The sequence below is a fragment of the Chelonoidis abingdonii genome, chromosome 5 (genome assembly GCF_003597395.2).
Source record: "Chelonoidis abingdonii isolate Lonesome George chromosome 5, CheloAbing_2.0, whole genome shotgun sequence".
In the NCBI taxonomy this organism is placed as follows: Eukaryota; Metazoa; Chordata; order Testudines; family Testudinidae; genus Chelonoidis; species Chelonoidis abingdonii.
Window position 1 is genome coordinate 144,444,504 of NC_133773.1, and position 69,508 is coordinate 144,514,011.

The 69,508-nt window shown below is 51.5% G+C and overlaps 2 protein-coding genes across 5 annotated transcripts; one reads left to right on the forward strand and one right to left on the reverse strand.

Moving 5' to 3' along the window:
* Positions 1–3,222: 3,222 nt before the first annotated feature.
* On the forward strand, positions 3,223–46,040 carry PAIP2B (poly(A) binding protein interacting protein 2B). 2 transcript variants are annotated; one of them, XM_032762435.2, is made up of 4 exons: positions 3,223–3,343; positions 31,436–31,590; positions 42,145–42,321; positions 42,969–46,040. In XM_032762435.2, the coding sequence occupies exons 2-4, from the start codon at positions 31,444–31,446 to the stop codon at positions 43,023–43,025; spliced, it is 381 nt and encodes a 126-aa protein (XP_032618326.1). In that variant the 5' UTR covers positions 3,223–3,343; positions 31,436–31,443; the 3' UTR covers positions 43,026–46,040. The 2 variants fall into 2 exon arrangements, with proteins under 2 accessions (XP_032618326.1, XP_032618324.1); XM_032762433.2 differs by lacking the exon at positions 3,223–3,343 and adding an exon at positions 19,863–20,588.
* Positions 46,041–51,180: 5,140 nt separating this feature from the next.
* NAGK (N-acetylglucosamine kinase) lies at positions 51,181–60,737 on the reverse strand. 3 transcript variants are annotated; one of them, XM_032762441.2, is made up of 9 exons: positions 60,577–60,737; positions 59,556–59,654; positions 58,989–59,130; positions 57,712–57,776; positions 56,207–56,319; positions 54,997–55,084; positions 52,103–52,200; positions 51,869–51,947; positions 51,314–51,598 (listed from the first exon to the last, which is right to left on the reverse strand). In XM_032762441.2, exons 2-9 carry the CDS (start codon positions 59,635–59,637, stop codon positions 51,411–51,413), a joined length of 855 nt encoding a protein of 284 aa, XP_032618332.1. In that variant the 5' UTR covers positions 59,638–59,654; positions 60,577–60,737; the 3' UTR covers positions 51,314–51,410. The 3 variants fall into 3 exon arrangements, with proteins under 3 accessions (XP_032618331.1, XP_032618332.1, XP_032618330.1); XM_032762439.2 differs by having other exon boundaries at positions 57,666–57,776; XM_032762440.2 differs by lacking the exon at positions 52,103–52,200 and having other exon boundaries at positions 51,181–51,598; positions 57,666–57,776.
* Between the last annotated feature and the right edge of the window lie 8,771 nt (positions 60,738–69,508).

The window sequence follows — 69,508 nt, forward strand, 5'->3', positions numbered from 1 at the left end:
TACAAGCAGGAAGGAAAATAATTGTTCTTCTTAACCTCTGAGGTAGCACAAGAAGCAATGGGCTTAAATTGCAGCAAGGGCGGTTGAGGTTGGACATTAGGAAAAACTTCCTGTCAGGGTGGTTAAGCACAGGAATAAATTGCTTAGGGAGGTTGTGAAATCTCCATCGGGGATTTTTAAGAGCAGGTTAAACAAACCCTTCAGAGATGGTATAGATCAGGGCTTCTAAAAATGGGGGTAGTGACCCCCCAGGAGGTCATGTTATTATGTGGGGGGTCATGAGCTGTCAGCATCCACCCCAAACCCTGCTTTGCCTCCAGCATTTATAATGGTCTTAAATATATATTTTAAAAAGTGTTTTTAATTTGTAAGGGGCGGTCGCACTCAGAGACTTGCTGTCTGAAAGGGATCACCAGTAGAGAAGTTTGAGAATCACCAGATAATCCTTAGTCCTGCCTTGAGTGCATGGGACTGGACTAGATGCCCTCTCGAGGTCCCTTTCTGTCCTGTGAGTCTATGATTCATTTGCATTCCGTGCAGCCTCCTGTGGCAGCCCCTTTGTGAAGGGAAGGACACTGGGCTCCCAGGTAACCAGAGCTGCAGAGACACCTCCTGCCTGCCCCTTGGCTGCTGACTGGCCCCTGGGGACGGACTCAGAACATGCTTTCCCTATAGCCCCTCATGCGGTCTCTGTATGGACATGCCAGGGGTAGGCTGCTGCCAGCGCCAGGCTGGACATCAGTGACACCTCCCCACACTGCACCCCCGGAGGCAGGAAGAGGTTACTGGGTCACAGCGCTCCCAGGCACCCCCTCCCCCACCGGGCTGGGCGCAGGGCCTGGGCGTCCATGGGGGCCGGGGGGGAAGGATCAGGCTTCATAAAAATGGGGGTTAGGACCCCCAGAGGTCATGTATTATGTGGGGTCATGAGCTGTCAGCATCCACCCAACAACCTGCTTGCCTCCAGCATTAAAAGGCTTAAATAAATTTAAAAGTGTTTAATTGTAAGGGGGCGGTCGCACTCAAGACTTCTGTCGAAAGGATCACCAAGAGAATTGAGAAACACCAGACTAATCTGTAGTCCGCTTGATGCATGGGAACCTGGACAAGAATGCCCTCTCGAGTCCCTTCTTCCGGTGAAGCATATATTCATGCATTCCCGTGCAGCCTCACACCTACTGCAGGGCCACAACGCGCGCGCTCACACGAGATAGAAGACTCAGTATTCTTCTATATATCTGAGCGACACAGAGCACTACGAGAGGGCCGCACACCACATCACCCGGTCCTCCTTGCCCCTTGCTCCTGACGGCCCCGGGACGGACGCATAACAGACCCCGAAGCCACCATGCCGGCGCCCCTGAACTATGACATGCCAAGGGTAGAACGCACGGCTGCCAAGAGCGCCAAGGCTGACATCAGTGACACCGAGCCCCCACACACGCACAGACCCCCGAAGGCCGAGGAAAGAGGTACTAGGACTCACAGCGCTCCAGTCACACTCCCGCCACCGGCTGGGCCGGCAGGGCCTGGGCGTCCATGGGGCCGGGTGCCCACGGGGGGGGGGGGACGGCGTAAAGCGGGGAAGAGCGACCGAAGGGGTGACGGAGTGAGGCTGGTCAAAGGGCCTGGGCTCCATGAGGGCCGGGGCCGCCGGGGGGGAGGCCTCCTGGGGCCATGAGGGCTGGCACAGAGGCTGGGGGTCCATGGGGGCCAGGTGCCCACGGGGGGGGGGACCTGGCCTGGGTCCAATGGGGGGGGAGCCTGGCCTGGGGTCCATGGGGCGGCCGCCATGGGGGGGGAGCTCTGGCCGGGGGGCCATTGCTGGGGCGGCCCGCCGAGCGCGGGGCGGCGGAGCCGCCGCCCATCGGGTCCATGGGAGGCCGGGCTGCCCTCATGGGGGGGGAGCCTGCCTGGGGCCATGGGGGCATGGGGCCCACCACGGGGGGGAGGACCTGGCCGGGGGGCTCACTGGACTCCCGGGCCCCATGCGGGGGGGGAGCCTGCCGCCGGGGTCCATGGGGCGGGGCCCCACGGGGGGGGAAGGAGCCTGGGCCTGGGTCCATGGAAGGGGGGGAGCCTGGCCTGCGAGGGTCATCGGGGCTGGGGTGCCCCACGGGGGGGGGTAGGGGCCCTGGCCTGGGGGTCCATGGGGCCGCGTGCCCCACGGGGGGGGGAGCCGGCTGGGGTCCAGGGGCGGGTGCCCACGGGGGGGGGGAGCTGGCCTCGGGGGTCCATGGGGCCGGGCCCGCAGGCCCTGGGGTCCATTGGGGGGGGCGAGCCTGGCCTGGGTTCCATGGGGCCCACGGGGGGGGGCAGCCTGGCCTGGGGGTCCAGGGGGCTAGGCCCCACCCGGGGGGCGGGGGAGCCTGGCCTGGGGGCATGGGGGGCGGGGGCAGGGCCCATTGGGCGGGAAGGGGGTCTAGGTCTGGAGCTGGGGGCCCGAGGGCCTGGGGGAGGGGCTGGCGCGGGAGCTAACTGAACTCGGGAGCGGGACCCGCAACGGCCGCCTCTCCACCCCGCTCGAGGCCGTTGACCCGGCCGGATTCCCCCCTCCGCCCCTTTTCCGCCAACCACCGGCCTCGAAACAAAACTCAGTCCTGCTGGCAGAACCGTCACCCTGTAATTCCTCCTCTGGTTGGTCAAATCAAACGTTGAGCGACAGCTGCTTCATCCAGTCAGACTGCGTCTCGAAAGGCGGAGGCGTTCCTGTGTAAACTTATTTTCCCCACGTTCCCCAGGATTCGCTCCCCCTCCCTGGCCCCACGTGGGAGACGCACTGAACTAGTTGTGGAACTCGACCGTCGTCCAATAAGCAAGCGCCCACGTGTCTCTTTTCCCTTGTCTGCATAGGTCGAGCGGTGGCGGACAATACCAATGAAATGGCTCTCGAGGCGGGATTTGTGAAGCGCAGATGGAGTGACAGGCTTCTAGGCCAATAGGAAGCGGAGGATGGTGATACAGCCTAATAAGGATGAGAGGCAGGCCCTGAGGGAGAAGGGAGGGGTACGTTCTGAGCAATGGGCGGCAAGAGTCTGCCCCACGGAGCCAATAGAGAGGCGCGGGAAGGGATAGAGGGTGGGGCTTAGGGGGGCGGAATGTACGACAGCCATATAGGCCAATAGGAAGAATGTGTGTGCGCGGTGCGACCAATGGAGAAGAGAGGGCGGGCCCTCGTGCAGTATCGACAGAAGAGTGACAGGAACCTCCGCCAATGAGGCACGGGGCCAGCCTGCAGAGCTAGGGGAGCGCTTGAGGTTAGCGGTGTGCGTGTGGCGGCGGAGCAGCGTGTGCGGCCTCGGCGAGCGGAGAGGCCCCTGCGGCGCAGGCGGAGCCCGGCCAGGTAGGTACCGCGCGGGAGAGAGGGGTCTTGTCCCCCAGACCGCCCGGGACCGCCCCCCCGGGGTCCCCCGGGAAATGCCCCTTCTCTGGGCTCTGTCAGCCCCCCGGGACCGCCCCCCCGCCCCCGTATCGGGATCCCTCTGCTCTTACCCCGGGANACATACTCAAGGGTGGAGGTGGGAAATACTATAGCAGAAGTGGGAAAGCTGCTCCCTGATCATCCTCTCTGTGCTACTGGGCAGCTCTCTGTCTGTAGCATGTTACTTGCAGCCTAAGGGAAGGACTTGCGCTGATTCCGAGAGGCCCAGAAGGGATGTAATATACTTGCTAGCTCAGCATAGGGCTGGGTGATGGTGTTCTGATGAATTCATAGGGATCTGCTCCCCTGTAAAAGGGCTTTCTCCACCCTCTTCTCAGGAGGCACTTGGAGCTCTTGAGAATTGCTTTCCCTTCCCGCAAAAATGTTTCTGCCTTATTCTTTCAGCCAGGCTGTGCCCTGATCATGGTCCTGTGGACACTGCTGCTTCCAGAGCCTCTTGGTATCACTCCTCGCTAGGTCGTAGAGGTGAATGTTTGCAGGGCACTTGGTCTGTAACCTTGGGCCTAAGGATGGCCATAGACTCTTGGAAGAGAAGTTGAACTGACTGTGGCATTGCTGGTTTTATGTGTGCTTAACAGAAATCCTTTGTTTGGTCCAGTTTGGGGATATATCTGTAGCCCTGCTTTCTCATGTGACATGGGTGAGAGCATGCTTCGTGCAGAACCCTGGAAAGTAAGTTGATCGCTGTGCTGTCTGCTGGCATATGTGGAGATGGACTGAAGTGTTGCTGATCAGTTCCCTGCAGCAGGTGACCCCGTTGGTTTCTGCAGATTCACAGCTTTCATTAAAAATTTCCTAGGCTTTCTGGGTGAAAAGAGAACCACAGATGGGACCTGTCTGCCCACGTCTGCAGACAGTTGGAAACAGAAGCCCTGCAGGTATGTTATGCCCCCATATGACACTTAAATGTCAACGTTAACAATTTCACTGGCGGTAACTTCAGCAGCAAGCTCTGAGGGGCTAATCTGGAGCACTAGCACTTCCTAGTCCAGCCGCTGCCATGTGCACTGACTCACGGTAAGCAAACCAGATAGACACTGAGCAAGGTTGCAGCACTGGAAAAACAAAGATCCTCAATATTTTTCATCTAAGATACTGTCTGGTTTACCTGGGGTGGTGTGAGAACTGCAGAGCACAGCTGATTTGTGTAGTAATGTACTGGAAGGCAGTGTGTGCATGCACAAGCCATTGTCCCCTCCCCCTCCTGGATGGAATTGCAACTGGATTACCATGTGTCATAGACCTTATGGCGTTCTCTTACCCCGGGAAATGCCCCTTCTCTGGGCTCTGTTCCCCTCCCGGGACCGCCCCCCCGTCCCCGTATCGGGATCCCTCTGCTCTTCCCCCGGGACCGCCCCCCCGGGGTCCCCCGGGAAATGCCCCTTCTCTGGGCTCTGTTCCCCCTGCCCCCCGGGCTCTTCTCCCCCCATCGGGACCCCCCTGCTCTATGCGCTTCTCCTCCCCCCCACCCCCGATCTTCCTCCCCTCAGCTCCTGGCCCTGCCCTCCCCGGGCTCCTCCACCCCCTCATCCGGATCCCTTCCCCTGGCTCTCTACTGCTCCCCCTGTTCTGGACTCTTCTTCCCCCCCCGCCCGCCCCCATCAATTCTCCTGCCCAGGATTATCATCTGGATGACCATCCCCTCCGCTGGGCTCTGTCCCGTCCCCCCCCCTCCCCCCCGAGACTCTTCCATCGTGTTCCCCCTGGGACTTTCCTCCCTTCTCTGGGTTTTGTCCTCCGCAGGACTGATTTCCCCCTCCCAAATCAGGCTGAGCTCTGTTTCCTCCATCAAAGCCCCTTAGGACTAGCCCTCCTCACTGGGATTCCCATTGCTTCCCCCGTGAACAGCCCCTTCCATGGAACACCCCTCTCCAGGGTTACCCCCCACCATCCCCTGTGACATTTCTCCAGGATACCCCCCTTCCCCAGGACTAGTCCTGTCCACTCAGCTCTGTCCCTTCCTCCTAGGACCAGCTCTCCTGCTTGGGCTTCCCACTGGTGTCTGCCCTCCCCTACATCCTCCCCACACGGGGACCCCCTTGGGTACCACTTCCTGTTCTCTTCCTCAGTTTGCTCTTGGTTGCCTTTTCTGTGATTGTCCGCTTGATCCCAGGTGCCACTGGAAATGGGTGGGACGGGAGGGGACATGGCATCCCTTGGCTGAGCTGTCCAGGACTTGCCCCAGAGTTGTCCCTACTTGCTGCTTGACCTTTACTGCCACCCCTCCGCCCTGTCTGAGCCTCCCCTCAAACCAGGCTGGTCGCCCTAGAATGTCACAGTGACGGGGTGATTGTCATAATCCTTATCTAGTTCAGTGGGCAAAGTGGGTTCCCACAGAAAGCACCTCAGACAGAAGGAGAGTGAAGCTCCTGATTTGGCTGCCGTTCCCTAGGCCGGGAGCCAATACTGTGGGGCCTGGTAGAATCAGATCCTTAACTTAATCTCACTGCAGATGTTGTGCAGGACTTTTCCCCCGTGCCCCCAGGAGTTTATTAAATTGCAGGGGAGCTGTCAAGTAGCCCATGGGGTTCATGTCCCAAGAGCATGGTGAGCTTGGATACTTAAAATCAGCTTAATGCTGTGATGTCTCTGCATAATCTTTGAGGAAGGGGCCATGGTTGTATGGGTCCTGGTGGAAGGGCTCTGACGGGGAGGGGTTCTCCGGGTCTCCTGCTCTGTGACTTACTTTTGAGAGATTCTCATGGACTCCCCATGAGATTTAAACAATCTGAATGATTTCTGTAACGCGCACACGCCTAATTAATTCTTTACCTCCAGGGTAACTCGGGAGCTTCTGCTCTCCTGGCATGTTCTCTTTGTAATGGCTGAACGGGAGCCACTGGGGACAGCAACAGCATCCATCCCCATTCGGCTTCTCTTTGCCGGGCCGTTGTGGTCTGGAGCTGTCAAAAAGTTTTGAGTTTCCTCTTGCTTTCATCTCTCGTAGCCAGCACAAATGGGCTTGTGTGCTGGGCATGGGGCGGTGATGGATTAAACATTATAACTAAGCACAGTTGGCTGTGGCTAAGCCAGAGGCCAGAGAAGGCTGCCTTGGCCCATATTATTAGCTCCTCGTGGGATCCCTGAGGAAGTAGCATGTCACTGGTGGCTTTTACTGTGCTCTCGGGTGAAAAGGGATGAAGCTAGAAACAGGGTGACGCACTGTCGTGGGACTGTTGTGGCAGTTAGCAATGTGTCCTCCCTTCTTGGTGGAGGAAGGACAGTCGTACCTTTGAACTCGCAGTCTGGGATATGGGTCTCCTAGGATGATTTGAACTTTTTTTAACTGCCTTGAAGGTTCTTCCAAATCTTAATCTCCCTGCAGGAGCCTTTTGGGGCAGGGCTAACATACTCAAGGGTGGAGGTGGGAAATACTATAGCAGAAGTGGGAAAGCTGCTCCCTGATCATCCTCTCTGTGCTACTGGGCAGCTCTCTGTCTGTAGCATGTTACTTGCAGCCTAAGGGAAGGACTTGCGCTGATTCCGAGAGGCCCAGAAGGGATGTAATATACTTGCTAGCTCAGCATAGGGCTGGGTGATGGTGTTCTGATGAATTCATAGGGATCTGCTCCCCTGTAAAAGGGCTTTCTCCACCCTCTTCTCAGGAGGCACTTGGAGCTCTTGAGAATTGCTTTCCCTTCCCGCAAAAATGTTTCTGCCTTATTCTTTCAGCCAGGCTGTGCCCTGATCATGGTCCTGTGGACACTGCTGCTTCCAGAGCCTCTTGGTATCACTCCTCGCTAGGTCGTAGAGGTGAATGTTTGCAGGGCACTTGGTCTGTAACCTTGGGCCTAAGGATGGCCATAGACTCTTGGAAGAGAAGTTGAACTGACTGTGGCATTGCTGGTTTTATGTGTGCTTAACAGAAATCCTTTGTTTGGTCCAGTTTGGGGATATATCTGTAGCCCTGCTTTCTCATGTGACATGGGTGAGAGCATGCTTCGTGCAGAACCCTGGAAAGTAAGTTGATCGCTGTGCTGTCTGCTGGCATATGTGGAGATGGACTGAAGTGTTGCTGATCAGTTCCCTGCAGCAGGTGACCCCGTTGGTTTCTGCAGATTCACAGCTTTCATTAAAAATTTCCTAGGCTTTCTGGGTGAAAAGAGAACCACAGATGGGACCTGTCTGCCCACGTCTGCAGACAGTTGGAAACAGAAGCCCTGCAGGTATGTTATGCCCCCATATGACACTTAAATGTCAACGTTAACAATTTCACTGGCGGTAACTTCAGCAGCAAGCTCTGAGGGGCTAATCTGGAGCACTAGCACTTCCTAGTCCAGCCGCTGCCATGTGCACTGACTCACGGTAAGCAAACCAGATAGACACTGAGCAAGGTTGCAGCACTGGAAAAACAAAGATCCTCAATATTTTTCATCTAAGATACTGTCTGGTTTACCTGGGGTGGTGTGAGAACTGCAGAGCACAGCTGATTTGTGTAGTAATGTACTGGAAGGCAGTGTGTGCATGCACAAGCCATTGTCCCCTCCCCCTCCTGGATGGAATTGCAACTGGATTACCATGTGTCATAGACCTTATGGCGTTAACAGCTAATAAAACGATTTAAAAAAATTAATCGCATGATTAAACAATAGAATACCATTTATTTACATATTTTTGGATGTTTTCTACGTTTTCAAATATATTGATTTCAGTTACAACCCAGAATACAAGGTATATGTGAAAATATAGAAAAACATCCAAAATATTAAACAAGAGAATACCAATTGAAACTTATTAAACAGTGCGATTAAAACTGCGATGAATAGTGGTTAATTGGTTTGAGTTCATCGCGTGAATTAACTGCGATTAATCGACAGCCCTAAATGGAACCATTGCTGTTGGAGCAAGGACTTTGGGATTGCATCCCCACTACCACCATGTGGTTGCACTGAACTGTGCTGTGCAATGCAATAGCTAGTGTAAGTCAAACATTAAAGATGAGCAAGCCTGCTAGAGTGGCTTACATCTGCAGAAGGAAATGAATCTCCTCACCCAGTGAGGATTCCTTGCTGTTCTGAGAGCTGCACACAACCTAACAGAAAGGTGCCTCACAGTTGGGGAAGCAGATTGCCCGACAAGACAGCCGTTGCCTATAGTAGAGGCCAGAGCCATGTGTCCTGCCAGGCCTATGTGCAGTGAGTTAGCATGTTTGTCTGGACGGTGTCAGAATCAGTATTATCAACTGAAAATATCACCTACTCCTCTGTCCTCTCTGCGGAGTTCCTTGTCTGGAAACTTCTGGTTTCCGGCTGAAGGCTTAGGCTTTGGAGTGCTTTATTGACCCAGCACACACATGGAAATCATACCACAACAAGAGGTTGTACACCTGATGGAAGAGCAATCTCAGTAAATACAATTCAGCTGCAAGCTTTCAGCAGGTTACCAGACAGCCGTTAGTTTTGAAATACCTTTGTGCATCTTTAGTGCCAGAACTTCCTTTCGTGGGTTTCTCCTTTGTTTTGCCTACGTGTGTCTGCCAGAGAAATCACGGCGAGGCTCAAAGGGCAAAAAGACCAGTGAACTTTTCTTGTGGGTGAGAGCAGTACTCGTGAGGAAAGATGCCTGGTCTGTGGGCAGATCTTGTGCAATTATCACCTTCCCCCCTTCCCAGTCTCTTCATATCTCAACTAATCTTGGCTAACAAACCTCAGTGTGCCAGCCCCTTGTCCCCTCAGTCCTGACCCACAGCACTCCCTGCTGTTCCACTCCTTGGTTCCCATCCACAAATTTGCTGGTGCACCTCAGTCCTGACCTGCATCTTTCCTGCTCTCTGTGTCTTGCCCCTCACCCTCTCTGCTGATGCACTTCAATCTACTGCAAAACATAGCAAAAGAAACTAACTTTCCAGTGTCTCTCTATGCTGCCTGATCCTGCCTGCAGAGCCAGAGTCAGATCTGCTGACTTTTGGGAGTGGGGATAATGCTTTTACACTGCGGGGGGCTGTGGAAACCTAATTCACACAGGGCTCTTCTGAGATTCTGTGATGGAAGGTGCTGTAGACTGGCAGAGTACAATTAAAGCTGCCTAAAATTCCGAATGGGACACAATAACCTAGGTGCCTTAATGTAATTATCCCGCATTGAAAAGGGGCCTGGATGCTAGGGCTAACAGCTTTTCATCTCAGGACTTGGGGTCTTCAATGATCACCAGTGGCTGTTTTAATCTTCGCCCAAAAGACAGCCTATCCCGCTCCACAGGGACCCTTGCTACCTGCTGGCCAGAGGTTTTGGGGATTGAATCAGAGGGCATAGTGCTTCCTACTGAACTGCAAGCCCCACTTTCTCCAGAATCATGTCTGTCTTTTTGGGGGAAGAACAAGGTCAGCAACCAGGCACCATGCTGCTTAGCTCCTTCCCTGCCTTGCGTGTTTCAGGTACTTGTTACATGCCGGCTCTTCAGGTTCCATCCTAACGTGCAGTGACAGGTTGTATACTGGTATGAGAACATCATGGCCAGTCACACACAACTTTTCTCTCTGGCTGAACCTTGGGCCTCCTAGCTGGTCAGGTGATTGGGACAGCCAATTTAATCTGGTGCATGCTGGCATTCGGTCCTGTTTCTCTCATGACCTTGAATGCCATAGTTCAGGTTGCAGGAAATCTTTCCCTCTGTGTTCACTCAGCTGCCTGTAACTTTATATAGATTCTGGGTTGAGAATGTCTAGACTTGGAAGGGTTAGATTGTTATCGGCAAATGTCGGTGAACGTCGATTTCACCGTGTGCACTCACACAGATGAAAAAAATTGCCGTACATGATCAAAACGTACAGAGAGGCAAAGTAAGACGAATGGTGCTTGAGAACTAATTAGCATTTGAGTTAAGGATATTTATTTGGTATATTTTTACATGTGATATTGACAGTTTGTGTTATAACAGTTCCAAAGCTTTATCTTTTTGAATTGCAATATTTGCTGTCTTTAATCAATTAATGTCTGAGCCCTCCATAATTTCCCACAGCTGTGCACATTGAAATTGATGATAAAAATAAAAAATGCTTCAAAATAAACATCGATATTACTGGTTGAAATTATGAAAAGTAAAAACTGAATTCTGCCAAGCCTAAAAACATCCATGCTTAGTCTCAGCCCCAAAGGGGGTCATTATTTGTGTGTGGGGGGAGATAAGCATATGCTTGACTCATAAGAAGAAATATTTGAACTCCCACTGGAATGGTTACTGGAGATGAGTATAGGAATTCTAGTCATTTGCATGAGGTGATGTAAACAAACTATTATGTTGCTAGTATTCCTGTGTTAGCAGTGGATAGGAGCCCAGATCCTGGTGCCTTAACTTAAGCCTGTAATCTCTTGGTCCTAAACCGAGTGGTGACCCACAGAAGGGGAGCAAAGGGATGTGCTGGACCTGTAGCTGGGTTTGCCTTGCAGAGACAGGAATTTTTGGTGCCTGAGGAATGGCAGACCAACAGGTTGGGCAGACCTTCTGCCAAGTGGTCTCGGATTCTCGTGAACAGGGGCAGAGCTGGAACACGCTGCCTGGGCACGTAGATGCTGTAGGAATAAAGCACCGAAGGCTGTTAATGTAAAGTTGCACGCTTGTTGTCACTTGTCTCGTGGCTCCAATCCTGAAACCATTGTGAGCCCTGGCGACGCTTTGTCTGAGTGTACCTGGATTCTGCAGCACTCTGCTGCATCCAAAACTGAGGCGGACTAAAGCTTTGGAAGGATCTGAGCAAAGTCAGTCTGTGACGTGGCTGGTTTTTTTCCCCCCCCCCCGCGCCCCCCCCCCCCCCGCCCCCCCCCCCCCCCCCCCCCCCCCCCCCACTCCTGCTGACTCTCCCAATTTGTTTGGAATAAAATTTTTATCCGATGTCTAATAGCTCCCCTCCCCCCTGAAGACATTAACGTGGCGCACCAGGCTTCATACTGAAGTGCTGGGAATGTGAGCTGTTGGGCTCTCAGGAGTGTTAAAATAGATTCCCAGCCTTGTGTTTGGGTGGGCTTGTGTGTGCGCATGCGCAGGCTGGCTGGCTCGCTCAAGCTTCTTGCTAAGAAATGGTGCCCAGGCAGGCAAAAACTCTCTACAGAAGCCCCCCCCCCCCGCCCTTTTATTTAAAAATGTGTCTGACTTTGTTTCTTCAAGCCATTCAAAGAGGAGATGCCATCAGGCTTTCAGGAGGACCCCAGAATTGGCAAAATCCGCTTCACTTTTCATGGTTCTTTTCTAAACAAACACTTCAAGGGTACTTTTTATTATTTTTAGAGAAAAACAGCAGCATCCCAATGCTTGTGAGCAACCCTATAGAAACCAGTGCGTGCGTGAAGGAAGGACAGTTTAAATCATGACACAAAGTGATCTTGAGCTTTGTTCCAGTTACATGTGGTGATTTGAGGGTGGTCACAAGAGCTGGTAATGTGATGCACTAGCCCAGGGGTGGCCAGCCTGAGCCTGAGAAGGAGCCAGAATTTACCAATGTACCTTGCCAAAGAGCCACAGTAATACGTCAGCAGCTCCTGTCGGCTCCCAGGGCTCCACTCCCAGTGCCTCCCACCCACCAGCAGCTCCGAAGATCAGCACCTCTCTCTCCCTCCCTGCACCTCCCGATCAGCTGTTTTGTGGCATGCAGGAGGCTCGGGAGTGAGTGGGGAGGAGCAAGGGTACAGCAGGGGAGGGGGTGGGAAGGGGTGGAGTGGGGGCAGGGCCTGTGGCAGAGCCAGAGGTTGAGCAGTGAGCACCCCCGGCACATTGGAAAGTTGGCACCTGTAGCTCCAGCCCCGGAGTCGGTGCCTATACAAGGAGCCGCATATGAACTTCTAAAGAGCCGCACGTGTCTCCAGAGCCACAGGTTGGCCACTCCTGCACTAAGCCATTCACCTTTGGGTCACCAATCAATATCCAGCCCAGGTTGGCGTGTCATTGAAGGATGAAGCGTGTTGCTGAAATTCAAGTTTCTGAACCTGCCTGTCTGCCCCTTACTAGCTAATGCATGTTTTCCTCTGGTGTGGATAAGAGATATTGCTTCAAGCAGGCTGTTTCTGGACTGCTTGGAATGCAGTGCCACCGGCAGCCCTGTAAGCTTTAATGCAGATTGTGGGGAAGGGAATGGTAGAGAGGCAGCGTGGCCCAGTGGATACGGAACCAGCCTCGGATTTGAGAGGCCTGGATTCAGTTCCATGCTTTGCCACAGACTTCCTGTGTGACCTTGAGCAAGAACCCGTGCCTCAGTTTCCCCTCTGTGCAATGAGGATAATAGCCCTGCCCTGCATGGGGTTGTAAGGATGACTGCATGAAAGATCATGAGGTGCTCAGATGCTGTGGTGTTGGAGCCATCTAAGTTCTATAGATAAATACAGAGGAGTGCGTACTCAGTAAGGCCCTGCCCTGCTAATGGGAGGGGTGTGTGATCTTTAGTGGTAATTGGCTGGTATGTAAGTACAGGGCTATTTTGAGAGTGGGCTGATGTTCTCCAGATAAAGAGCATTGCGAGGGGCTCTCTTCACCAAGATGTCCCATCTTGGGGGAATTTTGTTTGCAGCCTTTTCTCTGGGTGCTTGTGGGTCATGTGCTCATATGCAGTAACTGCACTGGGCTGTTACCTGTCTCTCTCGTTACTGGGCACCTGCTGGCTATGCCGAGGGGCAAGTGGCTTTTTTCTTCTGGTAGATTCATAGATTCCAAGGCCAGAAGCGGGATCATTGTGGTGATCTCATCTGACATGTCTGATGGAGGCTGGAATACTTCCCCAGATGACAACTGCGGCTAGTAACTAGAGTAGCAGGGTTCAGTACCAGGCCATTCCTTTACTTGTGTCGCATTCTACTGGCTAGGCCACCTTCTGATGCAATCTCGCAGCTCAGTCCCTGGCAGCTTCCTTGGAGTGCAGACAAGCAATGTTTATTTATGGCCTAGAGCACCACTTTGGTTACAGCATTTGTTATTTTATGCTGCAGTGACACTCCGGGAGCCTCCTTTGGACCAGGACCCCACTGCACTGTGAGCCGCACAAATGCAGTAGAAACCCTTGTCCCATGCTCAAGGCTACAATGTCATTTTATCCTGTAGTCAAATAGTACTGAAAAGCTATAGTTAAGCATTCTGAATATTGACCAGCTCTTTAAACTAGCATCATGCTTTCCACGCCGGCATGTGGAGATCATGCTAACTTTGTGCGAGTGTGGGGAGGAATGCGAGACCACTGTATTCTGCTTTGGAGGGGATTCTGACCTCATGTGGACTGCCACACATCAAAAGCTGATTAAAGTGACAGCATTGGGCGGGATGGGCATCGAAATCTGAGACTGAAATGGGATCTAATTTCTTGGCAGCCTAAATTCTTTTTTAAAACCATTGCGGATTTCCCATCTGTTCCGCTGATGTAGGCCGCTGCATACGTTAGTGCCGTTACTTAGCTAATGGGAGAGCAGCTTGGGGGTCACTTAGGTAAATGACACGATACTCTAAAATCCTTCAGCAAATTGGAGAAGGAAACCGAATGAACGTGGAAGAGAAATTTAAATCGACAGAGACCTAGGGGTACTGATGGATTGCAAACCGGCCATGAGTTTGTGTTGAAATGCAGAGAAGTGTAGTTTTGGGCTGTGTATGGCTAGTCGTCATGCCACAGAGCAGGGCACTGAGAACTCTTCAGTATACAGTACTGGTGAGATGGGATTTAGAGCGGTGTTCTAGGTGCCCAAGGACCAGAAGGATGGGAGGTGAGTGGAGAAGCTAGATGCGCAAGCAATTTCTTTTTATGAAGACAGATCAGAGGAACTAAATCTGTGTAGTTGACAAGACTAGTATTAAGGTGCGCGTGTGGGAGTATTATAGGGCACTGCAGGTGTTTGAAGGGCACAGACTCTAGGGAAGGTGAAGAATTCCATCGGGGTCTTGAGGTCTTGTCTGCACTAGAATCTTTTTCTCTTTCAGTTACTCCCTGTTCTAGCACTGGTGCCGCTTTGCGGAGGTAAATACACCACGATATCATCTGGACCCGTATTGGGGGCACAGCCAGATGAACCCACAGTTCAAATGCTGGTGACTGTCTACACTCACTCTCCAGTTGTGGCTGTGGGTAGTGGGGCTGCATCAGGCTAATAAACGTCTAGCATAGCCACAGCCTGTGCCGGTAGAAATTTGATTAAGATGAGTTGGTGGGATGGGGGGGAGTCCAGGTGAACCTGCCTCTACAGGGAGTCAAACTGTGTGGAATAGACTCCTAGGAAATATGGTAGGAACATTGAAACTATGCTCTAGAGAGCCCTTCTGCAGTGATGGTTAGGGCTTGGGGGAGGGAGATGTAATGGATTTTGTTGAATGTGACTTTTTCAGCTAAAATGTGAGTGTTTTGAAGCCTGAAGTATGTTGTACAGCTGGGGTGGTATCTACTGGCCAACAAAAGGTTTGCTAGAAAACCTTTGCTCTTGGATGCGAAGGCGGAGAGCTATGCGAGTATCCAGAGAGAGGAGAGCTGGGTTTTCTGTGTCTAAGTTGTTTCCTGTGGTAAATGATCAGCCAATGTGTAAACACATGGATTTCCAGCGCGGTGGTGGGATCCCTAGCCCAGCCCCTGGGGCACAGCCCTTGGCATTCCTCACTGACTGGCCCTAGACTCGTCTCTGTGACTGTAGAATGTGAGCACCTCCTTTGGGGGTTAAAACCCCAGGGAGTCAGGCCTCATAGCCCTTCTGTGGGTGTCCATGTTCTAGCTTCACTGTACAGAGGTGGAATTTTGAGATGAAAAGTTAGGCAGCAAGACCACACAAAGTGGCAAACGCAAGCCTAGAACCCACGTTGAATTAGCACCACGTTCTGTGCTGTCTTTCTTGCATTTGGCTCTCGGGAAGGGGTAGAAGGTGTGCCTTGCACACCGTAACATGCTGGGGCAAGAACTTTGCAACGGCAAGGGGGGGATCCCTACTCCGTTCCCAGGGTTGGCTTCTGGTTAGGCAGCAGTGGGGGGATGGGTTTTGTAGTGCATGTCCTTCATTTCTTGGCTTGGAGTCTCCAACTTTCCTGCGTGCCAAGTGTGGCTAAGATTCATCAGGGTGGAGTCACTTTTGCTTGTTCTCATGAGTTCGGTCTTGGTGCACGGAGCAAGAGCTGAGCGTTTAAAGCCTCTCTCACAGGCAGCGGGGATTGCGCTAACAGCGGGACGCTCGTGGGTATGTTGTGCCTTCGCTCCGAGCAGGTAGCGGCAAGCAGACTTCAATATATTTTCCATCTTAGTCACTGATTGCCAGGAAAGTGAACCAGCTCACGCGCTGAGAAACTTCATTCTCCAGTGTCTCAAGAGCTCCTCCGCAGGTAAAGGGGAGCTGCAAAGGATTTAAAAAGGAACTAGTGGGTCTCGCGTGTTGCATGCACAGGGGACTCCGAGTGTCTTTCCACTCCCCCTACAGGCCCCTTTGGTGTCACCCTCCCATCCCACTGTGTCAGAGACTCCCTGCAACCCCCCTCCCTGTTTCAGGGGCTCTGCAAACCAAAGGTCCCACCAGTAGTTTTTCTTGCTGAGAGGTAAGTCACTCTGGTGGGGGGTGGTCAACATTTTAGATTTCCTTGGGAGCATGGGCAGAGCTGAGATGGAGGGTGTTAGCTGGAAGGTGTTAGTGGCTGTTACCAGCTGGTTCTCTGAGCTATAACCTATTACAGAGGTGGCTGAAGCTGCTAGCTCTGCTAACCAGGACCCAGGAGCTCTGTGTGGCCTCCATTTCCCCCTTTTGTTTTTCTGATTTTTTTTCACCAGACTCAACAACGTTTTGCCCATCGTTGCCTAGAGTGTTCCCTGGAATTGACTGCACGCAATGTTCAAAAGTTCTCACCTTACAGACAGATGCCGTCAAGTTGTGTAGGGCCTTGCTTTGGCGCTTTGCGCTTTGTTACTTTAAGGTGGATACGGAAAGCCTGTTTCTAAGTGCTGTTTCTGGCTTCTGTCTGTATCTTAGAATTCAGGAGTCTAGCTCTGCTTCTCCCTGGTTTTGCTGGAGAACTTTTGGGGGTCTTGGAGGATGTATCTTATAAGCGTTTGCACCTTAATTGCAAAGGCTGGGAACGCTCAGTGACCTGTTGGTTGTAGGGAGGAGAGCTATGATCTGGAGCTGTGGTGAGCACAGAGAATACATTGTGTAAATCTGAATTTGATGGTTCTGTGATAATCAGTTGTGAAGAGGCAACTTGGCTAACGAAATGGGAATGAGGTGTCACCTGGAGCGGTCCAGACAAACTGCTCAAGCCTTTGCATCCCTCAAAAAGAATCAAAAATGGCACAAGGCCAAATTTTTCTGCGGGCCATCAAAGATGTGGTAGGGTTAAGATTGTCAATATCTTAACCGAGGGTGGGAATCTTTTAATACACAACTGCGGTTTTTATAAAGCAAGCACGAAAGTCAGAGAGTGCCAAGTCCTGGTTGCATTTTAATGAAGACACAAGAAAGCAAACAAGCCTTGAAGTGCAGTGGAAATGCAGTGCTAGCCCGTTGGACAGCTTTAACTGGGCTTGTATACAGTGACTTACGTATTGGAAGCACTGTGGAGCCGTTAGCTATAGCTAATTCCTATGAATTCCCAGTTTCTTCCACTTTCATTCTGGCCTCTTCTCCCCACCGAAATCATGGAACATCCATCCATACGGCAGCACACTGTCCACCTTGACAGTGGGAAAGCCCTCTTTCCTCTGTGTGCAATACCCATTGCCTTCCTCTCCCCACTGCTCAGCTGGAGACTCTCCTCCTCTGATCCTGGGTTAGTCACTGTGGCCAAGTAGGATTGGATGGAGACATGTACCTGGGAGTCATAGAGTTTGAGGCCAGAAGGGCTCATGGGATCATGCAGTCTGGCCTCCTGTATGGGCACCCACGTCACCTGCAGACTAACTCAACTACAGGATTTAGACCAAAGAATTACAGCTCCCAGGAGACTCAACCATTCTGCACTCTGGACACAGAATCGGATGGACCAAGGGGCAGATACCAAGATAATTCCAGCAAGTGACCCGCAGTCCACACTGCAGAAGAAGGTGGAATACCCCCGAAGTCCCTGCCAATCTGCCCTGGAGGGATTCCTTCCCAGCCCCACAGATGCTGATCAGTTCAACCCTAAGCATGTGAGCAAGAACCAGCCAGACAAGCCCTCAGGAGGCACAGAGGGAGTTTGGTACCACCTCAGGGCACTGGCCCACCCCAGTCAGTGTCCTGTGGCCATCGCTAATACTTCAGAGGAAGGAGACCGCAGCATCTTCATACAACACCTGTGTTTAGTTTCTTGAAGTATAACTTAACATTTTGAGGTTTTCTTATGTTTTCATGTTACTGATCCCCGCAGAGGGTGGCCTTCTGGTTAAGGTGCTGGACTGGGGCTAGGGGGACCTGGTACCTGCTCAGCTATAGACTCCTTGTCTGACCTTCAACAAGTCACTTAATCTACCCTGTGCCTCAGTTTCCCCATCTGTAAACAGGAGTAAGGATCCTTACCTTTCTCCTGCTGTCTGTTGAGATTTGTAAAATCTCCAAAGCAAGGACAGTGTCATACCATGTTGATGCAGCACCTAGCACAGGGGCCCTGATCATGATTGGAGCGACTGCAAAAGAAATGATTTACAGTCTTACACACACACATACAATTTGTGTTCTTTGGACGTGTGAAGCCGGCATAAGTCAGGCACTGAATGGCTGCGGTGTCTGATGCAGGCTCTGAAATGTCTTCCAGGCAGTTTTTCCAGTTCCTTTTCTCCCTCTCTCTTTCCCAGACAGGTTTAAGTCTCTTTAAAGCTTTCTTCGTTGTACCAATTACCGATGGCGCGTAGGTGGGGATCTGGCTGGTGAGTAAGTCCTAAACACATACGTGCCTCTCAGAACACAGCAGAGCTCTGTTTGGCAACCTTCGTCTCTATAACACAGCTGACACCACTGTTGTGTCTCACATCAAGCCAATTATTGTTTCCATAAAATGCACACTTTTGTACTCTTTAATTAACCCGTAGCTTCTGCTGACATCTGCAGCAGCTCTTTCCAGAGACACCAATCAACACAGTCTTCTCACGTTCTCATTACAGCTCCCCTCTGGCTAAAGTACCCAGATAAGTGATAACATCTAAGGCTCCTTATCGGCTTCAGCTGCTGCTGTTGCTTTGGTGACATACTTGCATCAGTATTGTTTATTGTCAAGTATCAGGGGGGTAGTCGTGTTAGTCTGGATCTGTAAAAGCAGCATCCCACGAAGTGGGTATTCACCCAGGAAAGCTCATGGACTCTTTTCGTTTATTGTGTAATCCACTGTTCATGGCTTGGTCGCCCTCTAGTGGCGAGACCAATTCGAGGTTTGAGTCAGTGCCTGCTCTGAGCTAATGGACCTGCTTCTTTTTGATCCTTCAGGCCAACTGTTGGGTCGTGCAACATTCCAACTGCTCCAGGACAAGTTGGCTGGGGGCTGACATCGGTGCACGAGCAGAACAGCATAATGCTGACAGTGGGCGAGTGGCAGATAGCTCAGGCAGTAGAAACTTGTGCTCTTAGAGCCAAAGGTCCTGAGTTCAAATGCCGCAGCTGCAACCAGGGCCTCCTTAGTATTGGATTTTCACATAGGTAGTCTGCATGGCCTCTCCAAATGCTGCCTCAAGATTGCATGCAATGTCATGAATCAGATGGGGAATGTCTTGTGTTTTTCCATGCCAAAATGCTGGCACCTTGGCCCCATCAATATGCAAACAGAGCAGCTTCTCAAGTCTGTTCCTTGTTTGGTTTGACATCTTCTCAAACTTCATTAGTAGCATTGTGGACACCTGTTGCACCCAATCCTTGCAGGTGTTTGCTCACAGCTCAGTCCCTCCTGATCCTTTTTGTTGCTCTTCCCTAAATTCTCTTCCACTTGTATGGCGCTTGCACAATGTCCCGTGCCTTTGGCCCCCTGCCCTTCAGGCTCTATGAAATGGAACTAGTTTGATGATGGAAAGTGACAGTTCTCCTTGTACCTTGTGGGTCATTGTGCTTAGTCTCCCCATGGGCATGAAGGATGTTGCAACTGCTCACCTAGAAGCAGAGTCTATAAAGGGAATCATGGAGGGGGAGAGCTATTTTGCACCAGATTAAGATGAGGGAGGTGGGGGCAGTGTAGGCCAGTGGGTGGAGAACCCTGCCTGATGGACCACAGATGATCCCTCAAGGGAAGGGTGACCTAGTGAGGGATATTGCGATTAGGCTGGTCACTTGTTGTGTGTGATCTCTACCCTCCAGGGCTTTACATGATTAAATAAAGAAGAGCATAAAAGTTGGAAGAGTATCAAAGCATGTGTGTGCTGACTGCTTCACAGCTGGTGCATTCCTGAGTGAGAGTTCAGCTGTAAACCAGAAGCTTCCCACCTTTGGAGTGGTGTTCTGGGGGAGGGGTGCGTTTAGGTTCTGGGGGAGAGGGTCTGAAGGGTCAGCGTTGCACCCAGGGGGCTAGGTGGCTGGACAGCAGGTTCCGACACGGAGGGAGGTCAGATCTGTGTTCTGAGAGAGCACCCGGGATCCCAAGATCGGGACAGTGGCTGGACTCCGTTCAGGCTCCGGGAGCTTTAAACACTCCTGGGAATCCAGGCATGGATTCCCCTCCTAGTGAGAAAAGGGTGCTCACTCGGATTTGTGACAGAGAGTCGCTGCTTAAACCAGAGAGTTTGCCGTGCAGTGTTTCTGCAATGCAGTCCGTATGTGAGAACACTGTGGCAGAGTTTCAACAGACCCAGCGATTGCAGTTCTGCTCTGGACTGTCAGATAAATAACACATAGGGCAAAGTTTACATTTAACCTGGCCTAGCATGGAGACTAAAAATACATAAATAAACCTTGGAAGTGCTTCTCTAAAGCTGAAAAAACGCTCTAACCGTGCCCCATCTAGAACAGAAACTGTGGTGTTTGGTGCTTGGGATTTGGCAAAGTGGAGATTGGGGCGGGGGGATGTTTGGCTGTGGGTAGTTGCTGCATTGCTGCATGTCAAAGGCTGACCTGGGAGGTGATCCAGGTTGGCGGCTCTGCAGGCTCCTGGCTCAGTCTGCTGAAGTGACAGCACTCAGGCCGTACAGAGGTGGAATAGGAGGAGAACTGCTCTGGAAATGTTGCCTAGCAAGACCATTGGAACCCAGGGAAAGATGAAGAGATGGCAGAGGAGCAAGGAGAACACACACGCATCAAGAAACTTGCAGACATTGGAATGAAAGGTAGGAAGTGTTAGTACTTGATTCCTCCTTTTGTCTCTTCTTTTTCTTGCCCCATATGACTTTTTTCTCTGGGGAGGAGCAGGTGGTATGTGGCTACCTAGACAATGGGTGCGAGCCAGCCTCCGTCATGCTGTCACTGGCCCTTTGCGTGGGACAGAGTCCTCGCACACACCCTTAAGTTAACTTTTATCCATCCTGAATCGGATATGGGGCATATTCTCCTTCTGATGGGATGGCCTTGGGGTGACAGCACAGCTCTGGGTCCTGCTGGGACAGCTGGCTTCTATTCCCGTCTGTGCCACCAGACATGCTGAGTAACTGTACATAGGGTATGTTTACACTGCAATAAAAAGCCATGGCTGGTCCACGCTGCTGGCCGGGCTCGGGCGAAGGGGCTGTTTAATTGTGATGTAGATGTTCGTAAGGTGGGAGGGTTCCAGAGTGCAGGCTGCAGCTTGAGCGCAGGCAGTTAAACAGCCCCTTAGCTGGCACAGGCCAGCTGTGGGTGTTGAATAGCAGTGGAGACGTACCCTGCGTTCCTCCATCTGTAAAACAGGAATAATGTTAACCTGGAAAAATCCTGCTGTCTTCAGTGGGACCAGGATTTGGCCCTAGTATTTTGTAAAGGACTTTGAAATCCTCGGGTGTTAAGTGCTTTCTAAGTGCAAAGCATTATTAGCACCTCCAAACTACAGTGGAGGGCTCTTCAGAACTGCCAGGGATGATGCGGAGGGTGAGGGACGGTTGAGCAAGAGTCCTGAACAGCCTGGGTGAGGGAAGGCACAGAACTTGGACTTAGCCCATGGCATCCAGCTCGGCCAATAGCATTAGTGCTTCGGGTGTAATGAGTCCTGTCAACTCGGCGTCGTGGAGAAGGGGCTGCCTGCTTTCCTTTCCAGAAGATTGCTATGGTTATCCTTTTATCAGCAAAGAGCTGAATGAAGCCACTAAATGCTGCACTCTGATGGACCCTAATGGTGCTTTCTTCTCTCTCTCAGAACTGTGTGCGCGACATACATGCCATGCAGGGCTGAAAACAGATCCCACTGAAGAGTGCTCGTCCCCAAGCTGGTTCTGTTTTATACCAGCGTTGGCATGAAGGAGACCTCCTCTAGAAGCAGGAGCTTTACTGCCTTCAGATGGACCTTCTTGATGTGTTGGGCTCACTCTAAAATCAAGTCAGACCATACGGTGCAAGCTGGCTGAATTCAGCTTGTGCATTGGGGCCGCCTGACCAAGCATGACCTGGTATTGAGACCACAAAGAAAGGAATCCACCATGGTGTGACCTTAAGCAAGCCCCGGGCAAGAGGCTGATCTGCTGAAATGGCAAGAGTTGGCTGGAGCTGGATTCCTGGGTTTTGAGGGGACACGGGTGCCAGAAGATCAGACTGTTGAAGAGAATTAAAAAGCCCTGGCATTAGAGCTCTGAGGCGCCTTCTGGCTGAAGTGCCAAGCGATAAGGACAGCAGGAGGGCTGTGAGGTAGAGCCCTGAAACACTGCAGTACAATGAGTGGCTGTGAGTGGTGAACAATGTGCGCGAAGCTGCCTGATGTGTGATTGCTTCTTAAGTCTGATGAGGGGTGCTATGAAACCATTGGGCCAGATTCTGGCCTGGGTTAAACCAGAGTACATAGGGAGTAATAGTTAATTTAAATGAAGTTGCTCCAGATTTACACCAATGGGACTTCAGACCAGTGTGTGACCTGCCTGATTTTTATAGTAAAACACTCTGAAGGTGCAAAGAGACCTTTATTCAAGGTGCCGTGGTGCAAATGCAGCTGTGAACAGGATCTTTAGTCTGCTGCAGGATTGCTGGACTCTTTCATATGCTGCAGAATGGCAATTTTGAGACATGCTCACTTAAATTAAATGGAGGTTTGTTTTTTTTATTTAAAGAATGCAGTATGAAAATGAGTAATCCATTCAGTACAGTGGTCCCTGGGTTTAGTTTGATGATGAATTCAGTTGATTTTGTGCTGATCCTGCACTTTTTAAGACACTGCTCACTTTCATACTGACCAAGCATCGCTGCGTTGTAGCGATTGTCAAGGGGCTGAGAAGCTGGTGGGCTTTGCACCTACACAGGGCACAGTTGAGTTTTCAGCATCTAAAGGGAGAAAGTTTGGGATTGTGTGATAAGCACACTGCCTGCATGTGGGGGATGTGTTTGATGAAAAGGATCAGTTGCGAAGGAATCGGAGTGTTAACATTTGAATGCCATCTTTAGATTTCAGGGTTAACACCTTATTGAGATGAATGGGGTGATTCACCCCTCTTAGAGCCATTGTTTCAGGCTGTCTGCAGACTCAGGCAGGCAGCACTGGGTTGTTTTATATTTGGTCTTGTTTTCAGAAATGTCCCTTGAAGCATGTGAGGCCTAGAAATGTGATTTCTTAAATGAAAATCTTACGTGCTGGAGAATTGTACTGCAAAGGATGGCCTAGAAGTGAACTCTGGGGTAAATTCCATGGATATTGAACATCACAAGCTGTCTGACAAATGTTAACTAGTGTTTGTAACATTGCAGACATAAGTTTTCTTACTTTCCTCTTCCAGGAGAGAGACAATGGGCAGCTAAATGCCTTTGCCATTCGTTGTGTAGCTGGGAAAAAACCCAGGAGTCCTGAGGGAAAATCTTGGCCCTGATGAAGCCAATGGGAGTTTTGCCATTGACCTCAGTGGAACCTGCTTCCCAGTTCCCTGCTCTGACATATACTTATTGGCCAATTTTGAGTTGTACTGGGGGAGCGAGTCAGTGGAGAATTTGCCCCCCTCTGACTGACACAGCTGTTTTACAATGAAGTCAGTGGATAGCGTGGTGAAATATGAGCTGCAAAGCTAAAACAGTTGGTGCGAGACACGTGGCTCTGACCCCTGCACATAACTCCTTCCCTTCTGGCTATCTGGGCAGGTATTGTTTTGGTGCCCATCGCTGTGGTACACGTTAACAATAAGCTTGTTGAAGAATGCAGTCCATTCATGTTCTGTACAGTTCCGGCTCCTTGTGCGAGCAGCAGCAGCCTGCTGATCCAACAGCAAAGACCCGTGTCAGCCAGTGACCATGCCTTATTGTGCTTTCCGGGCTTCCGGGGCCTTAGCTCTGTTCAGTGAAATCCCATGCAGTCGGAACAGCCTGGCTGGTATCCGGCACCATGCTAGCTCACAGCATGTCCCACTCCCCCTGTGCAGAAAACTGCTGCGGCCAAGGCCCAAGCGCTGGGCAAGGCTAGCTTTAGAAGGAGACGTGTTCGATCTAGTTGTTGGGCTGTGCAACGTTCCACGTGCTCCAGGACAAGTTGGCTGGGGGCTGGCATCAGCGCACAAGCGGAAGTGCATAACGCTGACAGTAGGCGAGTGGCAGACCCCACCGATTTAGTCGTCTTGCTACGTGCACCCAGTAGGGATGACGTCGTCACCTCCTGTTTACGTGTGTAGAGCAAGAGGAGATTCATTGCAGGAGTGAGGTGCGTCCCCAGTTGCAGGCACAGGTATGAGTGGTGCTTGTCAACTGTGCTGGTTATAGTGCTTGTTTCAGTCCACTTGGTGTCTGTGTTTCAGTTTTGGAAACTAGTGAGCAGCTAGAACCAAAACATCTGTGTCGGGTGACTTCATTACTATGGTTCCTTTGACTCCAAGGGACCAAAAGCCATATTGACACACACAGCATGAAGAAGCATCCTTGTGTCCTTAAGCACTGTACAGGTCTTGGGTTTCTACAACACCGCTGCTGGTGATGGATGTGCTACTTCGCAGTTGGAAAGCATCTGGCTAGGAGGAGTGTTTGTGTTGGGTGTGCTCCTCTAGTCTCAGGTGGATTTTGAACCATATATCTCAGAAGGGACTGCTTGTTGGATGTGACTTTTGGAAACTTCCCATGGAGGCACAGGGTGTCTATCAGCCACCTGGTATTTTCTGAATTCAACCTTAGATCCTGTCCGGCACTATTTTTCTGCAGCTTTCACAGGGGTATTGTTGTCCTATCTGTCAGACTTCGATTACAGAATCCTTTTCGGGCCTGCCTCAAGTAGCCAGCAGCCAGTTCATCGAATGTGTGGCATTAGTCTCCAGCCATCCTGTGAGACAGCCAGGGAGGCTCTGGTGTACACTGTGGTTTCTTTGTGGCATGTTGTTAGCTCCAGAGTTCCTTCACTTGAGCTTCTAGCTGATGCCTAATTCAGCTTTGTCTTCTGTTCTCATTGTTCCGTCAGCAAACAGGGATAATACACGGGTCTCATTGGGTGACCATGCTCAGTTCCCATTGAAACGTCACGTATGTATTTTGTGGAGGACAGGGCTGTTTTGTAGAAAACAATTTCTGGACTGACAGCTGTTGTGATTGTTCCTCTCTTCTCAGACTTAAATTTGGTGGTCTTGGCCATGTCAGCAAATGTCTCCATGTCAGATTTCTTGTTGGGGCTGAAGCTAGATGACTCGGTAGAATCAAGTGCACATCTCTCAGATCTCCTTATTTGTTCTTCACCAGCATCTGCTATTGTCTGGAGACTTGATACATCTGATGTTACATGCAGACTAGTAGATCTGTTGGCAAGCACCTCTGGATGTGATTCAGGGCCAAATAGGTTTGTCTTATCAATAATATGCTCGGTAAGAGCTGTAACATGTCGCTACATGGAAGAGAGATGAAGGTCAAGGACTTGTTTATGGACTTTGTCCTCACTGCTTCTTGTTAGGTCATAGCTTTTTCATATTCATAATATGAAGCTGTGTATTGTCATCTCTAACACTAATACTGACCTGTGCATAAGTGTCTGAATTCAAAAGCTAGTTTCTAGAATATTTCAAAGGCTAGTACAGCATGTGTAGGTAATTGCAAATTAAAACCTTCTACCAGGCAGACTAGATGCTACAATGTACATACAGAAGTTTACCAATGGAGAAGCATTACGTTAAGAATTTCTATACTTTATATCTACCCACTATGCAGTACAAACTGTAGATACAGCATCTACTGTAGCTTGTGCACAACCTTCGGTGTGAGACTCATCTGGTTGGTGAACTTCAATTGAAAATATAGAAAACTATTTATTTGTGAGATATTTGACAATCAAGAATATGTGACATGAAAACACTTCGTGTTAGTATATTGCAAAATGTTGATAGCTGCCATTTTTGTCACATGCTAAACAGCTTCATTGTTTCTGCTGGGGGAGGGGCGGCGACTTGTCCACGCAAAACCAATAACAGTCTTGGAATACACTGTCGTTTGGTAGCTTTGACCAATAGACACCACAGTAAGTTGTTGAAATGAACCAACCGTAGTCATGTTGCCTTGTTTCTGGAATTGTGCAAAAAATGGCTCTCTTTAGGCACCATTATCTTACCTTGTCTGCAGGCTGATGGCAACATTTGACAGCTCCGTGTCAGACCTCATCTAAACATACATAATATAAGTTTTCAAACGATCTGTGATGTTGGTGTGTAGAGGGTGGGCATGTTTAAGCTCCAAAAATCTGGCCCTTTTTGGAGAACTGCTTTATGCCTACAAAAGCTTCACGTGCCAGTGGCGCTCAGGGTAACAGTACACTCGTCTGGTTAAGTGTCTGCACTGAGTTTCTCTGCAAAATCTGATGGCAGCAAGGATGGGAGTCCAAGTGTAGCATGACGGTTGGTGTCTTTTTACCGGTCTTATTTTAGTTGCAACCCTAGCTCCACCCCTGACTTAGCATGTCTGTCTTGTCCCATCTGTAACATGGTGATACTTAGCAAAGGTACTTCTTGGTTAGAAACAAAACAAAATAAAACCCAGCCACTGCCCCAAGGGACTTAGTTTCAGCATAAGACAAGAGATGGAGACAGACATGAGCAGAAGGAAACAATCAGACTGCTTTGGTCAGCACGACAGGCGGTGGTCTGAGCACAGCGGCAGCTTCACCATTGTCAGTTTTTTGCAAGCATTGTGGCAGAGGAGAGTTTGAAAGAGGACTATACGTTAGTTTTGCAGATGTTTGTGGGGAGCTCCTTCCCAGTATATGGGGCAGCCTGGGAGAAAGCACGAGGGGTGTGTGAAAATTTGGCAAGTGGGTGCTGGAGGCTGGTACCATGAGCTGATTGTGAGCAAGGATCAACAGCTTGGTAGCAAATGAGATGGGTAGGGTGGGGACTAGCTATGAAGGGCCTTGAAAGTGAAGTCAAGCAGTTTGTTTGTGCTGGAACAGTGGGAGCTGATGGAAGAATGCGAAGAGGGGCGACATGGTCAAAGCGATGGGCTAGGAAATGATCTTAGCAGTAGCTTTTTGAATGGGTATTGGGGAGGCCAAGATTGTTGGTTGAGTTAAACCCTGAAGCAGGAGGGTTTGTGTCTGCCAAAACTCTTGGGGTTTTGTTGTTCTGTATCACAGAAGATGGGTAGAGAACTTCAAAGAGCTCTGTACGAGTGTGACGTGTTCTTGAGGGACTTGAATGGTCACTGTAGAGGTAATCCATAAAGGGTATTCTAGGACCAGGGTTTGTCCCTCTGTGTGGCACAGGGGCTGGAGGGGGCAGGAGTTGATCTGTTTTCTGTAGCCTTATAAATAACAGGATTGCCAGCGCTATTCTTGCGGGGCTTTGCTGGAGGGCGTCTCTGGAGAGCAGGCTAGGTGAAGGGGCAGAGTGCTGAATCTGTAACTTCAGTAGCTATTTGGCTGTTTGGGGAAAGAATGTCTGTGTTAAACAGTCTGACTAAAAGTTTTTCATTGAAAGGCCACTTCCAGCTGCAGAATGAGTATCTGCTCCATCGGGGTAGGGCAGTCCGTGATGGTCAGCCATGATACTGGGCACATCGCTTGCCTGTGTACCCCTGGACATGAAACTGACCTGCCTGAACCGCAGCCGCCCAGTGAGACATTGGCTGGAGGGACTTTGTCTCTTGGCAAGCACTGGCTCAGTGCTTGGAGAACTAGTGAAACAGGGCCCTGACATCACCATGGAACTTCCCTGGTTGGGGACCACGATTTCCGAAGTGGAAAGGCAAGTGGGGCGTGAAGAATGGACGAAGGATATAGGCTCACTTTCTGCTTCGTGCAAACAGACAGCTCCTTTCCAAACAAACAGCTGTCCTCTTCCATCTGGCCTCTATGGTCCCCATCTGTAGTCTGGTGTTGAGATGCCCTCTTGAGTGACACCGGCACAGTGGGAAGGAAAAGAGAAGCACAGCCCTCAAGGTATGTGAGAAAGGGAGACAGCCGGGGTGTGCTGTGCAGCAGGCTCGTAACTCAGTAACCAGCTGTCTCCGGTATTGGGTTCACCATGGCTCCAGGCCCATGCTCAGGAGCCCTGGCACCCGGCCCATAGCCCTGCTTGGCCTCTTCCCCCTGAGGTCCTTCCCATCGCTCACTCCCCTCCCTTTTCCCTCGGGGAGAAGGGGCTGTGCAGGGATGGGGGATCAGGGTAGAGTAGGGGGGCAGGGCCTCAGGGTGGAGTACAGGCAATGGAGGAGGTGTTGGGGCCCACAAGGATTAATTCAGCCCTAGCTGTCTTACTGGCTACATCTTGCTTCTCTCCAATTCAAAGTTCCCGGCCTCTGCTGAGCCTCTGAGCTCCCGGCCTGGTATGTGTCCCTCATCAGGGCTCAGTGCTTTCCCCCAATTTCTCTGTGGAGAGTTCTTTACTCCTGCCTGCTTGTGGTATTGCTCAGCAGGGTAGCTCTCCTTTCCCCAGCTCCAGCGCTGGAGGGAGTGATGATGCAGGTAGCAGGGCCTGCCGCGTGGTGCTGAGCTCACATTTGGTTCTCAAGTGCCTGGCAAAGCGGTGGGGGAATCTTTTGGCACTGGGAAACAGCTGCAAAGCTCTGCTCAGTGTGGGTCGAGCTGCACTGAGGGGGCGGGCTAGGATTGCACCCAACGCAGCTGATTGATGCTGTCAAGGTGTGGGTGGCTGGCAGAGGTTGTCCTTTGTTGTTTCATTTTATTTTTGGGGCGCTTGATTTTTGTGCTGCAACTTTAACTGCCCCAATGTCTGCAGTTACTGGTACAGTTTCTCCTGGCTCACACCTGATGCAAATTTCCTTGCCTGCTTAAGAGCAGTGTCCCTGCCACACCCCTGTGTTTGCATAGGAGAATTTACTCTGGATAGTGGTAACAATCAGTAACCCCTCACTTCTTTAACACTGCTTACATTGTTGCAACTGAGGGGTTGGTTTTGCCTATGTAAACATCTTGTCTTCTCAGCAGAGCAAAGAAATAAGAAGAGACAGGGTTGGATTTCTTTAAAGAGGAGGAAGAACTCTATTGTGTTCTAAAACTTCAGCATCCTCTTGGTCCCACCCTGCCGCTGTAATCTTCCCCTCGCCCCTCTGCTCCACAACTCTTTCTCCCCCCCCCCCCCCCCCCCCCCCCCCCCCCCCCCCCCCCCCCCCCCCCCCCCGGGCTTGAGTGATGCCCAGTTGGGAAGCTTGCCCTAGCAAGGAAGAGGACCCCACCCCATTAACTTTTGCAGCATTTAAGCATTCTTTTTAAAAACCAAAACATCTTTGGCTTTTCTGCTTGTGGTAAACCTTCCAATTGGGACTTGGTGCGGTGTGGTCTTCCAGAGTCAGTAGACAGACCGCTCCATGGCCCCTGCTGCTGCTATGCTGCCCTGCAATGCAGAGTTAACAAGGTTCTGGTCAGTTTCCGCTGCTGTTCAGAACCCTATAGACAGCAGCAGAACAAGCTGATTTCTGCTGCTGCTTGGCGACAACTGGAATGGCAGCAGAGGTATTCATGGGAGGAGGAATTGGCCTCTCCCCCACATACCCGGAGGCTGTGGTACAGGGAGGTGAAAGAGGAAAGATCCTTATTTCCTGCAGCTAAAACGTGGGCATGGAGCTTCACATCAAGAGTCCTCTACAAGCCAGAGGCTGATCAAAAAATGGTGTAACCAGTAAGGATCTAGGGTAGAAATCCCTGCAGCAGGGGAGCTGGGCTTCTCAGCCCCTCCACCCCCCCGCCCCCAGCCTTATGCTTTGGATCCACCTCTGTCTAGTGGGTCTAGTTCTCTAGCAAATAAATGAGTATTTCAGGGCTTATTCTCCTACAGGAAATGTGGCTTCTTCCCCTCCTCCCACAAAGTAGCATGTGCCAAATGAGTATTGCAGAATTCCAGCTGCTGTGGGAAGCATGGGGTGGGGAGGGAGACTGTGTCAGTCTGCTGCCCAGAATCCAGATCTGAAGCCAGCTGTGATCCTGATTCAAACAGGAGAAAGCATTTCAGCATGGTTGTGGGCAGGGACAGGGGAGAGGGTGCTATGGAATGAGACCTCTTTTGTGTGTGGCCAGGAAAGTGCATGGGGGGGAGTCAAATAAGACTCATCCTACTTTTTCTCTGCCTTGCAAGCTGGCATCTGCCAGAGTTGGAGGTACCCAAAACCTCAGGGAAGACTAAATATCTACAGACACATTGTAATTAATTTGTGGGGTTTGATTTTTAACAGTATTCTACACTTATAGCCTGCTACATCTCACATTCCTCTCTTTCCTTGCTTTCCCCCTCCATTCACTGTAGGAACTTAGGTAGATGTGTTTCGCCTCATGCCATTTTACCATCTCATATGATATTTGTAGTTATTAAAGCTCCAGCTTCTGGAGTCATGGAAATGTGTGTCTCAGCTTTCATGTAAAAAGTTTCTAGCTCTCATGGTTATAGGAGACAGCTTAAAAACCTAACCCAGGTGCATCCTGACAGGCTGAGAAACCAGAAGGTAGAAGAAGAAAAACCTATTTTTTAAAAAAAATGTCATGACTTTTAAGCTACTCTCAAAATTTCTGGGGGCTTGAGTTGTAATTTTTGCTGTTGGTTGTTTTTTTGTTAAGTGTGTGGGCTGGTGATGTTGGTTCTAGGGGCGGGACTGTAAATGGGCTCAGCACCGGTTGGCAACCATCCTGGACATTAGAAATGAACACATCTATTCAGTCATGTAACCTCCCCCTTCCATGAAGGGGAGAGGCCAGTACTGCCCCCGTGGAATCCATTGAAGTAGGAAAGGCAGAAGGTTAAGTTTGGGGTTTGTTTGCCCCCTTAAGGCTCGCCTTGGAGTGTTAGCCTGCATCTATTGTACCTCCTGCATGGCGAACTGGTTAAGTAGGAATCGGATGGGGGGCAGCGTGGATGGGTTAACACGAAGAGAATCCAAAACTTGAACTCCTGAGCGTTCCTGTGTTTAAACGTTCAAGGAGCGTGTTTAGTTCTTACTTTCTACATCGCATAAAGAGGATGAAGTGGGAAAGCCCAGGGCTGGGAATCTGAGAGTTGGGTTCCATTCCAAGCCCTGTCACTGACTATGTGTGGCCCTAGGCGAGTCACTAAGGTCAGGCCTGTGCTACAAAGTTGTCAGCATAGCTGTGTCGGCCACAGGTGTAAAACCACACTCCAGCCGGTGACATGCTAAGCTGGCAAACACCTAGCCTACATGCAGCTGTCCAGACAGAGCTTTGGTCAGAATAGCTGCTGCTGCTCGGGGAGGTGCGGTTACTGCGCTGGCAGAACTTCCCCTGCGGGCAGCATGCACTGCAGCGGCATGAGGTACTTTGATAGAACGATGAAGCCTTAATTAAACGAATGTAAATGCTGATAGATCCCTAAGGATCTTCTGGGCATTGCACATCCATCCCCCAGGAGAGGAGCACATGCTGGGATAATAAGACAAGTGTCAAGTGCTGTACACCTGGTGGAAGCTCTCATCTTGTGGGATTGGACAACAGAGAATGTCTGCAATATGCTTGGCAGGTTTGCCACCCTGGTGGGCAAGACCCAAGCGCTACACACACATCTCCTTTATAGCTCTGGGGTTGAGTCATGTGATGGTGTGGGAGTCCTGGCCTGTTACTTCCTTCCTTTTGACACTCCCTGTTTTCCCCTCCCCACAGAACCAGTAATGATGAATGGTTCCAATGTTGCCAATACGACGACGTCCAATGCTAAATCTAAAGATGAGCAGGTAGTGAACGGGCACGATGAGAAGGAGAACAACCCTTTCGCGGAGTACATGTGGATGGAGAACGAAGAGGATTTCAACAGACAGGTGAGGGGGGGCAGCTGGCTCCACATCTCTCTGCAGCCCTCACTTCAGAACCAGATTGCGCTGTTCCAACTGGATGTGCAAACAGGCCAGGGGATGAGCAGAGAAGAGACAATCTGCTCCTGTTCTCCGCACCCTCCCATCCCCCAATTACATCTGGCCACGGTGACAGAAAAGACATGCCCTTCCCCCAAACTTTGTTCTGAATTTTAGGCAAGTCCAGTTCCTGCCTGCCTAGTTTGGAAAAATGAGGCCTGAGTTGGGCATCCAGAAATGGATGTGCCCCAAATCACAGGTCACTTCCAACCGCATTGTCCGTAGGGAGCAGGGTTAATGGCTTGAGCGCCAGATGCTTGCCAATAGGTGGACTCAATCAGGTCACAGTGTTGTTGCAATAACCTTAAAAGCTGTTTGCCCTGAATTTTAGCAGATGGCAACCGAGCAGAGGAAACCTTGGAAGGAGAGAGTTAATGGTCTGCAAAATACTTGATAAACAATGATCAAAACTTTGCGTGACTCTCTTGTCCCAGGAGAAGCTTGTGACTTAACCGATGATGAGCTGGGAGCACTGCAGGGCTTGGTTTTTAGGCAGTCTCCCCATTCCCAAGACACAGTCTTATCCCTTGGACTCTCATAGATTTTTGTCCTGATGCCAAGCCTGTGCGATGTGGCAGGGGAAACCTTGCTGGAGCTCTGCAGAGGGGAACAGCACATGCCTCTAGCTGGAGGAAACTTCGACTTTGCTTGAGCTGGGCGGGGAATGAGCTCACCCGGCGCTGGCCATTCCACTGGCTGAGCAAGCGCCTGCTATGGGCAGGAAACCTGAAACTTTCCTGTTGGAGCCAGCGGACAGGCCTGCTGCTTTCCTGAAGTTCCCCACTCGGTATCTTCAGTGTACCTGTGTGGTGGGGGATGATGATGATGATGATGGGGAGTGATTCAGCTGAGGGAGCGACTGGACAGAGGCCTTGCTTCCCTCCCTTCCGCCATCTCCCCAAAAGGGGAACTTCCTCAGTCTTTTATGTTCTCATCAGAAAATCTCCCATCTGGTAATGTTTAAGCTTGTTCCCATGGGAGCAAACCCCAGCCTCCAGCTCACAATAACCTTCGGCGCAGAGCCGGAGTCTTGCCACGCCAAATTATGCAACAGTCGTTACTAAATTATGGCTCTTTTTTTTTTTTTTTTTAAATTGCAACTAGACACAGCCACCGCCCACGAGCAACTGCACGGATGGGACTGTGTTAGACTAATTAGAGAGAATGTTTGCAAAGTACTCAGCTGCTGGAAGCCCCATGGAAGCACTCATAAGCAGTGTTAAATTGAGTCCAGTTTGCCTTTTTTCCCTGAAGGGAGCATACTACGAACGGAGGCAGATGTGGGTGCTAAGGGGCTGTAGATAGGAGTGATGGGGTGAGGGATGAAAGCTGGGGATCTGTTTAACTGGGGAATGGGATCCCATTGCTTGGGACTCTTCAGTGAGATTGCAAAGGGAAACCAGTCTGCACCTTCCTGCATTGCCAGCCTCAGCTCTTAGACTAGACAGACTTTGAATCTGGAGCTATCTCAATGATCTGACCCAGCCGGGAGGTACGTGTGTGGGGTTATAGCAGCCAGGCCATATAGCTTGTGTTGCAGGAGCACCTGCGGGCACAGGGCGGGACCAGGACTTGCAGAGCTGCCAGGTGCTGCCCATTCTAGATGGTATCAGTGGGGTAGCTGTGTTAGTCTGGATCTGTAAAAGCAGCAGAGAATCCTGTGGCACCTTATAGACTAACAGACGTTTTGGAGCATGATCTTTTGTGGGTGAATACCCACTTGATCAGATGCATGTCGATGGATTTCCACTCCATACAGCTAAATGCAGTGCCTTGCATGGTGTCAAGTATCAGAGGGGTAGCCGTGTTAGTCTGGATCTGTAAAAGCAGCAGAGAATCCTGTGGCACCTTATAGACTAACAGACGTTTTGGAGCATGAGCTTTCGTGGGTGAATACCCACTTGGTCAGATTCTAGATGGGACCATCTGTGTTACAGCCTTGACAATGGCGAGGTCTGGCTTTTGCCCCTGGGAGTGTGTGATCCAGACTGCAGGGCTCGACGCACCCGTGGGGAGCAGAAAACGTTCCCGGGGGCACAAGAAGCTCAACCAGCTTTTTCGGGACAATCTGAGGTTTCACTGAACAGTTTCTAGTCCTGATGGTTGTCGGCGGGGAGCCCCCCTGTGGGACAGCACTGGCTTGGGGCACAGACTCAGGTGAACCATAGAGATGGGAACCCACCTCCCATGTCATCCGAGGCAGAGGTAACTCTGAGCCCATCGCTCTGGGTCATGCGACTGCAGTGAGGGGAATTAGCCTGAGGTGGGCTTGGCCCTGTTTCCCACTGTTAGTCTTATCCCTTCAAAAGGCTGTTAAGAGACCATCCCCTTCCTTGCCCCCACAAATCCCTGTGGGGGTTGGAGGCCCAGGCAGCGGTGGAACAGACCTGACTTGTGGCCAGCCCCAACTGGGTGACTTGTCCCTAGAATCAGGGTTGAATCCTTCCCAGATTCACTTTCTTCCCCTTCCCCACCAGTTTTCTGGAGTGTTTTTCTTCCTTGCGGTACTAGCCAAGTGGAGAAGTGTCTGGGTGTCTTCATAAGCTCCAGGCTCCTTGCCACGCTCCTCCTTCATTGATTCCATTGGCCTTTTCCCATGGAAGAAAGGCTCCTGACCCAGAGAGCCTGCACATCCCAAGAGGCAGTGGGCTCTGGCTGTAATGGAGAAAACGCAGGTTCGATACCAGAGGAAGCTAGAAGATGCGGTGAGGGGAGTCGGGGGAGTTGTAATGCTTGTGGGAAGGTGCAAAGGAGATTTTAAGAGCCCCCCACAAATGAGGCACATTTTTTCCAGTGAGGGCAATTAACCACTGGAACAGCTTCCCAAGGCCTATGGTGAATTCTCCATCGCTGGCAACCTTTAAATCAAGATTGGATGATTTTCTAAAAGATCTGCTCCAGTTCATACAGGAATGAACTCAGGGAAGGCCTGTGTCATGCAGGAGGGCAGACTAGGATTAGCAGCGATCCCCTTAGAATCTGAGAGTCTCCGAGCTCAGACTGTCATAGTACGCCTGTCTACACACCTGGCTTAGCAGGACATCTGCTGGATTGTGCTAGTGTGGCTGCTCCCTTCCACATCTGGGTATTGTCAGCACCATTGCTGGTTTCCTTGTGATACACCTGAGCTCTACACGCAGGCACCTGCAGCGGTGCCCAAGCGTGCCCAGCTCTGTTGCTCACAGCAAGGTGAAGCTCTGTACTTCATGAGTGTGTCTCTCTCACCATGCAGCCAACCCCACTGTGTAACTCGGGAGAAAGTGCTGCGTCTCCATGACCAACTTGGCAGTGTCAGTTCGACGGCCTCCGCTGCATCGTTCCAGTGTCCACAGCAAAAATGCAAAGCCCTGAATGAATCTGTGAGGTTGTTGGAGGTGCAGTTTGCTCAGCCTACAGGGGCCATGCTCCTGCTGGGATCTGTAGCTCATGTTGGGTTAAGGCGGGTTCTACATACCGTGGCTGGTCTGAGACCCAGTACTGTGCATTCATCTGCACATCCTCAGTAGGTTGGAATCCAGAGCAGGGCTTGAAGTGCAGAGAAGGCTCTGAACACCTGCATGAAGCAATCGGCAGGCATTGGGCGACAGTTACATTGATTTGTATTTAAATGACGGGAAAGAGGAAGCAAGAAGGCTGCTCTAGGAATAAAACTGCACAAGGTGGGATGTCCTGGAGTAGTCGGCTCATTTGGGAATGGGGAATTTGGCAATCAAGGAACCTCTGTTTCTCCTCAAGGTACTATCCAGTCTCAAGGACCTGAAGAGAACCCATACCGTCCTCTTTTGCAGCCTCTGTGCAGTCTAGTTGTTTAACCAGCTGATTTGGGGGGCTAAGCTGGATCTGATTATATCCGTCAGACAGCTGCAGCAGCAGGCGCCAGTCCTGTGCACGCTGGGGGAGCTCTGCTGAAATAAGTTTAAGTTAACACATTCGTCAGACAATCTGCAATAAACTTCTTTGCAGAATACAGCAATATAAGGATGGCCAGACCCTGTTAGACCAGGACCCACCTAGTCCAGTATCCTGACTCCGGGATCCTGTACCACTAAATGTTGCAGAGAAAGCTGCTAGAAACCCTGAGGTGACAGCTGGGGAATGACCAGCCCCCAGGAGAGGTGTCCCAGAATTGGCTTAGAAGGCTAATGCAGAGACTTGTTTTTAGCCTGCATTGCTGCTGTAGAATAACCTGAAGATCAGAGAAGTCTCTGATCAGCTGTTAGAGTGGATGGGCCCTGTCCTGTTGGGAAAGTTCTCAGTCCTGAGCTGAGAGGAGGAGCTGGTCTGTAAGATTTCAGGCAGGATCACATATTTAAGTGTGGTGATGGTGGTTCTGCTTTTTGTTTTGCTCCAGGCTGGGCTTGGCGCTGTCTCCTGACAGATGCTTCCAACGCCGGCCTCTGGCTTGCAGTCTCACAAGGGCTTGCTAAACACCATTGCAACTGCAAGGTCAAGGAATGGGTCTTTCCTGACACAGCAGACCCTGCTCCCCTGTGGCTTGGAGTGAGTCAGGGTTTCTACTGGGGCAGAGGGGATAGCGCCTCCCCCTGCCTTTATAATCTTTGCCAAGCCTCTGTTGGACGGGTAATAGTCTGAGGCTTTTTAAGAAGAACTTTATAACTTAATTGGCCATGTAGCTGTGAAGTAGCTCGAGTGTGCCTGGAGCCCAGATAAAAACCCTGTGGCATGTTTGCTTCCCCCAATGAATTGCCTGCTTGGTGCAATAGGTCATAAGTAGGGCCCTACCGAATTCACGGCCGTGAAAAACGCATCATGGACTGTGAAATCTGGCTATTGTGGGGTGTGGTAATGCCACCTTTACTTCTGTGTTGCCTTCAGATCTGGGCAGCCGGAGAGTGGTGGCTGCTGGCCGGGAACCCAGCTCTGAAGGCAGTGCCGCCACCAGCAGCAGCACAGAAGTGAGGGTGGCATGGTATGGGGAGGGGGCAGGGCTGGTCTTGTGAGTGATGTGGATGACTGCCCGGGGCAGAGGGGTGCTATGTTACCCATCCCCACACAGCCAGCCCAAGGCCCCTATGAGCCCTGAATGCTGGGGAGGAGCAGGGCTGGGGGCCCTGACCCTGTGCCAGGCTCTAGCTGCTAGTCCTGGCTGGGCTGTGGAGGGATGGGATTTCCTCTTCCCCCTGCATGGGCCGCTCCCGGGGCTGGGTCAGACCCACCTCCAACAGTGGTGCAGAAGTAAGGGGCGGTTCTGCCTTCAGAGCTGGGCTTCCAGCCAGCAGCTGCCCCTCTCCAGCTGCCCAGCTCTGAAGGCAGCGCTGCCGCCAGCAGCAGCGCAGAAGTGAGGGTGGCAACACTGCAACCCCCCAACGCAAGCCATGTGACCCCCTCACAACTCCTTTGTGGGTCGGGACCCCCACAATTACAGGACTGTGAAATTTCAGATTTTTTAAAATTCTGTAATTGTGAAATTTACAAATATGGAGCATGAATTTAGTAGGGCTGTCGGTATAAGTGACTCGCATACGAAGAGGAGGAAAGGGAGCCATGTGTTTAAGGCATGGGACTAAAAGCTGGGAACAGAACACACAACATCCCAGCTCTGTCACCACTGTCCTATGTGATCATGGGCAGGACGCGTGCTCTTGCTGTGGCTCAGTTTATCCATCTGTGAAATGGGCTGTTGGGCCCGTTTTAACACATTGCTTATGCCCTGATGTGGTTTTTGGCTTTGGTAGTGCAGTGCCTGTCCTAAGGGCTTAGTCAGATAAGATGAGATGCGCTGGGAGGCGGAAGGAAGGTGGCCTTGTGGGCCATGTGGCAGCAGCAAGTCTTTAGGAGCGATTTGATTTGGGATGGGGGGCAGGAGTACAGGGACCACGAGGCCTTTGCATGTTTGGGTGGACAGCAGGAGAAGATGCAAGCTGGAGTGATGGAGCAGAGGAGAGAGATTCATTGTTAGTTCCGTTGCTTGCTTGCTGTGTGCCTGCTGTAGTGTGGTCTGTTTGGGGGGACTGTGTGCTGAGCGTGGGGGCCTGCTACCCAAGGCTGAGAGCTTCCTAAGGAGTCTGTAGCCTGCTGTCCTTGGATCCCTTGTCGGGAAGCGGGGGGGTAGGGCTGCTCAGGGAGAAGAGGGGTTTAAAAAGGCAGTTCCTAAGCAACGAGAGGAGCTAGCAAAACTCCCGTTTGCGAGGGAGTTTAGGGGGTGGCTGTGTGCAAGAGGCACCAAACAAACATTCTGTAAACTTAGACTGATAACACCCCCCCCCATCCCTAATGAAGAACAAAAACAAAAAAATCCTGCAAGAGTAAAAAGAACGGCGGCGAAGTCCAGCAGCAGAGCAGGGGCGGGGGAGGACATCCAGTTTACTGCACTGAATGCAGCATACACGATTACCTGCTTTGTGGGCAGGTGGCAAATGTGTGCATTCAGTGCAGGTAGCTCATGGCCTTCAGAGACCAACTATGAGCTCTGGAGACCAGAGTGGCTGAACTGGAGGAGTGAAGGGACATGGCAGAGCGGCCCTATCCTCACTGACAACTGCTGGGCTGTTGAGAAGGATGAGAGTCTTGGAAGGAGAACATCAAGCTGGAATGGAGGAAAACAATCTCATAGTTGGGACCTTCCTTCCAGATGGTATCACTGTGTCCTTGCACTGAAGATATCCCTCCAGAGGACATCTGGGAAGAGACAGGTAATAGTCATAGGGCTTTGGTTATTAGAAACAGAGAGAGCTGGGTTTGTGATGGCCAGGGGAACCACATGGGTGAATTGCCTGCCGAGTGTGAAGGTTGCAGGTCTCTTAAGACATCTAAACATACTTGTGTGCAGTGCTGGGGAGGAACAGCTTGTCATGGCCAAGACCATAACAGGATTCCAAAAAGAACTAGATAAATTCATGGAGGACAGGTCCATCGATGGTTATTAGCCAGGATGGGCAGGGATGGTGTCCCTAGCCTCTGTTTGCAGAAGCTGGGAATGGGTGACAGGGGATGGATCACTTGATGATTCCCTGTTCTGTTCATTCCCTCTGGGGCACCTGGCACTGGTTACTGTTCAAGACAGGATACTGGGCTAGATGGCCTTTGGTCTGACCCAGTAGGGCCATTCTTATGTTCTTATGGTACACATAGGTATCCATGACATAGGGAAAGGTGGTAGAGAGGTCATGGGAGGCTAAATTTAGGCTGCTAGGTAAGAGATGAAAGTGCGGGACCTCCATGGTAGCAGTCTCTGAAATGCTTCCAGTTCCAGAGCAGAACTTCAGTATCTCACTGTGTAGATGAGACATTGGTGTAGGGAGGGGGAGGTTAGGTTTATTAGGAACTGGGGGGCCTTTTGGGAAAGAGGGAGCCTACATGGGAAGGATGGGCTCCACCTAAACCAAAACGGAACCAGGTTGCTGACTTAAAATTAAAAAGGTCGTTGAGGTTTTTAAACTAAGGGCAGGGGGAAAGCCAACAGGTGTGGAGGAGCACAGTTTGGACATAGTCTTCCTTTTAGGGGGGTGGGGCAGAGCTTATTAAGGGGGATTCTCAACATCCTGGTAAAGAGGGAGGATAGAAGTTGATAAGGTAGGAGCTGAAGAAAAAATAGTCAGACCAAGAGAGAGTCCCATTCACTTATATCCCACCAAGGCAGACAACTAAGTATTGACAGATTTATAAGTGCTTGTATACAAATGCAATGAGACTAAATGCTAAGGTGAATTTGAGTGCCTGGTGTTAAATGAGGATATTGATATAATGAGCATCACAGAAACTTGGTGCACCAGTGGTAATCATGGGACATGGTCATAGCAAGGTACAAAATATATCGGAATGACGGAGCAGCTCGTGCTGGTGGGGGAGTGGCACTATATGTGAAAGAAAACAGAGGCAAATATCGTAAAAATCTTAAATCAAACTGTATCATGGAATCTCTATGGATAGAAATTCCATGCCTAAACAGTAAGGGCATAGCAGTAGGAATATACTGCCGACCCCCTGACCAGGAGTTGGGGGTGATTCAAGTGGCTGCGAAAACCCAGTATGATCTGTTAAAAGGGGTGAACAGTGAACTGGCAAAATGTGCTGATGTTACAACATTACTTAAGATTAAGTCCAAAGCTGACAGTGAAGAGTAGCAACGGGATCTTACAAAACTGGGTGACTGGGCAACAAAGTGGCAGATGAAATTCAGTGGTGATAAATGCAAAGTAATGCACATTGGAAAACATAATCCCTACTATCCATATAAAATGATGGGGTCTAAACTGGCTGTTACCACTCAAAAAAGATTTTGGATTTATTGTGGATAGTTCTCTGAGAACATCCACACAGTGTTTCAATCCTTCTACCTCCTGACTTTTGAATATCTTCAGTTACACTTTTTTGTCCTCGATTCCCTCTATGGCAGGTGGATCTATACTCTCGACCTCCAGTGAACCTCTGCCATCTGGTTGTGCTGGAGAGCTTGAGCCCAGGTGGAGGAGTTCTCCCTTCTCCAGTGTGTGCTCGCTCAGCAGGAGTAGCCTGCCCCCATGTGTCGGCATAAGCACACTGTTGGGTGGGGTTTAACTAGTGATTATGGACACTTTGATGGAAAGCTTCCAGGGCAAGCTTCATCTCCAAGAGTCTCACTTCTTGTTCCCTGCACACAGAGTGTGAATGTTTGTCCGAGCTGCCTTGTGGCGTGTTGCCAAAAGCGATAGGCTGAGCTACTTCTGCGGTGGGTTTTGTCTCATCTGTGCAAAGCTGATGTTCCACTGAACGCTGGAGCTGAGCTGCACTATAGATAGAAAGGGGCATAAGAGGTAGTGTACCCACCACCCATAGCGCCCCCTTGTGTCGGGGTGCAATGGTGCAAGGGGCACTGCTTTCCGGCGCCTCATGCTGACCGCTTGCCTCTCGCTGGGTTGTCCAGGTGTCGGCCGTCCAACCAAGTCAAAAGTTTGGTCCCTTCCGGAGTAACAGAAAGGTCCAAGTGAAAATCCTAACAAATCCAAGTAGTTGTTTTTCCTCTGCCCCTCATGGACCAAACTAATAGCCACTTCTGCAGCCAGATCACGCATGCTGGCTGCCTCCCGCAGGGTCTCTGGCAGTGTGCCCTGGGATCGCCCTGCTCCCCCTTAGGAGCCCTGTTTTAGGACTCCCCCTGCCATAGGAGTCTACTCAACTCCCCCTGGGTTTCTTCTTGCAGACCTCTCCTTCCTTTCCCTTCTCAGGAGCCGGTTTCCCCCTCTAGGACTCTGTGGGCTGGAGGCCAATGCCCTCTCTCCTCCCCCAGAGCCTGATGATAGGAGCTGTGCTACTGTCCCCCATCCTGGATGGCCCTGACAGTCCTGAGAGCGCCCCTGGCAGGCCGGGCCAGTTTGTTTACTTGCCGCATCTGCAGGTTTGGCCGATCGCGGCTCCCACTGGCTGCGGTTCGCTGCTCCAGGCCAATAGGGGCTGCAGGAAGTGGTGGTCAGTACATCCTTCAGCCCGTGCTGCTTTCCCGCAGCTCCCGTTGGTCTGGAGCGGCAAACTGCAGCCAGTGGGAGCCACAATCGGCTGAACCTGCAGACGCGGCAGGTAAACAAACTGGCCCGGCCTGCCAGGGGCTTTCCCTGCCCAAGCGGCAGCCCTAGTTTGAGAACCACTGCACTAGAGCACACTGCCTCCCAGCGTCCTACGGCAACTGTCCAGAACGCTGCCTGCAGTGCTGGCACTCCAGTGTTGTAATGCTGTCGTGTTAATAACAGGCCTGTGCAGAGTGAAGCAAACAAGCAATTGAAGGCAGGGCTGTAGAATCCTATTGCCTTCCCAGGGCTAATGCCTTGCAAATGTTTGGGCTTCCTGCTTTGAGCCCCATCCACATTTCATCTCAACCTCCACTGTCACGGTCCTCTGACTGGCTCGAATGCCCAATACAATGCATGCTATGAGCAAGCTCTGCTGGAACACGTACGCCGTAGTCATGGCCGGGAGTGATGTGCTGCCATGTTCAGGTATGTAGTGTAGATGGACCTAAAGTTGTAGCGCTCCCTTCTGCACTGACTGCTGCGTGCTGTTCACCGTCCCTCTGACGTCATCTACACCCTGAGAGCCATGTTTACGCATGGCTTTGCCTAGCTACCTTGGAGTCTGCTTCTGGCTCTGCCAACTACCTGGGCCAGTCATTTAGGCCCAGGGTTTCAGGCCAGCTACTTAAGCCCCCAAGTTTAATTTTCAAAAGTGCTAAGAACCTGCATTCAGCACGGCCAGATCTTAGCCCAGGATTAAACCGTGGCTCTGGCATGGTAAAAGCATGTCTCAGGGTGGCATGGCTTTCCCACAGCTATGTTCCTAAAGTGTCCGTCCCACAGCTTTTCTACAGGGCAAGGGGAGATGTACTTTCATTCATAGATTGCAAGGCCAGAAGGGACCACTGATCATCTAGTCTGACGGCAGGAAGCATGTCCTGTGTTGAGCATGCTGTGCGCACTCAGGCAGGTGGCTTGCGACCCTCGGCCTTGATGGTTCTTTCCCCTTCCCGACCAGGTGGAGGAGGAGCTGCAGGAGCAGGACTTCCTTGACCGCTGTTTCCAGGAGATGCTGGATGAAGAGGACCAGGACTGGTTCATTCCATCACGCGACCTGCCCCAGGGCATCGGGCAGCTGCAGCAGCAGCTGAATGGCCTCTCGGTGGGCGACAGTTGCAGTTCAGAGGATATTTTGGTAAAGATCTGGGAGAAGGCTGTGTACAATGTTAGGCGGCTTATTCCTTCACCCTCCCACTTCCCTGGTCCTTCTCATGTGATCAGAGATCCATATCCTAACATAGGGCATTGGTCCCTCGGGATTGCTCCACCCTGTCTCAGGGTGGGGAGCACCAGTGAGGGCAGAGCACCTCTTGCTGGTGGGGTTTACTCTGCCCTTGTGTCATCACCACTAGCATTGGTGGGATTCGCATGCACTGCATGGTGAGGATAGACCTCCTCAGTGTTGATGAATCTCATTTCCTTCCATGATGATCTCACAGGCCAGGACTAACCATCCCATCTCGGTATATCCAAGGGGTTACATTCTGCAGGGCTTCCTCCTGGGTCTGCGGGAGGCTGGTTGTCATAGGAATGAGTCATGCCCATCACTGGGGTAACCCCAAGCATCTGAGATGATTTGATCTGGAAAACACTGCTGACCGTGGGGCCTTGCAGCAGGCCTGTGGGTGTTATCCCTCAGCACAGACGAGGGGTGGGTGGGTGCTCTGCATCAGTTCCTATTACATGGCATCTTGAGTAGCCAGATCTACGGGTAGAGAGGGGGCGAGGTGGGGAGGAATGCACGATGAGAGGAATGATCCATCTCCCTTTTCTCTATTTCAGAGTAAAAGCAACTTGAACCCTGACGCCAAGGAGTTTGTTCCTGGAGTGAAGTACTGAACCTTCAGGCAAACGGACTGTGTCCCTGGCTTTTGGAGTGGGAGCGGGGGGTGGGAAAGGATCCGGATGAGAGTTGAACTCGGCACTGTGAATGGAGTCGCCGCGATGCAGGGAAGTCTTGCTCTATAAGCTTCTCGGGTACCTTTTTATTTTTCCTTTATAGCATCTCTTGTTTGGGCAGGCGGCTTTCTGGGACTTCCAGCCCTGCGGGCTTATCTCGCGACTGCTACTCCATTGATGGCCAAGTCCAGGTGTGTGCTTCGAACCAGCTAACAGAGGCCATTTTTGAAAGCAGGTTCCCTGCTCTCCTTCCCATCCGCAGCGGGCGAGGAAGTGCTGTGGGGAAGGGTGGGGCTTGGGGAAGGATCTGGATTGGGTGCGCTTCCGATTTCCGTTCAGCAGGGATTTTAGAAAAGCCGAAGCGTAATGAGGCTGCGACTCGAAATCCTTCCAGCCTGCTGGATTTCCCAGCTCTCCTCTGGAAACACGACGAACGCCCTTCCTCTGCATGCACCGACCACTGGACTGGGTAACTCTCCGCAGATTGAGAGGAGCCCGGCCTGCGTTTCTTGTAGGTGGAAGTTCTCAGGCCAGGGAGATCAGATCAGCAAGAGGCCAAGTCACCACCGGGGAAATGGCTCCTTCTGCAGAATGTCCATTCGCCTTGGCTATTTGTTTCTGGCTCTTGACCTTATTCAGCACTGCAGGCTGCCGCTCTGAAACCTCCAGCATCTGCCGTTTACAAATCACTAGGCAAAGTGACCCACCTCTTGACTTAAACAAAAAACAAACCCAAAGGGAACTAAATGCTCGCACTCCCTGGCATGCTGTGGAGAGATGTGTTCCAGCTCACACGGCAAACCCTGCTTAGAGAGAATGATCCAGCCACGTCTAGTGCGCTCCTTATGGGCCCCATCCTGCAAGGTGCTGTGCTCCCCTTGGAAGAAGATGCTCAGCAGCTTGTAAGATCAGGCCCTGGCTATTTGGAGTGTGGTCTGTCTGCTCCCTGGGCATTCACAAGTGTCTCATGAGAATGCTGCCATGGGTTGAGAGAAGCATTGGGGCTGCTGGTCATCACCTTCCCCGGGCACGGAGGGGCCTGGCTTGATGTCCTGACTTGTGCCCCACAATTTGCCTCTTGCTGTGTAAGATGCTTTGTGGGTCTGGAGGCAAATTTGGCTTCTGATAACGAATGCTTTGAGCTGATGAGAATTGTTGGCAAACAAATCAGAGCCCCAGAGACCTGTGGGAACCAGCTGGGAGCAGGAGATGCTGCCCATGTTGTCAACCAGTGTTTTTTGAATGGTCCCATGGTTTGGGATTTAACCCTTATGGGCTTGTCTCAGCAGTGGCACGGTCCCCATAGAACTTAGGCCTCCAGGTATTTAGAGATTAAAAGCATCTTGGGTTGCAGGAGTTGGTCACTTCTGAAGCCTGCCGAGCCATGGTTAGACACTGGTCTGGGAAACACAGGAACTTCCTATAACAGGAAGGGATTTCCATCCTCAGACTAGTCCGGGGGAGTGGGAAGAGCAAGTCCTCTGGGAGCTGTCAGATGGCCTTGCTGGGGCTGTACAGAAGGCTGGGGAACCTTCAGCGTAAAGGTGAGGGAGCAGCTTTTAGGAGGCAGTGCCTGCCACCTAGCCCTTGGGCTGCCAGAGGGCCTGCAGGATCAAGCTCTCTAGAGAAGCAGTTACCAGGAATTTTAACAGGAGCTGGTAAACCGCAGGCCCAGCTCCATTTGGAACAGACACGCTCACAGCTTCCCTCTCCTCTGTTCCAAGCCGGAGCCATCTTCTCTTGCAGCAGGAGGCCCCGCGGGATCCAGGCTTTAGCTTCCCCACGCAGAGCCCCAGCCTCTTTGGATTTTAAACCATCTTCTGGGAGGTTGATGGCTTCCTCCTTCTGGGAACCAAGCTCAGCAACCTCTGCGCCAGGTGGAACCAGCGGTCTCTCAGTGAGGTTGCCTAGGACGGCACTCGCTTTTTTTTATTACATCTGGCCTTGGTGAAGTGGACTGGGATTCTCTGCTCTGTCCATGTACAACACAGGCCACAAACTCCCATCTTCAGAATGTCACCAGGTTTTTAATCTCCCCTCCTTGCTGCAACTTTTTATATCGTCCCTTCAAACTTTTTTTCAGTAGATTGGCAATGGGGATTCTGGAGTCCTTTCGGATCTCACCTGGGCTGGTAAGATGGAAATTAATTACATGAGAAGGCTGCTACTGGCCTGTGTGAAATGAGTGAGGTTCTCAGGCCAGTTCCCACTAGCCTGGCAAACCCCATCACGCCAGCTGGCTCCGGTGTTGGCTGGCTCCAGTGTTGGCAAGCTCAAAAGAAGGATCCATGGAGCATGACTTCCCCTTGGGGCATAGTCAAAGCACATGGCATTGTAGCTCTCTGTATGGGACCTGCTTTGAGATTAAACTGAGAAATCCAGTCTCCGTGGCTGTCAGGCTGATGCCTTCAACCAGCACTAAACTCCCTTGCAAACTTCACCCAGGATCAGAAGTGGCTCAGACTGGAGTCTCACTGAAGTCTGCAGGTACCTATATGAATTTTGCTGCACAATGGCAGGGTTGGGCCTGGTTGTGTTATGTTATCCTGTTCTTGGGTACAACCGTTGCCTTCAGTGCCTACTTTCTGTTGCCCCCTCTAAAAGGGGTTTTTCCATTATCTGGAGCCAGAGCACCTGCCTGGCTACGTATCTAGCGATGGATGGACTATGGCACAGGAACAAAAATATTCAAACTCCAGCTGCCCTTTGGAACAGCCCAGTCTGCTGGGTCAGTGTGGATTCCACTGCCATGAGAGATTAATGCCCTCATGACTGCAGGAGTGGTAAGGGTGGGCATACAGGTCAAACTTCTTTTGTATCACTGGTTAAGTTCTCAATTTCCCCCCGCCACCCTGCTCTGGCTTCTTTCTGACTTTTTTGAAAACACTTTCTGATGACGTGCTGTACATTTTTAAGATAATGCATTATTAAAAATAAACCTTTTGGAGTTGTGCAGAGTAGTGCATAGATCTCTAATGGCTGGGCAAGCTCCTTATCCATGGGCACCTCCCACAGACTTCAAGATCCCCCCCCGTAGCATGCCCCGTGTCAACTTGTTCTTTCACAAGTCCTCATTCTGCAAAAGAGACGCATGTAATTCAGTGTTGATAAATGCAAAGTGATGCACACTGGAAAATATAATCCCACCTATACATATAAAATGACAGAGGTCTAAATTAGCTAATACCACTCACGGAAGCAACCTTGGAGTCATTGTGGATAGTTCTCTGAAAACATCCACTCAATGTGCAGCGGCAGTCAAAAAAGCAAACAATTTGGGAATCATTAAAAACGGGAGAGATAAGACAGAAAATATATTACCTCTCTGTAAATCCATGGTACGCCTACACCTTGAATACTGCGTGCAGATGTCACCATCTCAAAAAAGATATATTGGAATTGGAAAAGATTCAGAAAAGGAATTAGGGGTATGGAACGGCTGCTGTATGAGGAGAGATTAAGAAGACTGGCACCTTTCAGCTTGGAAAAGTGATAACTAAGGGGGGGGGTATGAGAGAGGTCTATAAAATCATGACTAGTGTGGAGAAAGTAAATAAGGAAGTGTTGTTTACTCCTCATAACACAGGAAGTAGGGATCACCAAATTAAATTAATAGGCAGCAGGTTTAAATCTGCAAATCCAGATGTGGAGGCAGTGAGGTTAATTCTCTGCAGGCCTGTTGCAATCAAGGCCAGGCCGTTGGGCAGGGAGAGCGAGCGGCTGCAGGAACTTGTTGGGATTTCCTGGTTATCATAGCTGCGCCTCCTGAGCCACATCTCCTGCGCCCAGGGGTGGATGCATTGGCCATGTTTTAAACACTGATCCTTGCTCTCTGAGGGGGCATAATGACAACCACATGGGTGTTAGCTATAGCAGGCTCAAGCAGGAAGTCTGAATAGGAAGTTGTGCCTCCTAGTCCTGTGTCCCTAACACAAACGGACCCTGGGCAGATCTAGATTTTAAAGGTGATCTGCAAAGGGAAGAAAATGGGTTTTCTTTGCCATGCAGGTAAGTTTTATATAAAAAGGGGGCAAAAAACACATCTAGAAACTCTGTTTTTGTGTCTTTAGGTGGCTAGCTGATGTCTCCACTACCACGTGAGTCCTGATCTACTGTAAGGGGAAGTGATCTTTTCTTAGGTCTTGGGGTTGTTGGGGACACGTTTAGCTCAAATACAGTACAGCCAATTGAGAGAAGAAAGTGGAAAAGCTTAAACTCTGCTGACAGTTCACCGTCCAAGGAAGATGAATGAGACTTGGTTTCCCTGATGCTTCTAAAGTTCAAACAAAAACCAAACAAAAAGACCCACTTGCCCTGTTTTCTTCCATTTGCAAAAGGGGTGGGAGTGGGGGGGCAGAGGAAACTGCTGAATAAATAGCAGCGCCAAGCCGGGCTCCCGGAGGAAGCACTGTCTGCTGTGGCCAGTGCCTGTAGCTGTGATGCCAGATCAAAGTGGTGTTTAAATAAGCAGTTGTCTTCAGGCTGTGGTGTTAGAGACAGTTGCTCCACTGTCTTATTCTGTGGGAAAGAGGAAATACGGGGGAGACGTTTTCTTAAAATTGGAAAGAAACATAAGCACCTTTTTCTGATCTTTGCTTTTGAACCAAATAGCAGCTCTGATAGTGTTGACAAAGAGGCAGTGACCTATTTCAGGGCTGTGTGCGTGCGCGGGGGGGGGGGGGGGGGGGGGGGGGGGGCGTGTTCTGCTGTGATCGGATGGGGAATTGGGGAAGGAAAGGGAAGATTCGTAGATTCCAGTGCCAGAAGGATCAATTGTGAGCATCCAAGCTGGTTTCCTGCATAGTACAGGCCAGAGAACTGCCCCACAATAATCCCTAGAGCCGAACTTTAAAAAAAACTTCCATTTGGATTTAAAAATCGCCAGTGATGCAGAATCTACTGCAACCCTTTCGATTTGTTGCAATGATTAATTACTCTTGCCTTTAAAATTTTATGCCTTATTTCCAGTCTGTCTAGCTTCAACATCCAGCCATTGGATCATGTTAGACCTTCCTCTGCTAGATTGGAGAGCCAGTTGTCAAATATTTGTTCCCTATGTAGGTACTTATAGATTGTAAGCACCACCCCTTAACCTTCTATTTGTAAAGCTAAACTGATTGAGCTCCTTGAGTCTATCACTATGAGGCAGGTTTTCTAATCTTTTAGTCATTCTTGTGGCTCTTCTCTGAGCTCTCACCAATTTATCAACCTCCTTCTTTAATTGTGGACATGAGAACCAGACACAGTGTTCCAGCCGTGGTTGCACCAGTGCCAAATACAGAGGTAAAATAACCTCTCTGCTACCCAAGATTCCAGTTTGTATATCCAAGGATTGGATTAGCTCTTTGAGCATCACACTGGGAACTTGCTCATTATTCACCATGACCCCAAATCTTTTTCAGAGTCACTGCTTCCCAGGAGAGAGTCCCCCATCATGTAACAGTGGCCTGCATTCCTTGGTCGTAGATGAATACATCTGCATTTAGCTATATTAAAACATTGTTTGCTTGTGCCCAGCTTCCCAAGCGTTCCAGATCGTTCTGAATCAGTGCCCTGTCCTCTTCATTAATCACCACTCCTCTGCTTTTTGTCATCTGCAATCTTTATCAGTGATGATTTTGTTTCCTTCCAGGTCATTGATAATGTTTAATAGAGTAGGGCCAAGAAGCGATCCCTACACCCATTCAATGATGATTCTCTGTTACAATTGCATTTTGAGACCTATTAATTAGCCAGTTTTTAATCCATTTCATGTGTGCCGTGTTCATTTTATATTCTAGTTTTTAAATGAGTGTTGGCTAGTACCAAGTTAGATGCCTTGCAGAATTCTATATTCCTTAACACTGTTACCTTTATCCACCAAACTTGTAATCTCAATACAGAAAGATATCAAGTTAGTTTGACAGGATCTGTTTTCCATAAACTCCTGTTGATTGGCATTAATTAGATCACCCTCCTTTAATTGTTTATCAACGGCTCCATTATCTTGGCCAGGATCAGTGTCAGACAGACAGGTCTCTTATTACCCAGATCATCCCGTTTACCCTTTATAAACATTGGCACAGCATTAGCTTTCTGTCAGTCTTCTGGAACTTCTTTAATGTTTTAAAAACTTACTGAAAATCAGCATTAAAAGTCCACTGAACTCCTCAGCCAACTCTTAAAATACTTGGATGCAAGTTATCTGGACATGCTAATTTAAAAATAACATTAGCAGCTGCTATTTAATAGTCTCCTGAGATGCTCATGGAATGGAAAGGGTTACTGTATGATACATCTGTTTTCGCAAATACAGAATAGATATTTATTTAACACTTCTGCCTTTTGGGCATTACTGATAATTCTACCATTTCCATCTTGTAGTAGACCAACACCCATGTTAGGATTCATTTTCCTCCTAAAATATTTAAAAAACTCCTTATTGTCCTTAATTCTGCTGGCCACAGATTTTTCCTTGTGTCTCTTTGCTTCCCCTATCAATTTTCTGCAGTTCCTAGCTTCTGATTTATATTCATTACTACCAACTTCTATGTTACATTTTATATTTTTTATTTTTTATAGTTACCTTCACCTTCCCTCTAAACTAGATCTTTTTTTTTAACCAATAAGCCATGTCTCTCAATTTTGTGACTTTTTAGTAAAGTGTTCTTAAACATTCTCCATTATCATGTCCACTTGTTTTCAGCTTTGTGAAATTGGCCTCTTTCAAGCATTGAGTATATAGTACTGATCTGGACTTAATTCTGCTTTCAAATTATAAATGTGATGAAGTCATGAACTCTTGTACTTAAATTACCATTATTTCTTCTAGCTCTGGGCTCAGTTCATCTTTATTCCTCAAAGTGAGATTGAATATAGAACTCCTCTGTGCTGGATGCAACACTTGCTGTGTTAGAAAATTGTTTAGAAATCCCAAGGATGTTTTAGGACCAGCCTATTTCACTCAAACTGAAGTCCCCCGTGATCACACAGCTTTTCCCCCTACACATTGCAGATAGGTGTGTAAGGAGACAGTCAGCCTGTTCCCTAGGGCGATTTGGTGTCTCTAGCAGATACCATCTAATTCCCCTGCTTGTGCTTTTCCTCTTAGGGCGTTGACCCTAAGCATTCAAGATCATTTTCTTCCAAGTTATCAGGGACTCGGAAAGAGGTAATCCCAGTTTGGACATAGAGTGCCTCTCCCCCTGCTCTTTTGCCCACTCAATCCTATACTGCTTCGAACCATTGATTTTACCCTTCCACTCACAGGAATCATCCCACCAGGTTTCAGTGATGCCAACTTTATGCTAATAAATGAGCAATTCCACTTCCTGTTTGTTACCCAGGCTGTGGTAGATTGGGGCAGTTGCTAAAACTTTTTTTTACTGAATTAATTCCTAATGAAGTCAGTTGGTACCATATTTGCAAAAGTTAGGCTAGCCCCTCCCACACTGGCTCCAGGCTGTAGCTGTTGGTCATTGACCTGGGGTAGAAAACTTTGCAATAAAAAGGACTCTCAATGCCTGAGAAGCTATTGTCAGAGTGAAGCATTGCTCTGGGCTGCTCAAGGGCTAGATTTCATTCCTAGCTGGGGCCAGAACTGGTGAGAGAACCCAGGCATCCTGCGGCCTAACCAGCCCTTGTTCCAAGCATTTAACTGACCTCCTGCCCCCTGTACTCCACCGGCCTGGGCTGATCAGCAAGCGATTTCCCCATAAGAAGGTTCAGCAAAAATTCAAGTTGGCTGAAATATGTTAGAGGAAGGGGGTTCAGTTTTCAGCAAGTAAAACCTTCTCAGCTGGCCAAAAGGAAGCGCAGAAGTTTGAGAAAACAGAAACGATTCCCACAGAAGTTGCCGGTCAGTCAAAGCTGTTTGCCATCATAGTTGTTTCAGTGGGAGGATTTCAGTCAGCTTGATGGTCCGCTGGTCATCCAGTCACCTCCCTGCACCCTTCCACCCCATCCTCTGAGAGGAGCTGCTCCCCACTCTAATGCATAAAGCTGAGCTGGCTACAGGTGGCCTGTAATTGTTCCTGCGAGCTCAGAGCAGGGCCCATCTTCTGGCCTGTAGGCCCTACAATAAACAACAGATTCTGCTCCTGCGGGACAGGGGGAGTCAGCTGTGTCTGTGACCTTTTATTGACGAATTACAAAACACATTGACAGAAAAAGCCAGATGCAATTCCTGTCTATGTAAATAGATTCCCCCACCCCAACCCCCAGACTGCGCTAGAGACACAAACCAAGAAACAATTTAAAAAGTAGGGCTGCTTGGCCAGATGCTGCCCAGGCAGAGAGCACTGGCCAGGGCAGGGAGGGAGAGGAGTTGACTCCTCCCATGAGGCCCTAGAAGGAGTGTGTGTAGAAGACATCCACATTGGCAGTGTAGTCCAGGGGCAGCACCTGCCCTATATGCTTGGCCCCCAGGCTGGCTCCGCCCAACGCTGACGAGTGCTTTAGCTTCAAGAGGGTGAACTTGGAGAAGATGCTGTGCAGCTCCTGACGCCGGGCCTGGTTCAGGACTTTGAGGAACCCTGAGGGGGGAGGAGGGAGAGTCAATCGGCCATGTTCCAATTGAGACAATACAGCTGTTGCCATTCAAAGGCAGGGGGTGGGCTGGCGGACGAAAGGGTGGGGACCAAGAGCTGGGAGCCAGGACACGGCAGCAGACTCAGCATTTGCAGGGACGGGGGCACGGCGGCTCAGTGACTTGCCCAAGGGCACAACTGGGAATAGGACCCGGACACCTTCCACTCCTGACCCTCACCCCAAGACCTCCCCCTCCGCCTGGTTTTCTGGCTCACCTTCTTTCATCATTTCCCAGCTGTTCCACACGGAGCCCACGCACAGGATCGGCAGCCCCAGCTCGCCTCCAAAGAGGCTCTAGGGGGAAAGCAGAATTAGCTAGTACAACCCAAGCCCGCGCCACTGAGAATCAGTGCAAAACACTGCACAGCACAGACGGAGCAGGAGGCCCGAGGCTGGCAATAGCTCCCAGCTGTGTTGCAGGCCCAGCAGAGTCAGCTGCCCGGGGTTACCTTGTCAATCTTTGGCAGCACAGCTACAATGTGTCGAGCCAGGACTTCCCCAGCCTTGTTGAAAATGTGACAGCACAGAGGGTCCCCCGCCTGGGCACCTGAGCAGGAGAAGAGAAGTACAACAGGGTCCGCGGTGGCTACAGATGGGCTTTACCTGCCACAAGGGGGAGTGATGCTCGTTTGAATCCTGCTCCTCTTGCTCCCATCCAGAATGAGAGGCAGCAGCAGATTTACGAGGACCCGTTTCACCTGGATAATTTAAAAGCAGCCAAAGGGATTTGGCTCGAACTCTAACAAAGGGGGAAGAGCACGTGCCTGGGCAACTTCAGCCCAAAGGGAAGTCTCAAAGCTGAGTGACCTAGACCAAAAGGGGATTACAGAGACGGCTCATTTACAGCCTGCACTGCAGAGACCCAGGGCACGTCCACCTCCGCTGTAGGGTTTTAGAGAAGATATCGGTACACAGCCAGGAGAACTGCTCCCGCCGGCAAAAGGCACTGCCGATGTCACCAGGAGCTCCCCCACCACAGCGCTGCCTAGATCGGGGTTGGGTCACATAATGGTTGCTCAGGGGGGTGTCAGTTTGCAATGCAGCCTATTCAGCCATGTCAGAGCTGCCCCAGGGAGCGTTACTGTAAATTGCGTGGGAGGTTTACAGATTTCCCTCATCCCAGTATGCAGAGTTGCGAAGCAGGTGATGGGATCACTGCAATACATGGGCTGTGTGAACTCTCCGAGGCAGCAGGCCTACTGTCTTCGCCGCAGCCCCTGATCCCTGACTGACGTTACGATGCTACAAATAACCTGCTGTCAGACACAGACTAGTGACACAGAAACAGAGCCCTTTCTAGAGAATTGTCTGCAGCTGCCCGAGGCAGGTCTTAAGCATCGGGGGAAGAGGAAGCTGGATCACAGCAGGGCTGGATCATGTGCTAGAAGCTAAGAGCTTGGAATCAGAAGAATTCTAGCCCCCTCACCAATTTCTTATTGAGGTGGAAGCAGGGTCCTCCAAAGGCAGATATTCTGCATTTGCTTTAGCACCTTCCAGCTGATGATCTCAAACCCCACAGCAAGGTAGGGATGTTATCACTAATCGGGGCAAACAGAGGCCCAGAGAGCCAGTGGCCGGTGTCCCAGCTGCTGTGTTCTAACCCCATGCTGAGCCCTCACTCCCCCCATGCACTCAGCAGCATGGAAGAAGCCATGAAAATGACACTAGGTATCTGCACCATGGAGCTGTACGGGTACCTGTCAGTTTCCCCATCAGCTTTTCTGATCAGATGCCCTTTGCTATACCCAGCACATGGGCCTGGGCAGCCTGGTAGCATCCCAAGAGTTTAATGAGGGTCCCTTTAACCGGCCAGCCGTGTGCTCTGCACACTAACAACCTGGAGTCGTAACAGGGAAGAGGCTCTTGCATCTCAAACAGAAGAGCAGGATGAAGTGGGGCTCCCGCTCACAGATCCAACCCAGCCCAGCCCCGTTTCCATACTGAATTAGATCTATGTTGCACCGTCTCAGGGTTCTATCCCACCACCCACCCCCAGACCATCTGAGCACCAGCCTCATAAGAGCAGTGGCCAAGTCCCTAGTGACTAAACTCTTGGCTACACTCACACTTTACAGCACTGCAACTTTCGCGCTCAGGGGTGTGAAAAAACACCCCCCTGAGCGCTGCAAGATACAGTGCTGTAAAGCCTCAGTGTAATCAGGGCGGCAGCGCTGGGAGCACGGCTCCCAGCGCTGCACGCTACACCCGTAAAGAATGTGGTTTACATGCAGCGCTGGGAGAGCTTGCTCCCAGCGCTGCTGCTCCGATCACACTCACACTTCAAAGCATAGCCGTACCCCTAGAATCATAGACTATCAGGGTTGGAAGGGACCTCAGGAGGCATCTAGTCCAACCCCCTGCTCAAAGCAGGACCAATCTCCAACTAAACCATCCCAGCCAAGGCTTTGTCAAGCTGGGCCTTATAAACCTCTATACAATAACTTCATGGAGTGTCTCGCTCTTCTTCCTTGTCAGAGTCAAAACTCTGGCAGTCCGGGGTGCGGTTGCAGGTCCATCTCTCGGGGACATGGGGTGACGCTTTGCTTTTGGAGGGACAGGCAGCGGCTAACCAGTTCTGTCTGGTTTAACAAAGTACCCAGAGCTCATCCTACCAGGGGCATGCAAAAAACCCCAATCAGGAATTAGCAAGCATTAGTGGAGCCACGGCATGAAAGGGCCAGCCCGCTGGCCCCACACACAGAAAGGAGCTGCCCCGCTCTGCACGTCCAGGGGAGTGGGTGAAGCTCATTGTATAACCTGGGTGAAGGTGACTCCCCGGAGATTGACAAGAAGGGGCGGAGCACAGCACCACACCTGCGCTGAGCACACCTCCAGGAGCCCCACTCATGGAGACAGTCGGCTCCCATGATGGCCGAGCACAGAAATAGAGTCATATCACGACCCCGCGGGATGCAGAGACTGTGTTAGCCGAGCCAGACCTATCGCCCAGCCGGTGCGGGACGGCTTCCCCATTGGGAGTTGAGTCCCACACAGTGAAGCCCCCAGCGCTTCCCTTGGGCAAGCTCTGAGTCTGATTCTTCTGATATTTAGCCCGAGTTTCCCCCCTTCTCAGTGCCACCCCTTCTGCCCCTCAAGCAATGCTCCTCCTTCCTGGGGGGCAAACGCTGTGCAGATCCTACCCAAGGTTTGGGTCCTCTGCTCCCACCCGCTGCCTCCTCTCTGTGCTGGGAGCCAGCAGCAGCAACCCACTCCTGAGCTAGTCCAGCCTTTTGAACAAGGTCCCGCCCAGGCCTCCTGTCAGGCTGTCTCTGCCCTACCATGTGCCCAGACGCCCAGAATGGAGGATTAACCAAAACCACCCAGGACCAAGTCCCTCCAATACCCTCGGCTAGTTTTTGGCAGAATCCCGCGAACTTGGATTTCTCGAACGTCCGGTAGAGATGCGTCAGGAGGCCCATCCTGTCAGAGATCTGCAGGGACACAAGATACGCGGAGGTGATGCGTGTGCCTACCGCAGGGGCGCAGTCTGGAGCCTGACCCTCTGCTCGGGGTCCCTTACTCAGACTGTGGGGGCTGTCATTTAGAAACCAGCATCCCTATCCCCCTGCCTATGCCAGCCACCCCCAGGCTGCCAGTACGCACAGCTCCAGGTACCTTGGCAACACAGCACGTGGGATCAGTGGGGGACAGGGAGACACCAGGCAGTGACGGGCGAGTGCAAGCCTGAAAGGGTGACCTAGACCCAGCTCCCCAAGCCAGGCCCCTCTCCCTCCTGTACCAGTGGCTGCCCCCAATCCCTTGTGCTGGGGGGTTACCACTCTTCCCCCCTCCCAGCATGTACCAAACTCGAGTGGCGCAGGGCTGCGTGGCCAGGATCAGGAGGAGCGGCACTAATCCCGGATGGGAATGAAGTGCTAAGCCAGTGGGGTGAGAGGCACCAGAGAGTGGCCAGGAAGGTCCCAGGGTAGCGGGTGAGGGGCTGGGACAAGTTGTTAGGGGCTATGGGGGGAGTGGGGAGAGTGGAGAATGTTGGGGGTGAGTGGGGGGGGGGGGCATGGGAGATGGGACCAAGGTATTCGGGGCTGTGGTGAGTGGGGCATAAGCCGCTGGGATATGGGGGGGCTGTCAGGACAAGTGAGGGCTGATGGAGAGGGGGCATTTGGGGGTCTGTGGGTGGGGTGAGGTGGAGAGGGGCATACAGGGCTCTCTGTGGGGGTGGCGGATGTATGGGGTAGAGGTGCTTTGCTGTCTAGTTAGGGAAGGTGTGTGTGGGGAGCACAGGGCCTCTGTGTTCTTTAAGCCAGGCTTGGTCACTCCAGGGGACCAGGCTGCGTACGTTCCCATGGGCGAGAGTGCCCAGGAGAGAAGCCAGTGTGTGCCACGCATCATGCCGCACAGCAGCGCCCTTCAGAGGCCTCTGGAGAAACAGGAGACCAACAGCTGTTACCCAGGGCCCTGATCACATGAGGTGCTGAACATCCACTGAAATGTCAGGCTCTCCGCCCCTCTCAGATGCCAGACCCAGCCTGGCCCCATCTCCCCAACTCGAGCCGCGCCCTCTTCCGGCAGTGCCACGCGGCTGGGCCAGGTACCTGGAAGTAATCGAACATGGCCTGCTTGACATAGCCAATGTCGTGGGGCGGCACTTCCAGGTTGTCCAGGCAGTCGAACACAATCTTCACGGCCTGGTGCGCGATCCAGAAAGCTGCAGAACAAGAGGCCGCAAGAGGCAGGTGGTTAGGCTTGGCTTCACCGACCCAGAGCTCAACTGCTGCCAGACCTGGATCCAGCAGTGCCAATAATGGACTTGGTTACGGTGGAGAGGACAGGTCAGTAAAATACCCTTGCAAGGATGCTGGTGGTACCCAGAAGCCACCAGTACAGAGCCAGGAAATTGAGCATTAACAGGCAACATTGACAAGAAACCCAAACATTAGAAAGTAGGGAAAGTACCCAGGTAACCTTAACTCTGCCTCCTTCACACCACCAGCCTCCCATCTTCGCTCCTTTCGTAACTACTCTAAGGGCTTATCTACATGGGGAAACTGACCAGGATAGCGGCAGCCCTTTAAATTCACACCTACCTTACTCCAGAATAGATTCCCCATGCAGACAAGCCCTAAGAAGTGTTATTTTCAGATCAAGAGTTTTAGGAAATCCACAGCAGCCCACCTGGACAGCTTTGCAGGCATAGAATTGAAAACATGCCCCATGCTCTATACCCGGTTTTATGTCTCCACAGCAGAGACGCAAGCTCCACGTCTCATGACTTAGATCACGTGAAATTATAGGGTCCGATTCTGCAAGATGCAAAGAACTGCCAGCGACAGAACCCCACAGAATCCGGCGTGGCCATCCGCTGGCCGTTTGTCTGATCGGGTTTGTTTCCATGGCGCACGCAGGAGCACAAAGGAGGCTGGGGCCAGCACAACCATGGAACGGCTACACGGAGAACACAGTCATTTGTGAGATCACTGACAAGAGGAAACCGTTACAGATGGACAAAGGAGTCTGAGTTTCTGGTTCTCTCTGGGCATCTCCATGGGAGGCAGAATGAAGGTTGTTCAGATCCCATACCTGCTACATCCCTACATCCAAGTGCCTTGTAACCGTAACTCTGGCTTTCCTGTGTTATATATTATAACCGCAATGTTCCTGTAAGAGCTTTTACCCTTCAATTCCTGATCTGCCACTGCTCCCCCAAAGGACAACCCTGCAGGCCAATACATCACCCCAGGCCACCTCTCATCTGAGAGCTAGAGACTCCTGGCCCTGCTAGCCACTCGCTGAGAGACTTCCAGCCTCTGTGTCAGCTGCCCTTCCCTGCTGGGCAAGGAACAGCCTCCCCAGGGCTGTGGCAGGGCCATTAGCCCTCAAGAGGCCCTTTGGCTAAGGACTCAGATTTGTTCTGGCTCAGCTGGGCGGTGAGGAGGGTGGGGTGAGAGACACCCGGAGGCTCAGGAACAGAGCTAGCCACTGACCCAGGCCCCCCTCCGCCCAGCCCCATCGTCCCCAGAACTCCTCGGCGAGGAGACGCGCTCCAGGTCTTACCTGACCCCTCGTCTCCCATCATGTGACCCCACCCTCCACAGCTAACCTCCGACCCGTCGGGGTTGATGAGTTTGCAGTTGGAACCGGTTCCCGAGATCAGCACCACGCCACCTACGGGGGAAGAGGGAAGGGCCAACAGGTGACCAGCGCTGGCCTTAGGAAAAATGGCACACTGGGCAAACTTGTATTTTACCCTCCCCCTCCGAGCTCCCCCCACCTCCCGTGGGCCCCGCTGCCTCTCCGGGCTCCCTACCCGCCGATCACTCCCAGGCCCTGCTGCCTCTTCCTCCCCTTCTTTGCCCCAAGCTCCCTTCTGCAGGCTCGCATCCCTGGCCTGCTCCGCTCTTGCCTCTTGACCACAGCACCCTGGGCAGCTACCCACCCATGAGGGTGGCCCAGCCCCAGCTGAGCCCAGTAATCCTAGCTGGGTCGCTCTCTCCGCAGCCCCACCCCTCCCACGCTCCATGCCCACAAACCCCTGCGTCCGAGGTTTCCCCAGTCAGCATGCAGGGAGGTGTCTCCCGCCCCCAGAGCCTGGCCAGTGCCACGTGAGCCAGTCATTCCCTCTTTCGATGCTGTTCTGCACACAGCGACTCCAGCAAGGAGCACGCAGGCCCGATCGCTGGGCTTCCCTTGCGGCTGGACCGGTTCTACCCCGGGCTCCTACAAGTACCGGTGAGACCACGAGGGCTCCCCCAGTGGTGGTACTGCCAGAGCTCTCGCTGGTTACTTGACGGACTGGGAGGCGCAAGAGGACTGGTAGGCTCCTGGCCGGTCTCCCCAGCCCTAGAAGGGTTAATGCTGCGCCAAGGGCCTGCTCAGACCCTTCCTACAAAGTAATGTCGGCTGCACCGACAATCTGCAGCAAACCGCTCCCGTGGCCCTTCCCCTGGCAGCTCCGCACCCCCGGGGGGCTCTTTGTAGGAATCAGGCACTCATCAGGCGGCGTGACTGACACTGGCAAGCTACAGCTTCATGGGGCTCTGCCCCAGGACAGGCTGGCTGGCCCCAGGCCCTTAGCAGGGCAGACCACCCAGTTTACAGGGCCACACTTCCCATCACACATCAGCTGTGCCTCACTCCTCTAGGGTTTCCCAATGAGAATCCCTGTCATAGCCCCTCAGGGCAGAAGGCCGGGGCTCAGACTCCCCCCAGGGCAGCTTCCCATGCCACAACCAAGCCTTGGAAACTAAGCGGCTCCAAACGGGAGGCGGATAATAGTGTCCATTTCCACGTAGCTTCCCCCAGTCACCAACCCCAGCAGGACCCAGGACCCAGCAGTCCGAACCCTCCTGTCCCCTGCCCGGCGAGCGTGGTCCTTGCCGTGGTCGGTAGCTGTGGCCATCGCCCCGATGGCATCCGTGGTGATGTAGTAGTTCTCGCTCAGCTGCGGGAAGCGGGTCTGCAGCTGCTCGATGAGCTTCTTGATGGCTTCTTTCTGCTCCCCCCCGCTCAGAGACAGCCCCTGCACCCAGACACGCCACGTGAGTCCAACAAACCAGAGCTGGGTGCTCCCTCGCCCCAGCCAGCCCGGGCCCCCTCTGCCCCAGCCCAGCCCAAGCCGTGGATCCTGCATTTCCTAGCCTGCTGGGCCTCCTGTTGATCATACAGCGTTTCCCATGTTGTTTTGCATCTCGTTCCTCAGACCCGCCTGCCATTCGCTTTTCTGACCCTTGCTGAGCACTAGGCAGACGTTCTTCCCTGTTGCCCCCTGCTCTCTTACCCGGCAGCCCTGGGGAGAAATGACACCCCAAGGACTCAGTCTGTGACAGGGCCCCAATCTCCTGGCCTGTGCTTTAGCCATAGGACCAGCCTCCCTCCCCTGCCCCGCCTTCCCTCCCCTCTGATCTGACTGCACCCCTGAGCAGCCCACGTCGCAGAGTAACTCACCAGCGAGCGGAGGGGAACCTGCGGGTTGGCACCTGCCTTCCCTTTGGCCTCGCTGACCATCTCGTTGATCCTTTCCAGGCATTTGTCTGAGCCGACCAGCTAGCCGGGGAGGGGGAGGACAACAAACATTTCTCATTAAACCCTTCTGCTTGCTGAGAACAAGCTGCTCCCATGCTAACCCCACCCCCCGGACTGGGACTAACATGCAGACTAGTGCCAGGCATCCCCCCTTCCCGCCCAGAAGTGCTTGGCTCAGTGATCTTTTCCACACCCATCACCATAGCAGTCCACACTAGGAGCCTAGTGTGGATGCAGCTTATAGCAGCCAAACCGTGCTTGCACTGGGATAGCTTATTCCAGGCCGACCCCAATGTCCCCCCGTTATACTGGCAAAAGCACAGGCGGGCTGGCGTAGCTCCATCTACACTAGGGGCTTTTGCCAGCCCAGTTCTGTCAGTCAAGGTCCCGCCTCTCCACACCCCTGTGCCAGCAGAGTCTGTAGCGTAGCCCTGGTCCAAGGGCAGCCGCTGAGTCTGAATCCAGAGCTCAAACATCTCAACGTGTTGATTTCTTGGGGCTGGGCCCATTCTGAAGACTGGGACCCAGCATCAGAATGGAGATGTGAACTTCGGATACCTCCAAGCAGCCCAGCGGCTTGTGTTTTAGCCTCCCCTCTCTCGGTGGGGTGCCAGGCTGAGGATCAAGGGCGTGATGTTAGTCCGCCTATGAGTCTGCGCTCTCCTTCCGGCTGTAACTCAACCAGCGCAGCAGGGGTTAAACGCACGGGCTCTCTGCTGGCCTAGTGGGGGCCAACTGGTTTCTACCCAGAGCTTGGAAATTAGAGGTAACAAAGTGACCACAAGAAGTAAACTCTGGGTAATGGCATGCAAATTAACTCCCCTGGCTATCACCAATCACCCTCAGGCTTGACTGCTATGCTAGCACATCCCCCCCACCCAGTAACAACATCCCAGATTCCTCTAGCCCCAGCTGCGCCTGCCACATCCGGTGTGATCCTTACCCAATGGTTAGTGCAGGGCCCGTCGGTCTCTGCCAGGATCTTGCCATCTTCAGATATCAGCACTACCTTGGAGTGGGTCCCCCCCCTAAGGAATCAAGGGCACACACATGCCAGTTCAGTGCACAATGGGCTCATGCCACCCCCCTCCAGCAAAGCGAGGTGGGCAGAGTTAGAGGAAAGCCCCCATCCGGACTCCTGAAATCTACCCTCACTTCCAAGTGCCAGGAGAGTTTTCAATCTTTGCAGCTGCTGCTGGGCTGAAAACTGCAGAAGCAGCCACACTCGAGAAAGGCTTGCGACAGGCCCGCTAGCTGCGGCAGTTTCCCACGCAACCCATGATTCCTGCATGGATCCGTCCCATGCACAACTCCCATGCACGGGGAGGGTGTTTTGCTGTAACGTTTCCCAGTGGAGCCGCCCCCCCATGGAAGAGTCAGGCCTCGCCGCTAACAAGATTGTTTAAAGCTCTAGAAAGGTGCTGGGAGAAATACCACATCAGCCACTCAGAAATCTCTGCAGGCTGCCTCTAGGTTGAGGAAATTCAGAGCCATGATTCCCCATGGATGCTGGAGCAGAACTAGCGCTCAGGTACTTCAGCCACCGAGTTTGAAGGCAGCTCTGCTCATGCCTAGATGACATGGTCCTGTCTACACTGGCTCTTCCTTCATGCGTCTTTTGCTTGCTCCAGGTTGGTAATACAAAGGGCATCGCTGGGACGGAAAATGCTCTCCAAATGATCTTTAGATGTGAATTATTTCTCCCAAGCGACATTGGAATGGGTTGTGAGAATGTTAGCACCAAACCTCCAGTTAGCTTGAAGCACCCGGCTAGTTCTGGTAACTAACGCTTCTGACAAACACTGACATTCATGATACAGGCGGAAGTTTCTCTCTTTCTCCCCATTCCCCACAATATTACCAGCTGTCTCCCTCCCATTGCTCTCACCAGCAGAGACATTACAGGGCCAGAAGAGAGTAGGTGTCTGTTTGGCCCAGCCTTAGCCAGATGTCTGCCTTGCTCTGTACTCCACCGTGCAGCCCAAACACCGATTCAGATGAGACGCTTTCAGGCTGGGGGAGTGTCATGGTATCTTTCCCCAGTCTGAACCTTAGAGTCCAAAAAATTGGGATACCAGCATGAATTTCTCTAAGCTTAATTACCAGCTTAGATCTGATAAGCTGCCACCACCCAAAAATATATAGTGTTTTGGGGCACTCTGGTCCCCCCCAAAACCTTCCCTGGGGACCCCAAGACCCAAATTCCTTGAGTCTCACAACAAAGGAGAATAAACCATTTCCCTTCCCCCTCCTTTCTTCCTCCCAGATCTTTCCCACCTGGGTACACCAGGAGATCACCGTGCTTCAAACTCCTTGAATCACAACACAGAGGGATTCCACCTCCAGCCCTCCCCTCTTCCCCTCACCCAGAGGTAACACAGATTCAAGCTCTGTGAATCTAAAACACAGAGGAAATTCACCTTTCCTCCCCGCTCCTCTCTCTCCCACCAAGTCCCTGGTGAGTACAGGCTCAATACCTCAGCCTTAACCAGAGGAAAAAAATCAATTAGGTATTTTAAAAGAAAAGCTTTTAATCAAAGAAAGAAGAATAAAGATAATCACTGTAAATTCAAGATGGAATATTACAGGGTTTTTCAGCTTATAGAAAATGGAGAAAAAGCCCCTCCAGCAGAAGTACTATTTAAATACTTTCAACCCAAATACACATTAAAAACTTACCAGCCAGATACCAGCTGCCACATAAAGAAACCAATTAAAAGATCTAACCGCCTTTCTACTTGCTCTTACTAGAATCAGAACAGAAGAGATTGTTTTAGAAAGATTTGGAGGAATTGCTTAGTTGGTCCTCTAGACCCAGAGGAGACACAGCAAAGACAAAGAATCACATAAAAACTTCTCTCCACCCAGATTTGAAGTATTTGTCTCCTGAGGTCCTACTGGCCAGGATGTTGTTTTAACACCTTTTCAGGTGGAAAGAGACATTACCTTAGCTATCTGTTTTATGACAGGATCTGTTATTTGGAAGTCAGACATGGAAGATGATCCCCTTAGAGGGCGTGTGCAGGGACGGACTGGCTGGCTGCTAGCTAAAGCAGAGAAACCTGCACCTCTATGTTGCTGGTGTGACTTCGTAGCTCAGGTCTGTTAGTAACCATCCCCGGTCACATTGGAAATTGTAGTTGGAAGTGTCTCAGTGCAGTTCCCAGCAGAATTGTCATGGCCACAACCCTAGAGAGACCCAGAAAACAAGCTATGGCAGGACTGAACTCTAAGCCTTGAGAGTTGGATCTACACAATTCAGGCTCTGCGTGGAGGGCCAAGGCCCAGAGGGTGCACCCCCATCCAATCTATCACCTGCCCGCAGGCGGAGATTCCATCATCCCGCAGCACATATGATATTCTGCAGAACACCGTCCCCTCTTTCCAATGCAGACATCAAGCCTTACAGGACACCCTCCACTAAGGGCATGCTTCAGTCGTACACTCCCCAGTGCAGACACCTTCTGTAGGTACGCAGTCGTAGACTTCCATCGTCTTGCTTCCAGCTCCAGTGGAAGGCAGCCCTTCCCCTATCATGCATCCAGCAATTCACTAGAATATTAGGTTGGAGGAGACCTCAGGGGTCTATCTAGGTCCACCCCCTGCTCAGCAAGGATCATCCCCAGACTAAATCATACCGCACATGGGCTTTGTTCAAGCCAGGCTTAACAACCTCCAAGTGAAGAGATTCCCACCACTCCCTAGGAACCCATTCCAGTGCGTCACCACCCTTCCTACTGAAATAGTGTTTCTAATATCCAACCTAAGACCTCCCCCACGCAACTTGAGGACCATTGCTTCTTGTTCTGTCATCTGCTTACCCACTGAGAAAGCCGAGCTCCATCCTCTTTTCAACCCCCTTCAGGTAGTTGAAAGCAGCTATCAAATCCCCCCCTCACTCTTCTCTTCTGCAGACTAAACAATCCCAGTTCCCTCAGCCTCTCCTCGTAAGCCATGCGCCCCAGCCCCCTGATCATTTTCGTTGCCCTCCGCTGGACTCTCTCCAATTTGTACACATCGTTTCTGAAGTGGGGGGTCCAAAATTGGATACAATACTCCAGATGTGGCTTCACCAGTGCCAAATAGAGGGGAATAATCACTTCCCTCGATCTGCCACCAATGCTCCTACTAATACAGCCCAATATGCCGTTGGCCTTCTTGGCAACCAGGGCACACTGCTGATTCATATCCAGCTTCTCGTCCACTGTAATCCCCAGGTCCTCCAGAGTTGTGCAATACTGCGGGTGAGGTCTCTGGAGGGGAAGTGGAGGAAGGGAGAGATTTCTGCTAGGCTCACAGGTTACCAACTCAAGTCCTGAAGCATGAGGCTCAATTAAGCTTTTCTGTTTTCGCTTGCATGCAGCCAGAGTCCCTTCCCAGCCTACGGAAAGAAGAAACACCCCCACCATCCATGAACCCAGGCATCCTGCAGAGCACAACAAGGCTGGTGTGATGCCACACACTTTCAGGATACATTTGACCTGAATGCAAACGCCAGCGATGCAGTCTATTGTTTAAGAGGCAGCGCTGTGTTACCTCGCTGAACACGGCCCCGATCCCATGATGACAAGCTCAGTGCAGGCAGATCTCCAGCCATGTATGGCTCCATGCAGAGGATCAGGGACTAAGTGTGCAAACCCCCCAGTGCCCCACAGACCTGCACCATACAACAAGCATCCCCATGGCTTGGCTATTCCTAAAGGTCAGGTGCAAAGCCTCTGGTACATGCTACAGACACCAGAGCAGCCTGAAAAGGGGCTAGGAATGGTATAATTCTCCAGCGTCTTATGCAGGATCTCAGAGCGATGATCATTGTGGTCCTTTTAGTGCCTAAGGTAATTAGGCACCCACTGAAAGCCCGCAAGAGTCAGGTCCTCAATTCCCTTCGGCACTTCTGAAAAATCTCACTTGGTCTCTGACTCTGTATCAGCAGGGGGGCCGAAGGCCAAATCCGGGAAGTATTTAGGCTCCTCACTTCCACAGAAATCAATGGATCTTTGTGGATCAGGATGGAAGCGAGCAGCCTGAATACCTTGGATCTAGGTCCAGGAGACTTTTGGTTTGTAATCTGGATTTATTAGAGCAGGACGTGCTCTCTGCATGGCTACACTGTTGCACAAGACACTGACCAGGCAGACTTCCTCTTCCACAATGAGTGTTTACCTTGCTCCCATGCACTGGGAATGGGAAGGGGTCCCTTCCTCCCTATCAAGTCTCTCTTCAAACAGATTACAAGCAAACCATCGGCAGGCAGAGAGGGGACGATAACCAGACCCTGGGTGAGGACGAGGTCCAGAGAACGGCAGCACCAGAACATGTTTTGTCTTTGGAGCTGCCTTCCTCGGATTCATCTTGGTATCTTCCCCTTTCACACATGCAGCCATGGCAACAAGTGCAATTACTATAACAACCTGGCAGATCCAGAGATCCTCTCCCCAGCTCCCCTGTGCTGAGCCTCAGGCGGAAGGCTGGGCAGGTACACAGCTGAGCTTGTTAACAGCATTCATCTTGCTTGGGTGGTGCGAATGGGGCAGGGATCGCTCAGAGAACCAGGAAGTCTCTCGCTCCTGCTCAGATGCGGTCTCAGCCAGGCCAGCTTCTCTCAAGTTACCTGAAATCTCACCACTGACTGGGCCAGGGCTGGGTTAAGCAGGCTCAGCTTCCCCCTTCCCAGGGGCAGGGAGATGCTGTCTTCTGCATGATCCCCCTTCATCTTCCCAGCAGAACAGGAATCACCAGGCCACAGCGCAAGGCAGCGTGGTCTAATGGGGAGAGCACTGGACTGCGAGTCGGCACGGCTGCGTTCTAGTGCCAGATCTAGAACTGACTTGCTGGGCGGCCTTGGACATGTTACCACTTCACCTCTGCTTCTGCTTCCACCCGGCGTCCGGTTAACACAGATTGGGGTTTCTTGGCACTGCAGCTGCCTTCTATGTTTGTATGGCCACTGGCACAACGACGCTCATCCCAATTGCCACCAAGCAACTCTGGTATTAACACCATCAATGGTCCATCTAATCCACTCTCCTGCCCATCTTACTGGGCAGTGTCTTCAGGAGAAGATGCAAAGTCTTTGTAATGGACAACTATGGAATAACCCGTTCACAGGGGCAGCTGCGTCCTAACCCAGTAATTAGTTAGGGGATGATTTATAGTCTTTAGTTTATCTTATTTGAACTATGGATTTTCTAAATGGCAAAGAAATCCTTTCTGAAACCTGCTCTTGGCCTCCATCAGTTGATTGTGGCAATGGGTCCCGTGGGCTAATTGGGCCCTGGGTAAAGTAAGGATTTCCTTTCAGGTTACAGTAGTTCCTGCTAAGATTTCAAGCTCCTCTGGGCAAGGACTGTATTATTTAGTTGTACACACTGGACACTTTAGCAGCTCTTCGGAAATTACAGTACAATAGTCATTAAATAGATTTTAATAGAGTTGCACCCGCCCTGCATGAATCTGGCTCAACATATTTGTAGTGCGTACAAGACAATTTATGGGGGAAGACCAGGTGCTAGAAGCACAATCCACCTTTAAACACAGTAAGATCTGCACGCGTACCACACACATTTTAGAAATGAAAGTATTAAGAAGGAAGAACGGCCAGACTGGGTCAGACCAAAGGTCCATCTAGCCCAGTATCCTGTCTCCCGACAGTAGCCAGTGCCAGGTGCCCCAGAGGGAATGAACAGAGCAGGTAAATCGAGTGATCCATCCCGTCTCCAGTGATAGAGACTCTTCTAAAACTTTGCATCTGCCATGTTCAATTGCTGCCAGAGCTCACAAACAACCCTACAATAATGAGACAGCTTGCACACGGGTGCGAGAGGAGAGAGAGACTTTGGAAGAAGCAGTTCTCAGTTTCAAATTTTTAAGGGGTTCTTTTTAAACACTGGTTGTAAAAGGGGGAACTATCAGTTTAGACCTGAAAATTCAGAGCTAAACACTAATTTAACAAAACTTTGATGTTGAAAATGTTTGTGCCTTTAGAAGTTTTCAGCAGGTCATCTTGCACTGGATTTGCTTGGGGTACTCCTCTGGAGATAGAGTGAATTTCAAAGGGAAATTTGCCAGTCTGTTCCCCCGGGTTATCGAGAGTGACGTTTCAGAGGCTACCCTGGCGAAAAGAAAACCAGCTCTCTCCAGTCAGAAGTAATGAAGAGAACTTTTTCAAAATATGATTTTTAACCTGAGCTGCGTCCATTCAAACCGCAAAGCTAAATACGTCAGGAACCCGGTTACAACAGACAGCAGGCCTAGCAGTGCCCCTGAATTCAGCCAACACTAGTCTCCCGACAACAGATCTGTCATTTCAGATGGACTTTAAGTCCTAAATCTGACAGGTAGCTCCGCACCGAGCTGGGGAAAGTCAGCTGCTTCAGAAGCTGAACTGTGCAGAAACCTTTGGCCATAGTTGCACCTTGCAGTTTTTAAATCAGATATCACACCCACATCTAAGCCTTCCCAACAGGTTATGCACACACATCAAAGATAACACAAGCAGTTCCAAGACATAGTTTGGGACGGAAAGCATACTTCCAAAAACACAGCCTTGTCTAATGCTAATCACCCAGGGTAAGCAGTTTTGCTCTTCCAGAGGGACAAAGGAAGCCCGCCTACATGGGAAAGCGACACCAGTCTAGCTTAAATCATTTTTTATTTCAGTTTCGTTTAAACCAAATCAGTTCTGAGCTGACTTGAGCTAACCTGAAAAAAAAGGCACTCTTAATCCAACACAAGCATGTCCACACTGAGGTGCCATTGGTTTAACTAAACCTGTTCCAGGTCACACCTTAGCCCGGTCTACACTGCAAAATTTTTCCGCATGGCTATGTCGGTCAGGGAATGTGAAAAACACCCACCCTAGCAGCACAGCTGTACCATCAAAACTGCAAATGCTAGTACAGACGCAGCTATGTGGACAGAGAGCACAGAGAGCGACAGAAAAACTCCTTCTGCCAGCACATGCTGCATCTGCGCTAGGGCTTTCCACCTAAGGTTGCCAGGCATCCGTTTTTTCTCTGGAAGGCCGGCTGAAAAGCGATCCTGGCAGCTCCGTTCAGCAGCCCAGACTGGGCCATTAAAAGTCTGGTCGGCAGTGCAGCAGGGCTAAGGCAGACTCCCTGCCTGCCCTGGCTCCGCACAGCTCCCGCAAGCAGCTGCTGGGTCCCTGCGGCCCCTGGACATATAGGCAACCAGGAAGGATCTGCACATTGCCCACGCCCTGAGTGCCAGCTCCACAGCTCCCATTGGCTAGGAACCAATGGAAGCTGCAGAGGCGGCATGTGCAGACATGAGGGCAGTTGAGCGCGTAGAGCCTACTGGCTGCTCACGCACCTAGGGGCTGCAGGGACTTGGTGGCCACTTCCTGGGAGCTGCAGTCAGGGCTGGCTCTAGCCATTTCGCTGCCCCAAGCACAGCGGCATGCTGCAGGGGCGCTCTGCCGCTTGCTGGTCCCACAGCTCCGGTGGGCCTCCCGCAGGCGTGCCTGCAGAAGCTCCATCGGAGCCGCAGGACCAGCGAACCCTCTGCAGGCATGCCTGCAGGAGGTCCCCCGGAGCCGCCTGCCGCCCTCCCGGAAACCGGCAGAGCGCTCCCCGCGGGATGCCGCCCCAAGCATGCGCTTGGCACGCTGTGGCCTGGAGCCGGCCCTGGCCGCAGCAAGCACTGCTGGGACCCCGTACTCCAACCCCCTGCCCCAGCTCCCTCCTGCACCCCAAACCCCTCATCCCTGGCCTCACCCCAGAGCCCAAACCCCCTCCTGCATTCCAAACCCCTTGGCCCCAGCCTGGAGTCCCCTCCTGCACTCAAACTCCTTCCCGGAGTCTGGCCACCTCCAACACCCTGCCCCAGCTCCCTCCTGCACCCCAGATCATTCATCCCCAGCCCCACCCCAGAGCCCATACCACACTCCTGCAGCCCAACCCCTACCCCAGCCCAGTGAAAGTAAGCGAGGGTAGGGAAGAGTGAGTGACGGAGGGAGCAGGGACAGGGCCTCAGAGAAGGGGCAGGGGCGGGGCCTTGGGGAAAGGGTGGGGCTAGGGTGTTCGGTTTTGTGCGATTAGGAAGTTGGCAACCCTACTTCCAGTGTATTTATTCCAGCAAAGGATTTGTTGCGTAGCTAAGGCCCGTGGGTTAGATGAGTGTAGCGTTAGATGGGTGTAGCGTTCTCGTGAAACCAGATATCATCCTGGGTTTTTCCCACCCCTCAAGTGGGAAGATTATTGCACACAGGCTGATTTTGCAAGGTTGCACCCATGTAAATATGGTTCTGTTTTCCCTTCCATACACTTGTCGCTGGATTACAGACTCACCCCGGGCAGGGAGCACACCGGCACACCAACTGCCCTCAACCAGGCACCTGCAACACCCCTACGGACCCGGAGCCAGTTTCCCTGGTACAGCTGATCCCCAGTGCCTTTAAAAAAGGCGACTGCCCCACAGGCTGGGCTCAACACAGCACATTCCATCCCAGCTGTGAAGCCGACGTGCGCTGCCCAGTGCATGTGGGCCAGAACCACAGAGTCAGGCACCAGGATTTCAATTACCCCAAAATCCAGGGGGCCAGGCCCAGAGGAACCCTCTTCCACCCAGAGAGTGAGCTGAGGAGTATGGGCACCTGCCCTAAAGAGGATCAGATTGGTAACAAGCGTGTGGCCTGTGCATCACATAGAGAAATCTCTCAGCCACCCGTTGGGTCTTCACAAGGCTGGAGCAGCCTGCGGGGCACCATGGTATCCCCAGATACAGCATCACATGCTGGGGGCATCAGACACCAGTACCAGCCATCCCCTCAGCCCGAGAAGTGTGCGAGGCATTGCACGCGGGGGGGGGTGCACGCAGCCCGAGAAGTGTGTGCGAGGCATTGCACGCGGGGGGGG

Bases quoted from the DNA above. Each gene is read 5' to 3' on its own strand.
- NAGK (XM_032762439.2), bottom strand. From the start codon at position 59,615: ATGGTCAGCGAGGCCAAAGGGAAGGCAGGTGCCAACCCGCAGGTTCCC. The intron at 57,777-58,988 runs GCAAGGACCACG...CTTCCCCCGTAG, and splicing joins GGCCACAGCTACCGACCACG to GTGGCGTGGTGCTGATCTCG. The intron at 56,320-57,665 runs GTAAGACCTGGA...CTTGTTCTGCAG, and splicing joins GATGGGAGACGAGGGGTCAG to CTTTCTGGATCGCGCACCAG.
- PAIP2B (XM_032762433.2), top strand. From the start codon at position 20,528: ATGGCAGAGGAGCAAGGAGAACACACACGCATCAAGAAACTTGCAGAC. The intron at 20,589-31,435 runs GTAGGAAGTGTT...CCCTCCCCACAG, and splicing joins TGCAGACATTGGAATGAAAG to AACCAGTAATGATGAATGGT. The intron at 42,322-42,968 runs GTAAAGATCTGG...TCTCTATTTCAG, and splicing joins GCAGTTCAGAGGATATTTTG to AGTAAAAGCAACTTGAACCC.